A 70,057-nucleotide genomic window follows, 5' to 3' on the forward strand; every position below is an offset into this window, starting at 1 on the left:
GGCACCATTAAAGGAGAGTGAATCAGATTATAATAGGATTATATTTTTAACATCGAGTTTAGTTCTGGGACAAGACAAATATTTGTGTCTCCATCGGTACAGTTCCCAATTTACACACGTGACAGAAATTATGAAGATGAATGGAAGATTTCAGCAATTTGATGCCTATGCAGTGATTTACCCATGTAATGCAATTATCTAAATATCAAATGACCTTTTTTAGTAGTTAATCTGGATGTACTGATTTGAGTGTAAATGTAGTACAGTAGGACAAGTGCAAAAACATTTTCAGAATCTAAATATGGACTGTGATCATTATTATTATTAATTCCATGCTGTGCATGTTTTAATCTAATGTGTTTTAGTCACTCAAAACACTGAACTGCTGCAATGACTGAACTAAATGAGCAGAAAAAGGCACTGTAACATCTGATCCATGGCTGATCATTAGAGTGGGCTGAGTAGAGATTTCACATCACAGATCAACCTGAGAATTTAAACATCAGACACCATGTTTTTTTTTTATCTACAACCGTCATTTGAACTCAGATTACAAAGGCATCACAGCAGAGGATCCGCAGCTTCTGAAATATGATGAAAAAAATAGAGACCCACAGCTCTCTTTCTGCAAATGGGCTGATAACAATGTTTCAATAAGACCAGAAAAAAAACTTCAAAAACTGCCTCTCACACTCTCACATATCATTTGTTGCCAAGTAACTGTGGCCTTTCAGAGTCTCCGGTGCATAATTTCTCCTCTTATTTGTGGTCTGAGCTCAGTGATATAAAACCTCTGCAGGATGCAGCACATCCTCAAGGTGTGTGTAGGACAAATGCAGCTATATTTGTACATATATGTGGTGCACTGTACTCCGCTATATTCCACTCCATATGTGTTTTCCACTTGTCATCCTCTTTTTCTGTTGTAATGACTGGATTCATTCCCCTGGCAGGCGTTGCATTGTGGGCTTTTGATTCATTTCTGCCTGTAGAGTCAGAACAAAATGGTGGAATGGAAAGGAAGCTCTAGTTTATATATATATATATATATATATTCAGAGACTCGTGATTGATATTTTAGAAGCTGTATCAAATATCACTGATGCTGCGCTGTTGATCATGTTGCCTAATTTTAGCCAGCTATATATGAAAATAAGAAAACCACACGGCTGAAAAAAAGCTCAACTCTATAGCTCTAAAGTCATAAAATAACTTGTTAGTATGTTAGTAGTGAAAAAGCAGCTGAAATTACAGAAAGAAACGTCACATTAAAATCTGAATTAATGTGCAAATCCATCTATTGGTGGCAAAGCAAGAAGACATAAGAGAGCCTCAGTCAAAATTCAAATAAAGAAAACAATGTTTTTTTTTACATGGGCTGACTGATAAGTTTGTAGCCTGAGGTAGACGGAGTGAATCTTTGTAGCTTTGGACATGCAGAAAGAGTGACGACAACAGTGACTGCTGAGTGACCTTCTTCATTTTGGCGTTTTCACTCACACAGCACTGCAAACAGACATATTCTGCAAAATCACAAACAGGGCTTTATATAGCAATGACTGTGCAGCTCAACTCCCTCTACCTGAAGCCACAATCCTACCAATGAGCACGTGTGAGGGGCTTATTCTAAATAAAAAGCATGTACATAATAAAAACAATGGATGGGAGACTGTAAGTGGGCCAGAATACAGTGCAGTCAGCTGGACATCATGACAAGTGTGTAATATGCTGATATCAAACATTGTATTAAAATCACGAGCGGACATACGTGACATGATTACAAGGTAAATAGAGACATGGCTCACACACACATTAATGAGGACAACAATGCTTTGGATTAGTGAAAAAGTTAAAAAATCACAATCTTGAGTCTCAGAGTGATTATGGACAGACAGTAAACAAAATATTCACAAACATACTCTAAATCTACAGCGGAATCTTCTTCTGTTTTGGTTATGGTTTATTTTCTACCTCATCTGATTGGTGTTTTTTTATATAATTTACTTATATTTACAGATTTTATTCTATGAGAGGAGTGTATATTAACTTCTTTTGTTATTATTTCTAATCAAAACTAAGAGGATTATCTAATAAATATGCTAACTTTACAGCTCCTTTTTTAAAAGTGCAAGACTGTGATGGCGGGGAAAAGTGCATGAGTCCTGTCAGTCATCATGTTAATATAGCATCACACACATCTCTCCATGCTGACAGAGCATACCAAATCCTTTCAGCTAAACTGATTTTACATGTTGACTGCAGAACAGAGTGGGCTGTTCTTAAAGCTACAGGCAGCAGCAGTGTGGAGTGTTTCAGACGAATGTCCACCGCTTCTCTCACACCTCAGGAGGAGGCTGCTCTAAATCTAATAGATGGCAGGGAAAATGCTGCTGGATGAAAGCGAGCACTCACAAGATGAAGCCAGCATATCCTCAGTGTGCATTACTACCTTAGCTACACTGTCATAAAATGTTGTAAAGTAGGTGCCATGGTTTTTTTTTTAAAATCACCAGTCATTTGAATGTTTTCAGTGCCATTTGGCTTTATATAAGCAGGATGTGATTCAGTTTTTACTTCCTGGACTTGAATCTTGCCAAGTAAAATGATCCAAACACACTGCCTGTTGGCCAAGATTGTACTCGTTGCCTAGCAACATGGACTTTCTGACCATTTAATCAAGGAGAACATGTTCTGCCCTGCAAAGCTCAAGTACAGTTAACTCAAATGAGACAGATGAATAAGACTTTTTTCCCTGATGGTTGATGACTTGCAGATTTGGTGGCATTTATTTGGTTGTTAAAGACCCAAAACTTCTTCTTAATATGACTACTTGGATCCTGTATCGGCACAAGTTGCAAGAGAGATATTTGACCTATTTTTTTTCTGGGCTCTTTTTTAATGAGAGAGATGGTGGCGCTCTGCTGCGTGTAGCTTCATCTCACCCTCTAACACGCACAGTATGCAGCAACACGGCACATCTGGGTCACAAAAGCCAAACATTTTTACATCCTCATGTTCAATATCGCGCACACAAATGGCAGTTCCACTTACTAAATACACACGCACGCACACACACATTTTCAAAACTCCCCTGGAGCAGAAATCATTTTCACATTTAACAAGAGAACACCACAATCCAGACTCTTAGTGCATGCAGCGTGTGAACGTACCACAGTCCTGGTTTACTAAGCTTTTGTTACAGGGTCACAGGTGTTTCTGCAGACTGTAAATATTCTGATAAATAAAAGACATCGCACAGGAGATTCAGGCTCATAATTAACAAAGTGTTGAAACTTGTAGTCGACATCATGTAGGAGTGAAATCTTCTCATTTCATTGTTCTTTTTCTTCACCTCTCCCTGTGAATAAGCTCCTGCTGACAAATCCTTAGTAAATCTGAGTGGGTTAATAGTTGCAGTTGATTTATGTGAACTGTTCCATGGCTCATGATTCTCTATTGTGTAGTGTGCAGCTGTGTGTGTTAATGAATATTTACAGAGCCATATTAAAATGACCACAGAGACATAAGTTGGCACTGCTTCAGTATGATCACATAGACACAGACTCCAGAGTCTGTACAGCTGAGTGTGAATGTATGTGTGAGTATTGTGTGTGTGTGTGTGTGTTTTTTTTTATGTGTGTACGCCTTCTGTCTTCCTCCTCACTGTGTGGGGGAACAGTCGTCTAGATCCAGCAGCTCTCGGACCAGTCTCTCTCCAAACTGCGCTCGGCTGTAGCGTTTGACTGTGTAGGCGTCGGACATCTTGTAGAGGATGTACGCGTTGTTGATGGCGATGCTGATAGTCAGCCAGAACACCTGCTGCCAAGTCTTGTTGGGTTTGTGGAAGATAAAGTACCTGTATGAGGGCAAAAAATGGCTGCTGAGTCTCAGGTTGATATATGCAGATATGTTATTAATGAAATCAAATTCGATGCACATACTTGCTGTACTTGTCGTCATATTTGCAGATGTAGCTGAGGTGTGCTGCAAAGGCTTCGACAGCCAGGGGACATGGGATCTCTCCGCTTTTCCTCTTAATAATCATCCCTGTCAAAAACACACGTCACACACATGATGAGATCCAACTGAGGTGCCTCATCTTTTCTATCACCTGACACAGAACATTCAGATCTTTCATCTTTGTTAGAACTTTTTGTTCTTTGGTCCCTGGAGTGTGGCTTTGTTTAGTATCTTGCTACAGAGGTACAGTGCAAAATACTGCTCGTCTGGAAGGCCATTGTCCTCGAAACACATCCTGAACTGTCTCTGTGAGTATCTGTGTGATGTAGCCTTGAAAGTGCTTTTTGTTTCTTTAGTGGGCACCTTGCTTTGTCTTCCCTTTCCTCTTTTCTGGAAACTGCATTCACTTTCATCTAATCTATGAGAGAAATAATTATGAATGAGGTGCAGACGAATGTTTGCATAAGGATTTCTTCCAGCTGAATTCAAATGAAAAAAACTTTATCTGTCACCAGGGGGCAGATAAAGGGCACATAGGCACCACAACAATGACACAAAGCATTAGCAGGGGACTCAGTGTTTATCATACTGTCCTATTTAAAGTAATTACATAATATTACAACACTTAGTTGATGGCATTGGAAACTATTTGACTCCTAATGCTCAGAGGGAATACATTTTAACACACACACAAGCACACACACAAGAAAAAATCAATACTGGATCAAAGTGGTTTAACTGATCTGCTTCAGTGAGAGCCCACGCACACACACACTCCAGCGCTGAAACTAGGTTTAAAACCCACCAAAACTGTTTAATCATGAGTGGATTATGCTGCAAGAGGAGGGAAATATCATGATTATTTCATGGATTAGCATGGATTAGGTGCTCTCATTGATTCTCCTTGAAACAAACAACATCCAGAAATGACAAAACAAGTACTTTGGTGAGCACAAATCTTTCCATTTACCTTGTTTTGTTGGTGAGTAAGCATTGGTGAGGAACCTGAAGTGTCCCTTGTTGTACCAGCTGATCAGTGACATGCTGCCTTTCATCATAACACGTGATTGGCCACGCTGTGCCGGCGTGGCGCCGCAGACCAGCATGTTTTGTGGTAAGCCTGTACAGTCGCTCTTTCTGGTGCTCAGCAAACCACAGCAGTGGATATCTGAAGAGGGACAGAGAAGAGCTGCAACATTTCTCCTGAGCAGAGACGAAACAATGTTCTCAATTTGGAGAATGATTTCTATCTGTGTGTGTGTGTGCAGTAAGTGCTGCAGAATAATTAACTCTGCTAATTAATCCAGCAAGATAAAACTTGAAAGAAAAATGTCAGACAACGGCTTCACAGGCTCAGAGTCTTCCCGTGGTAGCGTCACCTAATTAGAATGACAAAATACTGATTGTATCTCTTCTTGTTCTTTACTTGACATGCTGCACTGTGTTGTGCGGTTGGTATTTATTATTAAGCGCTGCATTTTGCGTACCTTGTTTGCTGAATTCTGAGAAGAGGCTGAGGCTGGTGATGGACGGCCCCGTGAAGATGATGGTGTCCTTGCCTGAGATATTCTGGCAGAGCTGCTTTGCCACCAGGCTGTGGAGCTGCGGTTTGTTCTTCAAGGTGGCCAGACCGTCTGTTCCCTCCTTCAGATGGACTGAGATCTGCAGTGGAGATTTGTTTCAACAACAACGTAAGAAGGAACAAACAGCATGTACAAATCAAGCAACTGACTTTGACTTTGAAAGTACGCCGGTTCATTTTCCCGTTCTTAATAAATAGACTGAGAGCAATTTTCTTGTGTTACTTTTACATGATATACAATCTCTGAATGGGCACATTTATGGTTGATGTGGTGGGTTAAATACCCCAGAGTTTAACCTTAGCTGGAGTATTTTTGTTTTGCAGTGGTTTGCTTTCATAGGAAGCATTAACAGTGAACAAACAGACACTGACACCCACAAACAGTCCTGTGACCCTTTTGCACTTTCACAAGCTAAACAGCATTAGCCTGATTAGCCAGTGTCTACGTTAGACCCTATTAGACTAAGTGGTCAGTCCATGTGTGTGTGTGTGTGTTTGTACTGGCTAATGGAATCTCATTGATTCACTCCATTAACTCATTTTATTTCTTAGACTTTTTTCCCCCTTTCTCCCTCGACACAATTCATTTAGACAGAGATGATCTCAGTGGAGACACACGTCAGCGTACAGCCGCCTGGTAAGGACTGAGTGACTGCCAAATGGCTGCATAATATGAATCTAAATGACACATCACTCGGTTGAGGGATTATAAGAAAAAAAATGACTGTTTATTTGATTTATTTTAAACAAACAAAAAGTAAGCTTCTGGCTAAAGAAGGTAACAGGTTCCCCTGCAGTGTATGAACTCTTATGACTAGTACTCTGCTATTATTGACTTGCTGTGCATGCCTCAGGTCCTTCAGGTCATTTTAGCTATATTATATATAGTTGTTTTCTAATAAACAATTGCAAAATGATATCAATTAGTTTTAAAGTAGTAGTAGTAAAGTTTCCTTTTTGTCTTGTGTAATGACCTCTGTGATGGTCAGAGTGAGACAGGCTCTGTCAGTCGTCCTGCGGTGGTGTTACATAACCAGCGGGCGTAGGAGTGGAAGGTTCCAGTAAGGGCAAGGTTGTTAGTCAGCAGAGCAGCTCTGCATGTCTGAGATGTGACAACACATCCTGAACTCTAAAACAACATCAAGGGAAAATGTTTTTATATTTCTGATGTCGAAAAGATTGGTCCAGTCAAATTTAATACACACACACACACACACACACACACTCCTCCTGAGCACTGAGTGAGTCTACCTGACAGATGAATCCAGTGGAGGTGCACTGTCGAACCCAAAGGCTGAACTTCCTCTTCTTCCTCTTCCTCATCTCTCTTTCCGTACAGGTGGTGATGAAGATGGGGTCCTCGTCTATTAATGGCTCATGTAGAACCTGAAAAAAAAGGACAGGCGGTGTTTTCACACACATGAGTGTGTCCTTTTACATAACCATGCCACAAAAACAAAAGGTGATGACCTACACAAGGCTCTCTGTTTGTGATTGTGTGTGATGTAACTTTACAGTTAAGGGTGAGAAAGAATCGAAAATCCTCAGAAGTCTGTTGTACTGTGTGTACTCCACACTGTGGGAGAAAAAAATACACACTGTTCCCAGCACTGTGGAGCTCTGTCTGAGAAGTGTACTCCCTTGTCAGTCTCACAGTTTCTATCTGTCTGTCCTACTTTCCAATTCCTTGTCATAGTCATCATGTCAAAGCATCCAACTGATTCTAAACAATTTCAATATTTATTACTTATATTTTCCAACTTTGCATCTGCTCTCATTCATTTCCCTTGCTGATGAGCATAAACAGAAGACATGTTTAGTCACAAACAGCCGTGCGCCCCGCCGCTCTCTTGCATGTTTATTTCCCTGCTCACTGACTCTAAATTGGTAAGAAGAGGTCAGGTCAGAATCTGAGGATTTTCCCAGGCGGATTAAAGACCACATTTAAAAACTGGCACACATTCCCAAATCCAAACACTCACAACAAGCAGAGTTATAACACACAACAAATATTTGCATTTCAAATTTCTCTGGCCTCTCTCTTCCTTTGGTGTCCTCCTGATGATTTTACTGAAGTGAGTGTTAACCAGCAGCTCAGTCCTGCTCTTACACCACAATCGACCGGTCATTTTACTGTCAAATATGGAGTTATGGACTAGACAAGTAAAAAAATTGACAAGGCTATCTCTCCTTTGAATGGATGACATCACTCAAACCACAATGGCCTTTTAAGAGATATCACATCCTGCCAGCTGCTGCACAGCGACAGCTCCTGCACACCAGTGAAAATAAGGCCACATTTGTACATGAAGGCTTGAAGAAAATCATTTGCATGAGTTTGTTAATCTTGTATTGGACACAGACAGGAATAAAATCAATTTATCCAGTCACTGTGTTGCAGTGGATGTTCTGTGAGGGCTGCGACAAATGGCCTTAAAGATTTTACACGTGCTAATCAATACAGAGCAGTGGCATCAGTCCATCTTAATGACTCGAGCTGCTGCAGATATTCTGAAGTGTCACTGTGATGCTGAACAAAAAAAACTTATAAAAATACAAATAAATAAATTACAAGCATACAACTTGGCTAAATTGCTCATTGGCTTGCAAAGTAGCTAGCTTTGTTAAGAGGTCTGGCTAACAAACAAACCTGAGAATACAGAGCAGTCAATTTATAAAATGCATGAGGTATAATAAGGTTTTGTCCAGTTAATTCTGTCCAATAACATCATCACTAGTTCCAGCCCAGTACATGAAACTCTTTAAATTCAGTCTTTTAATGAGCAGATTACATTTCCATTGTCTGTGGAGCAACAGATTCACTCTGTACCACTCTCACTGGCACAGAAAAAGAAAAAGATAAAGCAAACTGGCCTACATACACACAAATCACCCCATCAACGCTAACAATGCACACACACACACAAAATTCTGTCTGAGTCAGTCTGCCCTAGATCTTTCTAATGAAATGAACCCAAGACTTGGGTTTGATATGAAGAGTTGATTGCTGGTAATCATCTCTCCCATTGAAGCAGATGAATCAAACACTTTCCAGGGCTTCATTCATTTTTAAAAGCCTGACAGCGGCTGCAGGGGTGATAACACATGCCACTGGAATATGATCAGCCACCCCCGGTGCACTCCTTCTAACCAGATTCTGAATATGAAAGCGTAATTTGTTTAACCTCAAAGGCAACCATCCTTGATTTCCATCACACCAGTAATCAAGGATGTGTAATTGCAGCCTCCTCTCATTCCTCAAACAGAGATCACTTTCTGTTTTGCCATCAGATACCTCAGAAACTGAGCTGGACTAAAGCTCACATTGTTATGAAAGAGCTGGTTTGAGCTGAAACAGGTCAATGATTCGTGGGTCTTCTCCAATCTGCAGTGCTGCTGCTCATCCAGAGAAGAAAGTAAAGTAGGAGTTTGAAAAAAAAAAGACACGATTCACCCAAAATAGAGAAGCAATGCTGGCGCTCCACTGCCCCAGTTGCATAAATGTGGATGTAATGCATACAAGTCCAACAGAAAACAAGCTGAAGTTAACTGTGGGAAAGCCTGTTAGAAATGAGTGCTCTACCAGAGACTCGCTGTGTAGACTGTTTTCAAGCTACTTAGGTGGTTTGTCCTACTTCAAACAGGATAATTGGACAATTGTATTAAAGTTGATATTTTTAAATATATATATATCCCCTTAGGTTAAACTGTATAGCAACAATATAGCTGAGAAAACAGTGATTCAACACATTTTGGGTCTTTTGTGTCTCATATTTTATGTATAACTTCTGTCTCAGCTCCATCTACTGCATAACTACCAAAAAATGTCTCCAAGAAGCTGAGAAGGAGGACTGTGGTTTGGCTCTGTGTCGGCCCTTCAGTTTGCTTTATTCAAACTCCCAGTGCTCATATATACTTCATTACATAAAGATATTCTCATTTACATATTTTTCTGTTTCTACTGTCAAAGACAGACTAAAGTGGTGGAACTGTAGTCCATCCTCAGGTTGTGAGAGACACATTACAGATATAACTGATACCACTGCAACAAGCATCCTGGCTCTCCAGCTTGGAGGTAGAGAAATATGAGGCTAAATGGTTAGCAGCAGCAGAACTTTCAAAACAAAAACATACACATAGAAGCTTTAAAGACTTTGCTGAGATTTCAGCTCTGGATACATGTAAGATGAACACTCAAAGAAAAAAAAACAGAAGGAAGTCTTTGCTATTGCTTAAATTATGATTAAAACATGATTATTGAGAGTTGTAGGCCTGCAGTACTGCACCCACCTGTGTCTGTGAAGGTCTGAAGGTGCAGCCGAACGACTGCTGCAGCGAGTCCAGGAATGGCTGGATCTTGTACAGGCCCTGGTTGCTCCCCTGCGATGGCCGAAAGGCCACAATATGGAAGTATTTGAGGATCTTCTCAAATCGTGCCTGGCTCATCTTCAGGGCAATGCTCCGGTTACTGAAGAATCCTGAGCTCCAGATGCTGAGCACAGACTCACAGTGGTGCACACTGGTGGAGATAACAAACCCCAGGAATGCCTTCATCTCTTGGGATGTGACAGGATGCCAGCCTTCATCTGAACCAAAGCGCTCCTGAAACTTCTTGGCATACATGTTGGTCTGAGTGACCATGTTTTGGATGCAGTTGTCTGGAACAAAGAGCTGGAAGAAGTCCAGGGCTGTGGCAGTGACTGACATCTTCTGAGCTGGGCCTGGATCAGAGAAAAATACAAATTATGACAAAGAAAACCAGACTGACACAAAAAGAGTCCCATGTGGCTTCACAAACACACACACGTACACACACTTGCTGAGTAAAATGTTTTTCCTTTGGACATAATTTTTTATTCTGTTGAACTGTCACTGTCACGGCTGTGTAGGATGCTGATACATCTGAAAAATACACCACATGTACAAAGAATAATCACTTGACTTTTTCATGAATGAGCCGCGGCAGCGTTTAGTATGAATGTCAGCATCCCAGGGCAGCTCTTAGATAGTTGACACGACATGACAGCCATCACACGGCCATGCTTGCCACAGTGTGGCGTTTCTACGCTCACAGGCAGCGACTGTTGATGCAGGCAATGAGTCAATATCGTGTTCTCATGTACTCCGATCAGGACAGGGTCATGAATGAGAGGCATCCATTCAACACCCTTTAAACTGCAAAAAACAGCATCTAAATAACATGCCAATTTATGTTTTAGGACCTTCTGCTGTTGGGAATCCTCCCTTTTTTTGTTTCCCTGCCGGACTCTCCATACTTTTACATCAGCTTGAATAAAACTAATCTGGTATTTATTAAGAGAGCCTCAAGTAATTTACTTAATTTATGTCAAAGTGATGTATTAGCCATTGCACTAAAACACATAAGACTAATGATTAAGAATTCTAATTGGCAACCATCTAACTAGAAAAGTTATGGAAACAACCAGCAGGGTCGGACCAAACTTTTCTGCCTTTAACAGATTTCCCCCTTGACTATTTGAGGGGAAAGTGACATTTAGCTCCTATTTAAGGACTTCCTGTCTGTTAGCTTTTAGCTGTTGCACTTGAATCCACCCAGTCGATACGAAATGCAGCGACAGGCTTGTGTTTGCTCTGGTAAATTAGAGATAGTCTCTGACGTTGTTGGATCTGTGAGAGGGAATTTGGACGCTGAACAGAGTGACTGCCGGCTCAATTGAACAGCACGATCTCATTATCCCTGAACAACGCAAAACAAGGTTTGGACTCTCTCTCTCTCTCTCTCTCTCTCCATCCTTTCTCTAGTCCTGAGTGGCTGCATCCAAAATAACAGAGGGCTTTTGCTTCATCAGTCTTTTAATGAATTGAAGATAATACATACAAGACAAGAAGTGGAAAAAAAGACTTGTGTACAAGCACTACCCACACGATGATGATGATTGGGAACTAGACAGCGGAGGTAGCCGAGGCAGCACTCAAAAATATTCTCATTTGCATCCCATTAGACTTGAAAGGCAAATGTAAAATGCAGCGTGACTTCCAGGCTGCTCTGTGATAAAAAAAATCATCAGACATTCAGACTGAAGGTCCACTGAGGCAAAATAATTTACCTCAGCTCATCTCAGAGGGAAGCCAGAAACACAACTCAGGGACAAGCTCGTCATTTCTATGGATAATGGAACCGTTTCATCTGCTGCAGAGAAAATATATCACATACTGCCAAGCCTGCGTCATTCTGATGTCACAGGTTTAAACGTTTTATGTAATACTCATTCTTCTGATATTAGCTGATGTTAGTCTGTATAGGAACATTGGAAATATTCATTTCCCATGTAGGCTGCACACACACACACAGACGTATAATCCCTCATGATTATCAGCTGTTGTAGTATTTCTATTGTCGAGGGACAAACATCTGCCTGGTAGAGCTTTTATGCTTGTGGATTAAAAGAGCGTAGAGAGATTACCGTGTATTTGGAGTGGATAAAGCCTCCATGCAGACTAAACACGTTCCGAGTTCAGTTTTTAGTGGAAACTAAAGAGAGGCATTTATAACAATCCTCACCTGAGACAAAAAAGTAGGATCAATCACAGAGAAAGTTGTCTGTGTTCTATTAACATGCACAGTTCTGTTAGAGTTGCTATTGTTCAGAGAGAGCGATATTGCTGGCTTCATCACCCTGTTAAGTGACTGTATTTGGTCATTCCAACATATTTTTCAGGCATCCTCACGACAAGAAATTTCTCTAAGCCTCCTGTATCTCTCTCTCCTCACCATTCTCTCTGCTCCTGCACACAGCCCCTCTGTTTTCAAAGTCTTTGTTGATCTCAGCCAAAAGCCCACACCGTTCCTCACAAGCCTGAAGAATTCAGAATTTTCTCTTGTTCTTTCTTGGTTGTGATCTTTTCAGAATGAAACATCGCTATGTTAGACCAAAGCAAGGACCTTGGACACTAAAAGACGCACCCTAAAACTGCAGTTCCTCAAATGGCTGCATCAGGTGAGCTCTGTTTACACCCTGAGAGTGGCTGCTTTGGATGACAGCTAACAGGTAGCCAGATGTCTACCTTTGTCACCTGCGTGTCTGGACTCCACTGATAAAACTTCCCCCATTTTGTGGTTTGCTAAACTAGCCGTGTTGCCAATATAGTGGTGGCCAAAGCCACCACACTGAGCTCCAAAAGTGTCCTGTGGTGGACCAAATTTAGTGACCTGTATCATAACACTTTCACTTTGGCAGACTGTTGAATCCAGCAATGTTGTATCCAATGTGTCTCACAGAGACAGAGAAGTTTTCATTAAATGGCTCAAAATCCTGAAATATTCTGATTCATAAAAATTACTGATTGGAAAAATATGTTAACATATATACTGTATTTTGATGTAGAAAATTACATTTCAGCTGGTGTGTGTTTCCTCAGATGTCTGCAGTGTAAGAGGACGTGCAGACACAGATAAGAGACAGATAAACTGACATATGGAGCAGCACTAATCTATCAGCCATGCTCAGTGATGTGAATGAATTAATATCTCTTTAATTCCCTTCATGATAAGATGGTTATATAATCTAGGATGTGGATGTATACTTCATAATCCTCAGGCTGGTCCTGTGCCACTCGCCTTGCCCTGCAAGAGATGTAGATAAAAAGCAGCACCTCTAAACCTGACCTTGTGCAAACCTAATTTTTAAACCCAAGCCAAAAACACAGCATGGTCTCCAAAGTTTTCAAAAACAAGGGTGGATCTCCTACTGTAAACAAATGCAGAACCAGCTGGACTCTGCATGAGGTTGACTGGATGATAACTGACAGTGCCTGATGATTTATGTACAAGGTGCACAGTGTCCACAGAGCATACCTGTCACTTCCAGCACTGTGTCAGCACATCGACAGATGCCAGACAGGTGGATAGAAGAATCACAGTCCAGCGTATGAGCCAACTCAGTGGAAACCTCATTTAGCGTAACAGCAGCTTCCTAAGCCATTAAAATCTGTAGATATGCTGAAGCTAAGAATGTACTCAGACATTAATGTGAGCGTGGCCTCTGATTACTCCAGGACTGAAGTGTGATTATGCCCTCTGGCAGTACTACAGTACATCCAGGCAGCTCCTAAAATCATTGTAGCCTGAAAAAGGAGGGTGGACTGTCAATGGCTGTGCAAACAGACAATAACTGCAGTCCAACAAAGCAGAGACACACCTGCTGCCACCATTGCTTAAGTCAACAGAGCTACACACAGAGCAGGGTGGTGCAGGGTATGGGGCTAGAGAACATCCTGTAACATTTGTCTCACCATTCATTCATGCACTTCAACACAGTTTGTTTGAGATTAGTTTGAGTGATTAAAACAGGCACTACTCCATGTCAGGGGCGGATTACTAAAGGACTACTAAAGTACTCAAGTTAGCTGAATAAATGGGTCTGTGGAGGGAAAAACAGAAAATCTAAAAATAAATAAAGCTATTATTTTTGTCCTACATAGCAACTGTATTCTGAGGTAGGCCAGTGTTATCATTTTCAATATAAAAATATAATATATAAAACCTTTGATCTTATTATTGGACCCTCACATACCTGGATTTTTGCCAATGCCATATATATTACAGTTACTTTTACGATCGATGATAGGGGTGATTTTGTTTTAACTTTCCAGCAATAGGATTTTCCACTGCAGGAGAGGCGCTAGGTCACATGACTAGGTGCTTTTTGACTGTAGGCACAAAAAGGAGCTTGAACATTAGTGTGTGTTTCACAAACACTGAGTGTGTGGATTAGCAAGGATGTTCCTGTAAATAAAAGGGAATGGCCCTATATCTGCAAGTTTCAATAAAATACACACAGTCTACAAGAGGCCCTGTAGAATTCATCCTAAGAGGAACTCACATGGTTCCTGCAGTGAAAAAACACATACAACCTGCTACAACCATATGCTTTATCCAAGTCTGGAATGGTGCAACATGTCACGGTGGGTACAGGCTGGCATCCCCAACCTATCCTCTTTCCCCACTGTATACACCCAAACTACACTAGCTGAAAAAGCAGTGTGAAGACACAGGCTTATTGACAGCATGGTGCAGGAGAAGCATGGAATACAGCAGTGTCACAATGCAGACACACAGATGTCACGCACATTCAAACAGACAGTTGGGAATCAACCTGGCAGAGAGGGACAGATTTGTTCATGACATGCATCCACATATGTAAAGTAAGACTTCGACCTGTTTCAATAAATTTCACCGCATGTCTCTCTCTCATACACACACACACACACAGGGCAGCATGTGTATCACAGCACCAAGGGGCGAGGTATCAAAGACTAAACCTTTACTCTCAACTTAACAGCAAATAACAATGCAGTGTCATGCTTCCCTACTACACACACACACACGCACTACTGAAACCAAAGCAGACAGCCTTTTGTGTGCTGTTGGGGGGGCCTGTCTGACCTGAAAACTGCACTGTTTGTGTCTGTGTCCATCCACTCACTCCACAGCCACGGGCAATTCTTCCCCACTGCACAAATGACCTTATTCATCTTGTCGTGTCTCACCATATGTCTCTTTGTACGGCGGCACCGTGACATCCTGCAGGGTCTCCGTCCAGCCCTCCTCCGCCGCCTGACTGTGGGACAGGGAACCCGGGGGACCGGCTGCGCTGCCTCCGCTGCTGCCGCCTCCTGCTCCCCCGCTGAGCCCACTTTCCTTATCGGCCCGTTTTTGGTGGTGGTGATGGTGGTGGTGGTGCTGATGATGGTGCTGCTCATCCTCGCCTATTTCTGCTATGTAGTTGTCGGAGTCAGAGTCACCGGTGGTGCTGTAGAAAGGATTGTCGCTGCTGTCATCCCCGGACTCGCCGAACACGTCGTCGGATATCTGCAGGCTCTCGTACCGGGAGCGGGCCGCTTCCAGGAGAGACAGCGCCTTCCGGCCGCACTCCGCCATCTCTCGCCCTCTCTCTGCGTGTAGTGATGCTGTTCTCCCACCTTCCTCCCTCTCTCTCTCTCACCCTTTTCACTACGGCTTCAGTGGCGTGCGAGTGGTCACGATCCCAGTGTGGCGGCTACACCCTCCCCCTGTCTAGAGTGTATGAATTATGATCCACCTGCCTCCACGGCCACCCGGCTCTGATGCGGAGCCCGGCGGTCAAAAAACGTGCGGACACCGGAGGAACTGTGAATCCTCTTCAAGGGTATATTTCCGCCCCCTATGCTCTGCAGACAGCGCTGCGCACTGGGCACATTTACCAATAGTTATGGCACAGCATCCGGGTTTGGGAGAGCAGCGATTTTTCCACACACACGGGAACACAGGGAGTGTAGTGGCTGCCGCCGCATCACCTGACAGCGGAGCCCTGCGCTGTCATCCAATAAGAGTCCAGAGAGGAGAAGCGATGGAGCAGAAAGGAAGAAATGTTAAAGATTATTATGATGGACACATTATGAGGAGGGTATTTAAAACGAAATCATCCATTTTCAATGAATTTGTGGGAAAACACACACATATTTCATATACAAGCACACATTTCTTCTCTTTTATCCTTTCACACATTAGGGTTTTCTGATAACTAAGCTTCTGAAAAGCTAATCATTTCAATCAAATTGTAGCATTAGGAAAACAAAAAGGATTTCTCCCCTTTTTAATCATTGTAATAAGAGGTAGGCCTACAGTTTGTCTTCTAGGCATATTAGAGAGAGCACAGACAAAATAAAACCATCGTCACTCAGAAAATGAGATAATAAAACTCCAACCTGTTTAGAGCAGAAACAGCCAAGACAAACAAATGGAAACCAAACGCTGATTTTCAAAGTTAATTAAATAAAAACTACTACTTTTGAGAAGTAACAATGAAATGTGAAAAAATATATTTGATAATGAGATCATAAGTCTTACACCATTAAACAGCACGTGAAGTAGTAAATAAAAGTAACATGCAACCTTTTAAATACTGACTGGAAATTTACACAGAACTGGAGACCCACAGAGCAGCGCCTCTCCCGGTCTCAGCGCGCTGTCATCACCAAGTATTGTGTGACATCTGCCGTTAGGGGGCAGCACTCGTATCGCAATCGGTCCTGATTCTTCTTCGTTGGTGCGCTTGCCATGTTTGCGGAAGCTTGGCTCTGGCTTCAGCAGCTAACTGAAGACTTGTCATTTTTTTATGTAGGTAGTTTGTATGTAGCTGTGTCTTTTATTCCAAAATGAATCTACCAAAAGGACCAGATTCTTTGTGCTTCGACAAGGATGTTTTCATGAAGGTGAGAACCTGTTAACGTTACGTTTTTCAGGAGCTAACGGTAGCGTGTGCTGTCAAACTAATTAGCATAATGCTATCTAGACGTCGATAGTTTATTTTGATGCTTCATTTCTCTGTCGTGAGTCGATTGTTTGTCAGTAACTATACACATTTTATCCAATGAGTAGGACAAAATGTTTACGCCTTAATGACAAACATATTGTCCAACAGTAAAGGTTGCCGTGCAGGAACCACAATACTGATCATATTTATGCGTAAAGCTTTATTTCTCCCTCTGTGTGTGTCTTGTTAAGTTTGTCTGTACCTCTATGCCACTGATGTCTGTAAGTTACAGTATATACATAGCTTACCACCCAATGCTCCATACATGTGTGACTCACTGTCCACAGGATGACTTTGACGTCGACCAGTTCGTGGCTGAGTGTCGGAAACATGTCCAGCTGGAGGAGATGAGAGAGGACCTGGAGCTCTACTACAAGCTGCTGAAAACGGCAATGGTGGAACTCATCAACAAGGACTATGCAGATTTTGTTAACCTATCCACAAACCTGGTCAGTCATTTTTCACAGTCACGGTCATTGGTAATGTAGTTTTCGAGTCGTAAGACTATTATCAGTGGCTGTCATTATTGAGATGTTTTTGAAGTCTTGTGGACATTAAAAATGTACCGATGCAATGAAATAATTGTTTTTAATCTGACCTCTATTTCTCTGCCTCAGGTGGGGATGGACAAAGCCCTTAATCAGCTCTCTGTGCCATTAGGACAGTTACGAGAGGAGGTTATGGTAAGTTGTGTATAAGCTTTAATACACCACTGCCACAGAGTGTTCGTGCATGTTTTTACCTGTGATTCTGTGCAGAGTCTGCGGTCATGTGTGAGCGAAGTAATACAGGCTATAGACAACCAGCTGTCCAGACAAGAAGACTTGCAGAAAAAAAAGGTTTAGTATTTCTTTTCGATTTGTTCGTGGTAGACAGTCTAGAATGACCTGCCAAATTGTGAGTACAATAAGTTATATATAATAAAGTATCATCTCCATCCATCAGGTGTGTGTATTGCGGCTGATTCAGGTGGTTCGCTCAGTGGAGAAGATTGAGAAAATCCTTCACTCGCAGAACTCCAAGGAATCCAGCTCACTGGAGATCAGCAGGTGAGGGTTTAACATGTTAATTCACCCACTACTATCTCCTGATACATTGTGATTGCATTGGTGAAACAAGACATGTACAATCATCTTGTACAAGGTCAAGTGTCAGCAATGGAGTAAAACTCACAGATTTGCATAGCGTAAGTGCTTGAATCGGAGGTTCAAATTGTTGAGCTTGGTCATTGTATGGAGATAATTCTCAGTCTCTGCATATGTCAGACTGTTTGACTATCTCTCTGTGTGTGCACAGTCCCTTGTTAGCAGGACAGATCCTGGAGAGGATCGCTACAGAATTCAATCAGCTGCAGTTCCATGCTGTACAGAGCAAAGGCATGCCCCTACTGGACAAAGTCAGACCTGTAAGTGTTAATGGGTCAATCAGTCAGACAGCTAAAAGGCAAAAGGCACTCAGTTAATCAATCAGTTGTCTTGACTGGCTGCTTGTCTGTGATCAATTGTAATTATCTAAAAAAAAAATCAGTTTCTGTGAATTCTTATAAGTGCTAATGGTTAAAGGACTTCTTAGAAAGCCCATACATACAGCCCATATCTACATTGAATACACATAGAGTATATTAAAATAAATAATGTATTCTTTGATGTCCTGCACCAGCGAATTGCAGGGATTACATCAATGCTGCAGCAGTCTTTGGAAGGCCTGCTTATTGAGGGCCTGCAGACATCCAACATAGACATGGTGCGTCACTGTCTCAGGACCTATGCCACAATAGATAAGACTCGGGATGCTGAAGCTCTGGTAGGACAGGTGCTGGTCAAACCATATATGGATCAGGTAAGCACATATTATACGTTCATTAGTAACATGGCTAGAAATTGTTTTGTTTGCAGGGAATCCTGCTGTAGTAAATGCTTTCTATAACACCTAAAAATTGAATCTGTTCTTCTGTTAGGTGATAGTTGAAGAGGTGGTGAAGTCCAGCCCATCTGGTCTCCAGCTGATGTATTCTAGGCTGTTAGAGTTTGTTCCCCACCACTGCAGAATACTTAAAGAGGTGACTGGAGGAGCCATATCCAGGTTAATATTCATTGAAGCACATTCATTGAAACCATTCAAAGACCACATAGTTCTTTGTTGTGCATTGAATACTGTTGTCTGGATTAGAAAAGCAAATTGTTTGCTTTCATCTGTTGCATTTGGCATGCAGACCAGGCTGTGTGATCTATGTTTTACACACCATTGATATATTTGAATATATTATATTAATATTATTGCAATACATCATTTACTAATCAGATTCTGCGTTTATCACCATATGTTTAACGTTCCCTCTCCTCAGTGACAAAGCTGACACAGTGCCTGGTTATGATTTCCTCGTTAACTCTGTGTGGCCGGAGATAATTAAAGGCATAGAGGAAAGGCTGTCTTACCTCTTCAACCCTGGAAATCCTGACATATTCTATGAGGTACATTGACACATCTGATGTGTTTGTGTATGTGTTTATGCATGACATGGTCACATGATTCAGAGTGTGATTGATTTTTTTTTTTTTTTTAAATCACGTTCCTTAGCGTTACAGTGTGAGTATGGAGTTTGTGCGGAGGTTTGAACGACAGTGCAGCTCACAAGCCAGCGTGAAGAGACTGAGAGTACATCCCTCATACACCAGTTTTCACAACAAATGGAACCTGCCGGTTTACTTTCAGCTACGGTGGGTATCATACTAGTACACTTGAAACTTCTACAGTGCTTATTCACACCACCACCAACACAAAACCAGCATTTTGCTGGTAGATTAGCAGACACTAATGAAAGGGGTCGCCTTAGATGTTGATTTAGTCTTATGAGCACCTTTTGTTTGATTGAACATCCAACAATAGTGATGTTCAGTCTGTATTTAATATAGTCAGAAGTGAATTTTTGCATAGCCTGTATTTTGAAGAATTGATCTGTCTTGCTTTAAGGACTCGAGAGATTAGCTTGTATTAAAATAACAGCCGGTCAGCATTTTTTTTGAGAATAAAGACAAGCTGGCAGATTCTCACAATCTGAAAAGCTAGTGTTCATAGGAATATGGGAATGTGCTTATGGTTGTGAATTGAGGATGTGTGTCAGCATATTACTAAACATGACAGTGGACCTTGACTTAAAGGCCATTGATCTGTGTGAAAAAACTAGACAAGCTGTTTGTGATCCTTCTCCCATCCCCCACACACGTACACACTGTAAAACACACAACACAGGGGTTCATCACTGCATGTTAATGATTGTGTCCCCATTTTGCAATATAAACCTCAACAGCTTGGCTTTTCTGGAAAGTTGGGCATTTCCTGGCCAACAATGTTGTTTCACACTATGAGCCTGTCAATGTCGAGCTAATAACACTGTATGTCGTACCTTGTTTTCCAGGTACAAGGAAATAGCAGGCCACCTTGAAAACGCCATAAGTGATGGTTTAGACGCAGCACCGGGTAGGAATTTATTCACCATCATGCAACACCAAATTTGTCTGTCTAATCTTTATTAACATTGACTGTGAGTCTGCTTGTGTCCAGCTGGCAGTGCATACCACCTACAGGTGTCTGAGGTGTTGTGGTCCTGCCTAGTGAGGTGTTGGTCAGACAAGGTCTATCTCTCACCTCTGGCCCATCGCTTCTGGAAGCTCACACTGCAGCTGTACTCACGATATGCCAAGTTTCTGGATGAGGTAAGCTAGACAAAGATGGATTTAAGATGTTAAGAGCTGCATACATTTTTCTTGTTTTTCATCTTGACTTGTTGTCCTCATAGGTATTGACTAAGACCTCTTCCCCTGAAGTGACTAAAGAGCCAACCAGGCCTCTGCCAAGCTCAGCCTCGTCCACATCCAGCCGAACATCACTGGACGAGGGAGGCAGTGAGAGTGGGAGCCCAACTTCCCTGTCTACTAAGCAGCTTGTTCACATTGCAGCAGACATCCAAAAACTGCAGGAGCAGGTGTGCACACACACACAAACCAATACTTCTTCATCTAACCTTTTTTAGTTTATTCAGTTTAACATTAACAATCTTCTCATATTTCTCGTAGATCCCGGATTTGTCAGAGACGATCAGACAGCGATTAGAAGCTGTCGGATTCCAAAACTTGGCTGTTGTGGAAGGTAAGCTGTTCAAAAGTTTCAGATCACTTTTGCTTTCCCTGTCTGATGTTAACATCAGGGGAATCTGTGACTGTGTATACCTTTCTCTTCTACATCAGATGCTCTAGCAGACTCCAAGGCTTGCCTCACAAGTAGCATTCCTGCTCTGAACACCAGGATGACTCAGCATCTTACTGAACGTTGCTGTCGCTTCCTGAAAAGCGCCTCCGAGGTCCCACGACTCTACCGTCGAACCAACAAAGTAGGTGAAGCTGCACACATGCACACTAATGCATGTCCCGTAAGTCCATTTGATTATTTTCTTAGATTTTACATTTCTCTAACCAGGATTCTCTGGATACACCTACCAAAATGTATCATACTACACTGCTACCTGATGTTTATTTAAATTGGCAAATGCAGTTTTGACACGGACTAATGACTGGAGAGCTAAAAAGGAATCTAAGACAGGAGCCGTGTGGGCTGGGACAATAAGGAACTTCTTAGCATAAGCAAACGGGTTTGTTTATTGATGCTTTTGACATTATGTTTTCTGTGTGTAGGACACACCTGTGCGTGCATCAGCATACATGGACAACGCCTTGCGTCCGTTACACCAGTTGTTAACTGACTCAACAGGGTTGGTCACTCCTAACACAGCACAAGAGTGGCTGCGAGTTGCACTGTCTGAGTGCACACAGAAGTAAGCCTGTAACACACTTCCACAAACAATAGTTTAACAGGCCCAGATGTAGTGCTAGAGAGCTGCAGTCATTTCATTGTTAAAGACGGATTCCTCTCTTTGTGTTTAGATACTATGAGACCATCTCTGAGGTGCTGAGCTCAGTGCGAAAGATGGAAGAAAGTCTGAAGAGATTAAAGCAAGCCAGAAAGGGTGCGAGCACGATTACTACAGCTGGAGCGAATGGTGGACCCACAGATGACAGCAAGATACGTCTTCAGCTGGCACTGGATGTCGAATATTTGGGGGAACAGGTATGCAATGTTTGCACCCTAGCATGCATCAGAATACTGTAGAAAAATCTGAAGTTACAGCATATATTATTTTGTATTGTGCGTCTCAGATTCAGAAGATGGGTCTTCAGCCAAATGACATCTCCATGTTTTCTGCTCTGATGGATCTCGTGAAAGAAGCCAGAGAACTCGCTGAACAGAACCAGTAAAGCATGTGACTCCTCAGTGACTGAAACCCTTTAACAGACTCTCCACAGTGGAGCTCAGGCTACAAAGAATGTAAGAAAACAGACACTACTAATCTTTAGGTACAAAAACATCTCGAATGTGGACTTCAGAACCACAATGCATTTCAAACAGAAGGAGCCTCCATATTCATGGAATGAACATGTTTCTGTTTCTTGGTGGATTAATCTGAGATAAACAACTGATAACATGTGTTCAAATCAAAGTTGTATAATATTATAATGTATGAATTTATTTGGGAATAAAACGAAGGACTTTGGATACATTTTTGAATGAGTATGTTTTAACTAACTACAAATGGTTTGACCCTCGGTACTACCAAAAAAAGCTGCAGTAATCCACGCAGAATCATTGTTGAACATTTTTAATTTAATATTTTGAGAAAGCAGAAAACCACTCACATCTCCTACTGTTCATAAATGTTGATGTACACATTTACAAATTGTTTTACATATTAACCCATGTTGAAACAATGAAACAGTCTGAACACTGTTGCTATACTTGGAAACAAATGTTTTATACTCACAAATCACACAATAAAAACAAAAATAGACTCTTAGTATAATACATGTATACAACATGTTGGTAATACTTCATGTTACTGTACTTACTACTGAACAATACTGTACAGAACTCTGCTACAATAAACGAATCAATGACTTCATAAATACTGATCAAGGCAGAAACTTCAGAGTTTCTGTGATGGCACTAAATGTTGCTTCACTTTCATCTAAACATTATTTTTGATGAAAAATGATATCATGCCCCTGCAGAGACATATGCTGCTCATGTCAGGTTTGTTTACATCTTTAGAGTGTAGGGTTGGTTATCTTACCCAGCATGAGGATGGCATTTGATTCTCCTTCTATAACAGAAAAGAAGAAAGGTCTGTTGATGGATAGCTTCAGAGGGACGCCCTCCTCTTGTCTCGTGTCCTGAGCTTCTGCTCCCTCTTCAGACATCTCAAACAGCACCTTGTTGACAGCCTGGGGAGAGACAAACAACGCAAATTATTGTGTACATCCATTTAGAATAAATTATGATAAGCTGACCACTCATCTTGCTCACCTTATCTATAGTGAAGGGTTTGATGTTGCTGAGCTGGCTAAACTCAGCCTGGGAACCAAGCAGTTTAGCCTCAATCTCTGGATCCATGTCAGTCAGCAGATCATGCAGATCAGTCACAGACGACAGGGAGAACTTCGGGAGAGACAACTCCAACAGACTGAAAGAGGGAAGTGGATTTTAAAACACCTTATAGCTGTTAATAACGTTGTTTAGTAATGGAGTTGTAACGGATTTGACTTGTTTAGTGTTTATAAAAAGTTAAATATTCACCCCTCTTGGAGCTTCTGATGCCAGCCAGACATGACGCCAGTGCGCAGCTTTGATTCTATGTCAGAGAGGCTGGCCCCTTCATGAGGCAGGACGAGCAACATGTAAGACCGTTTGCTGAGGGACAACTTTACAACAGTACACTGCCGCACCTTTAAGATAAAAAAAAAATAGTTAAGATTATAATGAGCTTGAATTTCCCACAAATCGGCATACAAATGAGACCTTATACCTTGTCGTTCAGGTAGTGGTACTGACCCGTGTGGGTCATCAGTGGGGCCATTACTGTGGTCGTTTCATCCACATGAAACTCTTGCAAAGAGGTTTTTTCAGGCTTGAAGGCAGTCCTCCAGTTGCCTGAGCAAGCACAACCAAAGAACACAGTTAGACAATACACACCTGTAACATGAAATCAACCCCAGATACATCGGGCTTCATCCCTGCTTTTTAATATGTGTTGTCTTGTTCACGCTGCTTTCCTGAAACAGACCTTGGAAGATGAAGGAGGTGATGAACAAAAGGTCGCTGCTGGAATTCACATCTTTGACGATTTGCTTCACCATTCCATGGGATGTCTTCTCCACAAAGCTGTTCACCAGCTGCTCTGCCTCTGGAGATTTGGAGAAGTCTATGCCTCTGATGAATGATGTATCAGAGAAGTCCTGCGTGCCCTGAATAAAGTCCTCAGACAGCCGAGCATCCTGGCGAGTAAAGGCCCAGACCTGGGTGGTAATTTCGTCTTTGGGACCATCATCCACCAGAGAGTTGATGCCCTGCAAGGTTTTAAGGACCTTGTGTCCATCCACTAAGGACACACAGTCCTCTCGGTCTGTGTCACTGCTCAGACCTAGTAGAAGCTGGAAGAAAAGTAAATGTATGGTTAGGAAAACAGCAAAGGACTTGCCTGGAATCCAGTCTTATTAGTGATAGAAAATGTAAAGCAAAGACCTGGAAAGAGCTTGCTGTTCTCTTGGAGGCCCCCAGGTAGAAAGTGACAAGGGATCCGTAGGTGTTGACTGGAGAGAGAAGGGTGTTGGTGCCCTGCTGTTTGCTGCTGAGAGCCTGGTACATCCTCAGACCCAAAGAGTTCATCAACTCTGCCAGGACCGCTGTCCTCTCTGTGATGTTCTGCCTTTGTGGATCCATCTTTGATGGGTCCCTGATGTCTGGTGTCAGAATTTCTATATCAAGGGGGGCCACTGGAAGTGTTTCCAGGGGCTTTATGATCTGGGGCTGCAGGGTCTCACAGCTGACATTCTCGGCAGCAAAAAGATGGAAAGGATGAACGTAGACTCGGTTGGCTTGGCCTCCTGACAGGCAGCAGCAGCAGCACAGTAGGAGGGCCAGAAGAGGGGACCGTAGTCTCTGCATTTCACCGATGCTTGGTAGTTTTCTTCTGGTGTTGGAAGAAAGACAGATGGTTTCAGTTCGACCTTACTTTGCGTGCATCAGCCTATCAAATGCTTGTTGTGCCCTTGGTGAGGCTATTGTTGTAAGTGTGTAAGCTTTCACACAGATCTGGCTGAATTGGATTTTCAGTCTGACAGGAACACTGGGCATAGAGCAGCATGTCAGTGATCGATTGATCGCTCTTTGTGCATTTTCTCTCCTGCTGGTCAGTGAATGAGAGCAGGCATTACTCTCTGCAACAGAGGTTGCATAGATAATGAAGACACATCTACGTATGTCCCACCGTGTTTGTGTGTTCACAGACAAAATAAGATAGATTATTCCATTCGGACATTGTTTACTCAGACCCTGTTGAAGCAGCACTCACAGAAATGTGTTTGAATTATCAGCATAGTATAAAATGATCAGAAATGCGCAGACGTGACAAATGCCGCTGTATTAATGTTATAGTAAGTCATAAAAACAACATTAAGATAAACAACATATACGGTATAATGTGCAAGTAAGAATGTTGATATTTAAATGTTGACTGAGATTTGAATGAACCATTGTTAAGAACCACAGTAAAAATAGGACAGTTACGCAGAAATGTGGACTGATGGACTCTCGGAGGAGCTGAGCAAACACTGGATTATCCTCTGTTTGGACATGTAGCACAGGACATGGCCTTGATCCCTGATCAATTAAACTCCAATGTACCAATACATAGCTAAATTACCAGTGTACCTGATGACTGATACAATAATGATTATTTATATTTAGAGACTTTGCAGAAATTAACCATTTAATTGAATGATTAAAAACATTTTTTTGGTATTAAAGAATATAATTGGTAAGTCTATTGATTTTTTTTAAACTTTAAAGTGTCTTCCCTCATCTGACAATTCACTCTGCTGAACACTCAAAATGCACGAATTTAGATAAAGTTAAAAAAAAAAAAAAAGAGAAGAAAAAGGTGCTCTTACCGATGGGTTCTGCGGTGGCTGAGTGAAGTCTGGCTCCTCTGCTCCCTCACTTTAATCCAGCCAGCCTGGACGTGGGGCTCCCACTCTGGTTACTGAATAACCAAACCAAAGTCAGGGGCTCCTGCTGCAGTGACTCACAGCCCGCTTTGTACTGACAAGCTGCTGTTATAGATAAATAGTCTGACGGAGAGAAGACCACCCAATGTCCCTCAACATGTTGACTTTAGCAGGATGATGCAAGCACATCCAGGAGGGGGTGAACGGGAGAACTCAGCTTCCACAAAACAGGAGTGAGAAGTAGAGGGACAGCCAGGCATGCCTGTGTTTGCCAGAGTGATTCACTGAAATGTCACCATGTTGTGGAAATGTTTGTGAAAGAGCACCGGATTATTCAAGCAACAGTTCAAGTAAACACATTCATGACAAGTCTACGCAGGAAACACACTCAGTGATTATTGTCCTAGTGTCAGTATTGACTCAACAATGCAAGCAAATACAGAAATGCTGCAAGTATGAAAGTGTTTCCAAGGTACTCTATTAAAGTGTTATGAGTTAAATTCTGGTGGACCCAAATGCAGACACAAACAGCAAAACAAAATTCAAACAAAAAGTGAGCTTAATAATTAAAGCCGACTAATATCCTGGGCGGCAAAATCCAATGATCCAAAAAGTGGGGACAAATACAGTCAAAACTAAAAACCAGAACTGGAGGCCTGGACAAAACACTGAAAACAAGGAGGCACGCAGTAAGATCACAGCACAAAAAGACAAAGACAAAGGGGGTGCACAAGACTGGAATACATGGGAGATAACAAGACACAGGTGAAGACAAATCAGGACGAGCAGGTAATCACAAAGGAGGGAAAACATGCGGAAGTAAAACACACGGAGATACACAAGAAAACAGCACTTTCAAAATAAAACAGGAACCAGCCAAAATAAAATAAAACACATCAGAAAAACATATGTACTAAAACAACCAACACGACCAGCAGAACATGGGGTCATGACCTGATGGGACCAGTGTTGGTGACTTTTCTTTGAGTTACTGCTGTTTACCCATCAGGCTTCTGCTTATACATATCTGATTATAACCTGGCTATTAAAATAATATGACAAGCGCCCACTGGGAACATTGTGATTGTCATTGTTTCTAATTTTACACGATTTACACCTGATACATGCAAATTTAGAAACCGCTTAAAAATAATTAGGTTCATCCTGACCACCTTAGACCCTCCAGATATTAATGAAGGTAGAAGAGACAGTTTTACTGCTATAACCTATCTAAATGCAGAGTAAACAATGGTGTTATAAGAGTCTGAGAGTGAGACTGTTATAAAAACTCTGACTTGTGGTACCAGCTGCTGTTTGTTATCTTGGAACACCTATAAGAGTCTTAGGATTTTATAACTGAAGTATAAAATATTCCCAACAATTGCTGGGAAAACTACATACACCTTTCAAAAGTTCAAACACTTCTTTGTGTAGCAATCAAGATGGTATTGCAATAAAGGGTGACTGTAATACAGAAAATCCTTTCACACAAAAGCTTGATTCGACGTGGCAGGATACACGGCAGGTTCTCAGGACTTTACAGTCCTGATATTATCTTTTACAAACACTGTTACCTGATAGGAAGCGAAGAGTCAATAAGTAACAAAGCTGAACTTAAGATAATTTTACATACCGTAAGTCATACAGTGAGATGGATTATTGTTGTTTCTGGTCTGATAAGCCTTTCTATCCCAGGACTCTGCTTGTTTTGGTAAAGATATGTGCAAAAGGAGCAAATAATTTTGCTTTTCTTGTGATTGAAAAGAGATCATGGTTTGGGTCTAGGTTACCACGGTAACAGCCTTCACCATCTTCTACAATACGATTTACTGACTGCTAAAGGGCCGACGCAGGTGACATGGTGCAGTTTGTGTGAATGACACCAGTTCTGACAAAAACTGCAAATATATTTTGTCACTATAATAGTTTTGAACATGATCAGACTATTTGGCTAAAAGTATGCACCAGCTGTAGCAGGATTCTTACAGTCAAAGCTCAAACTCTGTTTCTCTACCTGATCATCAATGTGTGGAAGATATTTTACTGCTACCTCATGTGCAGGTTCCCAAAAATGTCTTTAAAAGCAAATACCTTAACTACATCCTGAAAGTGGAGGTGAACAATCTTTGCTTACTGGTTATGATGAATAGCCAAGTGTGCGTTTCTCATGCATTATGGGTGCTATAACAGAGTCTGTAAACAGGCTGCTGAGTATAAAAGCTGCAGCATCCAGCTCTTGGAGCAGATTGGAAGGTGATTGTGTTCACCATGTGGGTTCTCTTGTTTCTTTACAGTGCGCTGGTCACAAGTGGATTAGAAGGTACTGTCTGATTTTCTTTTTGTCATATTTAGTCTGTTTAGGTTTTGGCTTATAGTTTATTATTCCTTAAAATGTACATTACACTGACCTTTTATTCATGTTTGTTTTATAATCCATCAGGTGCTGCTGCTGAATATTATACAACTCCAGGTACAACTCCAGGTTCGGTTTCTGGGGCCCATATTACCCTGTTTCAGAAAAAAATGTACTATGAAAATAAGATGCATGTTAGCTTAAAGGTCTGTGCTGATGTAAAATCTAAAAGGATGCATGTCTTTGAGCTGAGTCACAGAAGGTGTTGTGATTTCTGACAACAAATGTCTCTGCTTTTGTGTATATTCTGTGTTTTTTCAAAACAGATGATTACTTCCAAGAATCAACGTGGATAGAAGGTAAATAATAGATAATAATAAATATTACAAAAAATTGGGAGCATAATGTTAGTTCAAAGGTCTTTGTTTATTTATAATATATAGATTATATCTGTAATCTGACTCACAGAATGTTTGAATGCTTTGTAGGCATTAACAATAACCCCCCCCCTTCTCAAGTCTAAACATATTTCTTCCACTTTTACAAGAATGCCTTACAAGTGTTAAAGTGTTGAAGATGTCGCGAGACGTCTTCAGAAAAAGCTAAGAGTCCAGCTGCCTCAAATGAAACTCTTTGACACAGCTGCCTGTGTTTGACTCGAGCCACATCAACAAAGTCCACAAAGGAGCCCTTGTTTTGTTTCAAGAAATATGTGTTTTTTGGTCTGTGCCTATCGTAGCATTGAGCTTCAGTTGTCACGTTCCTATGATGCCATATACATCTACGATGGCCCTAGCACTAGTAGCAGCCTTCTGGGGATGTTGTGTGGCAGAAAAAACAGCACATTCTACTCCACCGGTCCTTCTTTAACTGTGCGCTTCAAGAGCGATAGTAGTGTTAGTTACTCAGGATTCCGTGCTTACTACAGAGCAGTAGGTAAGTCGCTCTGATTATGATCATTGTCATATTTACACACAATATCTAGTGTATTCATGTCTAAAGAAAGCTATAGTCTTTTAACACTGAGGCCAGCCAAGAACAGAAAGATTTTAAGTGATGGGAATTATTTCTATCTATGCTTTTAAGTATATTCTGTGTTTTTTCAAAACATATTATTCCACCCCAGGACCCAGGCCAACACCTACAGGTAAATAATAGATAATAATAAATATTTGTTTTATGATCCATCAGCTGCTGCTCAATTTGATACAAACAAAACCACAAAATTAAATAGCGTCACACGTTCGGTCTCGGAAAAACATGTACTATGAAAATCTGTAAAATCTATAAGGATGCATGTCTTTGAGCTGAGTCACAGAAAGTGTTGATGTGATTTCTGAAAACAAATGTCTCTGCTTTTGTGTATATTCTGTTTTTTTTTTTTTTTCAAAATTTCAGCTTTAGATTATTCCACCTCAACGGAGACATCACCCACAGGTAAATAATAGATAATAATAAATATTACAAAAAATATGGAGCATAATGTTAGTTCAAAGGTCTGTGTTTCTTTATAATCTATAGATTATAATCTGTAATCTGAGTCACAGAATGTGTTTGAATGCTTTGTAGACATTAACAATACCCCCTCCCACTCAAGTCTAAACATATTTCTTCCACTTTTACAAGAATGCCTTACAAGTGTTAAAGAGTGTTTGTGTGCAATTTGAGTGTGATGTCAACATCGTCCTGTGTCTCACAGCTCAGCCATCATGTCAATACAACTGCGGCAACTACATGGGAAGCTGCTCCTGCTCCAGCTCCTGCCAGTACTATGGCAACTGTTGTCCTGACTACAACGGTAAGTCTAACAGCTCAACAGTATGAACAGGTTTTCTGCAGACTTCTCTTGTGAGCAGCAGTCAGTCTGTCAGATTCCAGCGTAATATAATGCTGAGAGTGCATCATTGTTAATCTTGCAATGAACAAAGGAATCATATTTCTCTCTTTCTGTCACATAGATCACTGCCTTTCAACAACAAACCCCTCTGGATATGAAAGCACAGGTATAACACAGTCCCAGCTGCAGCTGATTGACTGATGTACATATGATGTTTGATATAAGGCTGAGAGTGTGATGAGAGAGACTTCTACACTTAGTAATAAAAGTTACAAACATTACAAAGCATGATGTTAGTTCAAAGTCTGTGTTTATTATTAATCTATAGATGATCAGGAAGTGTCTTAATGAGTTACAGGATGTGTTTGATTTCTGATTCATTAGTGCATTTCTCTTTGTTCTGTTTTTTCTTTAATCAGAGCCTGGCACACAAGATTCAAATCTGACAGGTAATGCAGGCTGGTTTTCAAAAGATATTTTTTATTATGATTCCTTCCATCCTAACAAGATTCCCAGTCCCAGGCCCACTGAAGCATTCCCACAGCAACAAACACCCGCAGGGCACCTGGACTCATAGCTCTGCAGCCCCAGAACTAAAGAAGCCACTTGAAGATGTGGCGAGACGTCTTTAGAAAAAGCTACGAGTCCAGTTGCCTCAAATTAAACTCTTTGACACGGCTGCCTGTGTTTGACTCAAGCCACATCAACAAAGTCCACAAAAGAGCCCTTGTTTTGTTCCAAGAAAACACAAACAAATTTGCACCGCCTGTTACTCGTCTTTTTACTTGTATGACAGCACTCATTGTGCCTTGTCTGATGATTTTTCTTCTTCACATGTAGACTGTGGTGGTTACCTGACTAGCAGCAGCGGCACCTTTTACAGCCCCAACTATCCAAACCCGTACCCAAACAATGCAGTATGTGTGTGGTACATCAGACTAAGTGGGCAACGTGTGGAACTGGAGTTATCTGATGTAAAGTAAGCAAGTGGTCTGCATATGTAGCTTTTGTGTGTGTTCATGCTGTATTGTGTGGCTTTACATTCAAACATGTGTTTTTTGGTCTGTGCCTATCGTAGCATTGAGCTTGAGTCGTCATGTTTCTATGATGCCATATACATCTACGATGGCCCTAGCACTAGTAGCAGCCTTCTGGGGATGTTGTGTGGCAGAAAAAACAGCACATTCTACTCCACCGGTCCTTCTTTAACTGTGAGCTTCAAGAGCGATAGTATTGTTAGTTACTCAGGATTCCGTGCTTACTACAGAGCAGTAGGTAAGTCGCTCTGATTATGATCATTGTCATATTTACACACAATATCTAGTGTATTCATGTCTAAAGAAAGCTATAGTCTTTTAACACTGAGGCCAGCCAAGAACAGAAAGATTTTAAGTGATGGGAATTATTTCTATCTATGCTTTTAAGTATATTCTGTGTTTTTTCAAAACATATTATTCCACCCCAGGACCAATGGAGCCAACACCTACAGGTAAATAATAGATAATAATAAATATTTGTTTTATGATCCATCAGCTGCTGCTCAATTTGATACAACTCCAGGTACAAACAAAACCACAAAATTAAATAGCGAAAAATATGGAGCATAATGTTAGTTCAAAGGTCTGTGTTTCTTTATAATCTATAGATTATAATCTGTAATCTGAGTCACAGAATGTGTTTGAATGCTTTGTAGACATTAACAATACCCCCTCCCACTCAAGTCTAAACATATTTCTTCCACTTTTACAAGAATGCCTTACAAGTGTTAAAGAGTGTTTGTGTGCAATTTGAGTGTGATGTCAACATCGTCCTGTGTCTCACAGCTCAGCCATCGTGTCAATACAACTGCGGCAACTACATGGGAAGCTGCTCCTGCTCCAGCTCCTGCCAGTACTATGGCAACTGTTGCCCAGACTACAACAGTAAGTCTAACAGCTCAACAGTATGAACAGGTTTTCTGCAGACTTCTCTTGTGAGCAGCACTCGGTCTGTCAGATTCCAGCGTAATATAATGCTGAGAGTGCATCGTTGTTAATCTTGCAATGAATGAATGAATCATATTCCTCTCTTTCTGTCACATAGATCACTGCCTTTCAACAACCACCCCCTCTGGATATGAAAGCACAGGTATCAAACAGTCCCAGCTGCAGCATTAAAGAGCATTTCACATTTCATACAAAGCTGAGAGTGTGATGTCAACATCGTCCTGTGTCTCACAGCTCAGCCATCATGTCAGTACAACTGCGGCAACTACATGGGAAGCTGCTCCTGCTCCAGCTCTTGTCAGTACTATGGCAACTGTTGTCCTGACTACAACTGTAAGTGCAGAGTCTTCTGTTGTTAAAGGGATCACTCCGTCAGATTCCTCAGTGCTCTCATGGACATGTTGTGATAATATTGTGTTTCAAAGTAAAAAGAAATGTGAAAAAACATCTTGTTTTCTGCAGCCTACTGTTACCAGCCCACTGTCAGCACTAACAGAACTACCACAGGTATAAAAACCTCTCAACAATCTCAATGTGAAACAATTCAATTACTTTTAACACATTTCTGTGTCACAGCTCGGCCATCATGTCGTTACAACTGCGGCTACAACATGGGAAGCTGCTCCTGCTCCAGCTCTTGTCAATACAATGGAAACTGTTGTCATGACTACAACTGTAGGTGTCAAGTCCAACAAATTGACATATACATATGACCACTGTGATAATGATGTGTTTCACAGTAAAAACAGATGCAAAAAGTCACTTTTAAAGTCACTATTATTTGTTTTTCTGCAGCATACTGCTACTCAACCACAGTCAGACCTACCTCAGGTATGAAAACCTCTCAACAACCTGAATGTGAAAGAAAACACACAGCAGCATTTATCATAACACTATGTCTTTGTCACAGCTCAGCCATCATGTCGCTATAACTGCGGCAACTACATGGGAAGCTGCTCCTGCTCCAGCTCCTGCCAGTACTATGGCAACTGTTGTCCTGACTACAACTGTAAGTGCAGAGTCTTCTGTTGTTAAAGGGATCACTCCGTCAGATTCCTCAGTGCTCTCATGGACACGTTGTGATAATATTTGGTTTCAAAGTAAAAAGAAATGTGAAAAAACATCTTGTTTTCTGCAGCCTACTGTTACCAGTCCACTGTCAGACCTACCAGATCTACCACAGGTATGAAAACCTCTCAACAATCTGAATGTGAAACAGTGAACAGGGCAATTACTTTTAACACATTCCTTTGTCACAGCTCAGCCATCATGTCGCTACAACTGTGGCTACAACATGGGAAGCTGCTCCTGCTCCAGCTCCTGCCAGTACTATGGCAACTGTTGTCCTGACTACAACTGTAAGTGCAGAATCTAATAAATCAACAGTTGTTAAAAGGATCACTCTGTCAGATTCCTCAGTGCTTCTTGTGATAATGTTGTGTTTCAAAGTAAAAAGAAATGTGAAAAAACATCTTGTTTTCTGCAGCCTACTGTTACCGGTCCACTGTCAGTACAGTCAGACCTACCACAGGTATGAAAACCTCTCAACAACCTGAATGTGAAAGAAAACACACAGCAGCATTTATCATAACACTATGTCTTTGTCACAGCTCGGCCATCATGTCGCTATAACTGTGGCTACCACATGGGAAGCTGCTCCTGCTCCAGCTCCTGCCAGTACTATGGCAACTGTTGTCCAGACTACAACTGTAAGTGCAGAGTCTAATAAATCAACTGAATTTTGTTAAAGGGATCACTCCGTCAGATTCCTCAGTGCTCTCATGGACGCATTGTGATAATATTTGGTTTCAAAGTAAAAAGAAATGTGACAAAACATCTTGTTTTCTGCAGCCTACTGTTACCAGTCCACTGTCAGACCTACCAGACCTTCCACAGGTATGAAAACCTCTCAACAATCTCAATGTGAAACAGTGAACAGGGCAATTACCTTTAACACATTCCTTTGTCACAGCATTGCCATCATGTCGCTACAACTGTGGCTACAACATGGGAAGCTGCTCCTGCTACAGCTCCTGCCAGTACTATGGCAACTGTTGTCCTGACTACAACTGTAAGTGCAGAGTCTTCTGTTGTTAAAGGGATCACTCCATCAGTTTCCTCAGTGCTCTCATGGACACGTTGTGATAATATTTGGTTTCAAAGTAAAAAGAAATGTGACAAAACATCTTGTTTTCTGCAGCCTACTGTTACCAGTCCACTGTCAGACCTACCAGATCTACCACAGGTATAAAAACCCCTCAACAATCTCAATGTGAAACAGTGAACAGGGCAATTACTTTTAACACATTTCTGTGTCACAGCTCGGCCATCATGTCGTTACAACTGTGGCTACCACATGGGAAGCTGCTCCTGCTCCAGCTCCTGCCAGTACTATGGCAACTGTTGTCCAGACTACAACTGTAAGTGCAGAGTCTAATAAATCAACTGAATTTTGTTAAAGGGATCACTCCGTCAGATTCCTCAGTGCTCTCATGGACGCATTGTGATAATATTTGGTTTCAAAGTAAAAAGAAATGTGACAAAACATCTTGTTTTCTGCAGCCTACTGTTACCAGTCCACTGTCAGACCTACCAGACCTTCCACAGGTATGAAAACCTCTCAACAATCTCAATGTGAAACAGTGAACAGGGCAATTACCTTTAACACATTCCTTTGTCACAGCATTGCCATCATGTCGCTACAACTGTGGCTACAACATGGGAAGCTGCTCCTGCTACAGCTCCTGCCAGTACTATGGCAACTGTTGTCCTGACTACAACTGTAAGTGCAGAGTCTTCTGTTGTTAAAGGGATCACTCCATCAGTTTCCTCAGTGCTCTCATGGACACGTTGTGATAATATTTGGTTTCAAAGTAAAAAGAAATGTGACAAAACATCTTGTTTTCTGCAGCCTACTGTTACCAGTCCACTGTCAGACCTACCAGATCTACCACAGGTATAAAAACCCCTCAACAATCTCAATGTGAAACAGTGAACAGGGCAATTACTTTTAACACATTTCTGTGTCACAGCTCGGCCATCATGTCGTTACAACTGTGGCTACCACATGGGAAGCTGCTCCTGCTCCAGCTCCTGCCAGTACTATGGCAACTGTTGTCCTGATTACAACTGTAAGTTAATGTAACACAAAAGTCATCACACCTCAACCACAGTTTTGGTTTGTTGATTTTCTTTTTCTTTTTAACAGCATACTGCAGTGTCACATCTCCGCCTCGTCCCATCCCAACCACAGGTTGGCCTCTCGGCATTTCATGATATCTTGTCTATTTATAATACAGAGAATTGATCGATAACTGTGTAACAGTGTATTTTAAATCTTTGAATAATCTCTGGGACTTTGTGTGTGTTGGGTTATCTGTGGTGAAATATATATAATAAATAATAACTAAGGTTAAATCTGTCAACCTTGTCTTACCTTCAGCTGGGTCATGTGGAGGATTTCTCTTCGGCTCTGGCACCTTCTCCAGTCCCAACCACCCCTACTACTACCAAGACAACGCCTATTGTGTCTGGCAGATTAAAGCAGAGCATGACCAACGTATCGTCCTGTCCTTCACATACCTGCAGTGAGTAAAGCATACTACACAACTACGCAGCATTACTGTATGAAATACAAACAGGGAAATTGTGTGATATTGTGTTTTTTTTTTTAAACAACAGACTGGAAAACTGCTGCTCCTGTGACTACATTTCCATCTACGACGGGCCATCTGTTGGTTCCAGATATTTAGGGAAACTTTGCAACAACACTGTGAGCACTTTCTACTCCTCCTCCAACTACATGACGGTGCTCTTCCGCACTGATGGTAGCGTGGTCGCCCAAGGTTTCCGTGCTGAGTTCTTCAGCTCTCTGCTACCAAGCTCAGGTACATTCAGAGTAGAACATGTAACATTTGGTAAATGTGTGTCAGTCTAAATGCTGAAGACAACTATACGAGATGATGATCATGGAGATCATCTTAAAGGGTAATTATTGGTTAATGGTTACCCATTCTATAGTTTTTCTTGTACCTTCACATGTGAACTAGAGGATGGATCCGTATGGGTTTGAATGAATGCTCATCCAGTGTGAACACACTCCTCTGTCAGGTCGAGTGGACTGCTCTTCAGACAAGATGACCATCGTTATTTCAAGGTCTTACCTAAACTCCGTGGGCTATGATGGCTACAATCTGTACTTGAATGACCCGTACTGCAGACCCCAGGTCTCCAGTAACCAGGTGGTCTTCAGTTTCCACAGTAACACTTGTGGCAACATCAGAGAGGTACACCTCACACATACACCTCATCAATCCACAGTGTTTCCCACAGATTGCTGTGATGTTGACATCATACTTTTATTTTCCTATGTCTTCCACTTCGAACAGTTCAACAATGGCAGAGTTGTGTACAGCAACACTGTCCGCAGTGAAGCCTCCTCCTCCGGAGTGATCACACGCCACTCCCACTTCAGACTGAATGTCACCTGTCAAATGGACCAGGACTCCGTGTCTCATACCATGTTCATTGTCAGAAATTCTGGTAACAGCACCATTACAGGCACAGGCAGATTCAACACCACCATGTCTTTCTACACATCCAGCAACTTCTACTATAAGGTTTGTTCGGGTATTTAAAGTCACAGTGCACACTTTTGCCTGCCTGTTCTGGTAATTATAGTTGCTCCTCTTTACTGCTTTGCTACCACAATGCCAAAGTGGAAATGTCTCCTCAGACACCAAATTTGAAACTCTGATGTACTGTGAAATACCAGTCCTGTTAGCTCAGCTCTGTCTGAATTTATCTAGCCAGAGCTTTCAAGTTCAGCTATATGGAACTATATGCACGTGGCATCAGTTCATTGTACTAATATTTTGCCTTTGAACTGTTAGGTGACTGAAGTACCTTATGAGGTGTCGCTCAACGAGAAAGTATTTGTCCAAGTGGACCTACCTAGGCGTGACAGCTCCCTGGTTCTCTTTATTGACACCTGTGTGGCATCACCATCACAGTATGATTTCCAGACCAGGTCTTACTACTTGATCCGTACCGGGTAAGATGAGCTGGCTTCTTCCCTGTTTTTAAAATGCAAAGTAGGGCATTTATAATAACTCAACATTACTTAAATTCTACCTTCTATTACACAGTACAGCACACAAATTGCTGCAGATATTTTCCCATGTTACACAGAAGTCTCAATGCATTAAAAACATTCTGCTGATAAACCTTCATACTTTTATTCAAACAAGATAGATTGCGTACTTGTGCATTTCATTAATTCATCCACTTTAAAACAATAATTCCAACACAGGAAGCCTCAGATGTCAGTATGATTTTCTGTAGTCTATGCATAAATCATATCTGTTTTCCCTTTAGATGTCCTGTGGATAGCACCTACCAGTCCTATGTTAGTGGCACTGCAGACTATGCCCGTTTTGCATTCAGGACCTTCAAGTTCCTGCAAGCTAAAGAGTCGGTGTACATCCAGTGCAGAGTCCTGATATGTCAGGCCTCTGACTACAGCTCCCGCTGCCGACGTGGCTGCATGAGGCGAGTAGCCAGAGACCTGGAGTCACAGCATGAAAGCCAAACTCTGCTTGTGGGTCCCATTAAACTCAAAGGTTTGTATGTATTTACACTGGATTTGGATATGAACAGTGTTTCAGATTCTTAGGATACAAGAAAGAAATCATTTTTACTATTCTCTTTACCAGACCCTGAAAAAAAGGAAGAAGAGCCCGAGAAGCAGAACAAGGTCTAACCTGACTCTGTAGTGACATGCTCCAATCAACTGTTCTTCATCTTGTCTTTCCTGTGACACTGAATTATACTCATCCTTTCTTTACTCTTTGTTGCATTACCTGATTAAAACATCATCAAAAGGCAATCTGTGTTTGCGATCTTCATGATGTCAAACTCCTGCATGAATAATGACTGCTGTCAATTTGTGAAGGAAAAAGCAACAAAGGACAAAGCACTATGCTGTTAGAAAACACTTTACTTATAAATTAGTTTGATTAATCCATCTCACAATAAAATGATTTGTCATCCCAGAGGGAGAGAGTGATCGCCGACAGGCTGTAACATTCACCATTAACTACAAACCTACAACACACTGAGAGAACATAAGGCAGTCATTACAAGATGTCCCTTATTACTGATAAGTATGGTAACAAGGAGGTGGTCCTAAAAACACTATGTTCTCCACACATGTTGCTAAGCAACAGACAACAGTACCCATGACGCGGGACAACCTTGCTAAAGTAGCAGTAGTACTGCAACACGATTTTTTTTTTGACACTGAACATTTATCCAACCATTCAGAATACAATACTCAGTAAATATTCATAAAAGCACTGGGATCCATATGATGAGTAAGGAACCTCAGTGTGTTATCACAAATGCTAAAACATGGCAACCCAGGTGCTACGTGGCAATTCTGAATAAGTGTTCACATGAGACACAAGACTTGGTGATTCTGTCCTAAACACAGAGATACTGAATATTAAAGTGACTTCGTACATTATCAAAAGGTCAGAATGTGACATGATTTAATTAAAAGGCTATTCGAAACCCTTTTACAGAGTGGGCGAAGTAACCATGATGGTACTTAAGGAAGGGCACTGAATGGAGTAACTTCAAAACAATACAACTTCAATAAAATCTATTTCAACAACTTAGCTAGCTGACCAAAAACCACAGATACAAAATTTGGCCAGATCCTACTATATAAACCAGCTGGAATTGATTCTAAAGTTTCTTAGCAGCATTCATGGAACACAATTTGGCAAAAAAAAAGCTACAATAGAAAAGTACAATGGCCAAACTTGTTTTCTAAGGTTCTGGGTTGGTTCTTTTTAAGTGAGAAGACAATATTGTAATAATATCTATTAGTATTTAAAGTAACAGTCCGCTCTCTATTGTGGACACATGAGAATGTGACTATATCAGGCACTGCAAAGAAATAGTAATAATGCACCTAGCACTGAAATAATTTCAACACGGCTTAAGAAAGATCACTCAAGGCCAACAGCTTCACTTCTGAGTTATGAGCGTTGAGAATATATTTGTGTGACTTAGCACACATAGGTGAAGGGCAGGTGATTTCCTTCTTATGGGAAAGTTCAGTCAATAAAAAAGTATGTCGAGACTCCATGAGTGTGATTTACTCAAAATATGTAGTTTAGAGTTTTATCAGTTTAAAGCTTGCCCATTTTTAAACCATGATCGGGTTGTAATGGGTCAAGTAATGCTGTTCATTTTTACTTAGATACTTTAATTTATAACTGTATGCAAAAGTCTGATATAAGATTTTTGTTTTAGGCAGGGAAGTTAATTTTCTGATAGTTTATGACAACATGCTAGTGTGATTTCACCACAAATAAATTCTCAACCTGTGGAAAACACTGATCATCCGTTCATAATACACTTCAATGGGCACCATACAAAATAAAACCGTCTGAATGTTAATGTTGTCCTATATAAGGCCAACATTAGATTAGGCTACATAAATGCCAGGTGAAAGACCGATAAATAAGGTTACTATGGAATTGATAAAACAAAGCTGTCCGTTTGAAGATCTTTCAAAGTTTTCTTTTTTCGACTTCTACTTGTGTTGCCCCCGCGCAAAATGACAGGCAAAGTCGTACTTGCTCTTGCACTTGTGGCCACAAATGTTGCACTGGAATGGGTTCTCGTAGCCGTGGCAGCCCATGTGAATGGTATAAAGGATGTTGTCAGGGAAATAGATGTCACAGTGCTGGCAGTGGTGCAGCATGTGAGGGTCCTGAAGGGCAGCGGACAGGCCCGGGGCTGGTGTACTGGGTTGGCTGTTTGAGATACTCGGGGTGCTGGTGCGTCCACTGTGCTCACTGCAAGGTCCCCCTCCAGGACTGCAACTACTGTGGGGCGGAGCCCGAGTCTCTGGGGTGACTGGGGAAGAAGAAGAAGCATGAGCCATATTGGCTGTGACAGCCACTGGAGCTGTGGCTGGGTGTGGCTGCTGGATGAGGAAGGGCTTCTCATCGACAATAGACTCTGCACCTGGAGACATGGGAGGCTGAGTCTGGGCTTGGGACTCTGAAGGGAGGCTGGCCAACTGGCCGGCCAAGGTTGAAAGTTGATTTAGAGGATTATCCATGACAACGTCATGGTGATGGTGATTTTGATCTGTGGGGAGCCCGTCCTCGACTGCTCGACTCTGATTATCATATGTTTCCTGACGCAAGTGGGGCAGCTCATGGGAAAAATCGTTCACATTATCAGCTTTGTGCACTACCATAGATGGAGGAGTGAAGTTGATGAGGAGACGACGGCCGTAGCCCAGAGAGCTGGCTTTTTTCTGCAAAACACTTAACATTTTCTTATGGGAAAGTGAGCGAGCGCCTTTCATTGGCAGGAGTTTGTGACGTCTGCGGCGATGGTGTGACAAGTTGCTACGGTCACTGCAGCGGAAGGAGCACAGCTCACACTTATAAGGCTTCTCCCCTGTGTGGGATCGCATGTGGGCCTCCAGATGGCGCTCATAGGCTGAGGCAAATGGGCAAAGTAGGCAGCGGTGAGGTTTCTCTCCTGTTTAATAGGGAAAAAACAAAGTAAGCAACAAACTCTGTCCATGTTTCCTCTGAAGATTAACTATGAAAACTTACCTGTATGAATTCGAATGTGCTCAATGAGTCGCGCTGTTCCTCTGGTGGCATAGTTGCAATAACGGCACTTGAGTTTGCCATCATAGGTCCTCTCAAAACCATCCACCAGGATCCCTGAGCTGTCCTCCAACGACATGTCCACTGAGGGGTGATCCAGTCCGTTTTGACTACAGTCTGTATATAGGAATGTTTAATGATCATTAAAACTGAAGCCTGTCTATACAATATTTCTATAACTGTCTTTTCATCTGATTACAAAAAAGCACTTTAAAGCGGAACAACAGAAGATAATCAGGATAATAGTTACAAAACAAATGCATATATACAAACATATTGAAAGGTATATAAAGGAATGACAATATCTGATTACTCTTGCAACAGCTGTTCATTAGAACATCTATAAAAGTGGACAGTGGTTCCCTAAATTGCAACAAAGCACTCCACAACTCATCTGAAAATCTCTACAGTAGAGTTTTACACAGAAAAGCACAAACAGCTTGTTACCTGCTGGCAGCTCGTCTGCCTCTTTGACGCCGCTGACAGAGCCTGATATCATGTTAACATGTTGAGTCTGCTGGCTCAGATACTCCTGGAAATCCTTCACAAAGTCCAGCGTGTCCGGCTTTTCCTCCCCCATTGAAATGAAGTGACGTGCAACACTAACAGAAAAACAGTTTGATGCGTATTACACAGGCGACCATAAGGATGCATTCGACACAAGTTGAAGACGTTACCTTACAATATAACTAAAAACAAACGGATCACACAGGAATCCAACCTGAATTTAGAAAAAGTATCACTATCAGGAAGCTAGCTAGATGTCCTTTAAAGATTCACACCTACCTCCCTTAAAGACAAGCTGTCAGTTAAATGTAACCGGTGTTTCTTGGTTTGGTTTAAAATGCCGTTTTATGGCTGTCGAGACACAAAGACAGAAAAAGCCTGGAAAATAATAACTGACAAGCAGGAAGTCTGCGCGGTCAGATGTCTGCTCGGTCGCTCCTACAAACCGCTCCTTATCATCGTCATGTTGTTACCAAAGCCACGTACGCTACGTTAGCCAAACAAACAACAACGTTAGCTTAGCTTTGTAAAAATAGATTTGTCAAAAGCAACGCTGGATTTTACTCGACGCTGACATTATTAAGGTTTCAGCATTTCACCACAAGTATTGCGACCGTTTCATATGTGGTTCGAGTCGATAAAGTTGTTACAATCCACGGAAAAATACAACCTCCTGTATCAAAACAATAAACCTGTTAAAGGGGTTAAAGTTCACTCTTTGTGCACCGATAAAAGCCGTCCGACCTCACAATGTGCACGCAACGAAAGGTTCCTAGCGGTCAGACGGTCAAAATATAAAGTCATACAGTTGCCTACATTATAAAAACATTAACATTAAAAATAGTATCGACAAATATATTATGATGTATGTATTTACTCACAGTTTTCTCTGGATTTAAAGACCAAAATGTTAAGATTTTACTGTCGGTAAGTCCTAAGAACGAAAAGGTAAGTTGATTTATCACAAATAATTTGTTTACAAATACGCCCTTATGAAAGTGATATATGGTGCTTTATTAATACAATTCACATAAAAGCTTATGTCTTTAAGTCTCATTCTATAACTGTATATCCTACCTCTGACTTCCTAAACATAAGCATACATTTCTCAATAATAGGTGGATGAATTTACAGTGTAAATGATATTTTGATACCACATAGATTGTGCACGGAAAAACATAGCCTATAAATATTACACTGAAATCCTAAAACAATGTTGTTGTTGTTGTTTTGTTTTGTTTTTACAGACTAGAATTTTAAATAACTACCAATTGCCACGAGCTAATGAAGTTAACTGATAGCCTGTCTGTTCACGTCTGCGACATGACACACTTTCAGATGTACATCTTTCAATTATGCTCAAGTGGCAAATGAGGCACAACAATTGTAATACTTTCAAAAGCTATTGACTCATTCATGTTTTATCACAATCAATAATTTAACAGTAAGGGCTTGGTGAAGATCGCATTGCCCCATTTGTGTCAAAGTTGTAGGAAAACCCACTGAGGAGAAGATGATAAATGACCAAGTAGAGTGAGACCACTGTATCCTTTTACCCAATTACAACTGCTTCTGTCAGAGCAACAGTATTACAACAGTAATGTAAACCTCCTGGCAGTGAACTTTGTAACATGAGGCACTCATTTAGTGTTTACAATAGCTACCTTCTATGTGCTATATCCTAACTGGGCTTGTGTGTAATGTCTTTCAGTGCCACTCCAGATAATTAAATATCCTTAAACGTACAAATCATTTTTTGACAGCTGACCCTGCATCTGCTAACACCCTGACCTCATGTGAGTACAGTTTCACAATTTGAACACAAGATGGCGTACATGCCTCAGTGGTGAAAATGGATGCTTTCCATTCTAACCTCATGCTGCTTTTAGACACAGGTGCTCAACATGACACAAAGCTAACACATGTAGGCTACTATTCTGCATAAATGCATGTGTTTCACTTGTCAGATTACACAGAACATGGTCGTTCCCCCTCGGTCTACGGTGCACAGTCAGGCTCGTCTCATCTTCCAGTTCCCTGGGAACAGTGGAAGACACGACAGTCGACCTCATCAGTTGAACCATGACCACCAGAGCAGCCAATTACATCACCTTCTAACAGCCTGTCCACACTAATGTTATTTTATTGCAATTTAATTATGCTCAGGTTTCCACTGGGGCCTGATCCTGTTGAATAATTAACACACCGCCACAATGATTTGTCGGCACCAAAAGACAAAGTACACACTTCTCTGTGCTCTCATTTGTTTCAGTGTCTTTGTTTTTAATTCCTACCCTATAAATAATTGAAACAATAATCTTATGTTGTATTTCCCACTAAGTATTTCCTGGAGTTAGAACCAATGTGGCCTTTCGATATCAGGGATGATTTATAAAGGCCAAAAAATTACTTAAGGGGAATAGTGGGTCAAACTTAATTTTGCATTAATGACATGTTCACTTCACGATACATTAAGCTGCAGGCAGCGTGTATGACAGCTAGTAATGCTTTAATGGGGCATATTAAGGCTGCCATCTTTGAATCACTGTGTGTTTTTCTTCTGCATACATTATAGAAATACATACCAATCCAAACATGATGTTTATTTACACAGTTACTCATGTATTTACATTTTTTGCAGAGGTCTGTCTTGAGTTTAACACCTTTATGAGACTTATATCAATTATATGAATACACAGACTTCTACATGTAGCATTGAGTTTCAGGACAACACCTGTCTTTGAGAACCTTGCAGTGTTATCCACTTGCTCTGATTCACATTTAAAAGCCCTGAATGAAAAGGTTCCCTTCTCCTCTTAACCGCTTGATTTACAGGCTGTTTGTGGTTTAACGCCACACCAGACAATTAATTCGCTCTTCCACTCCTGAAAGAAATTGGAATTTAATTTAGAGAAGCAAGTCCTAAGCAGTTTTTTAAGACCTGGTGTCATTTGTTGGGCTTGTGTAAAAGCTGCATTAAAGATCACCCTTGTGGAAAAGCTTTTTAATCCCAGACAAGTGCAGCCATAGTAACGGGAGCCTCTTGAAAGCAGAAAGGTGAAGGGGGACTTTGACAAGATTTATTCTTCTTGGACTGAGACTGTTTCTTTCTTGAGGTCTCCCGCTCCACGTGGAGCATTTGAAAAAGAACTGAGAGGTGGGGGATAGGATAAAGGAGGTATATATTAAGCTTTTCTTTCCTCTCACCACTTAATTTCCTTGCAGGCGCGCCTTGCGCCGTTGTAATGAATGTAATTGCTGCCTTTGATGAGAATGCTATTATCTGGATCACACTTTACATGGGCAAACAAGACTGCCCCCTCCCTCCACCCCCACCTCCCATTTAACTCAGCAGTGAGACCCCCCAATTATGCAGGGAACAAGTGGCTTTTCATAAAACCAGCGTGTCGCTCTTGATTGGTGAGGCTTGGAGCCGGCTACATGTGGACAAAGGATAGATTAGATGTGATATAGGCACACCAAAAACCCCATTTCCTTGATTAATTTCCTGCATGCTTCCCAGAAAGGTTCCACTCTCTCTCCATACTGAAGACTATCATCTCTCCCCCCTTTAAAGACAAACTTTCATCCTTTGATAGATGTGGCAACTCACTGGACAGACAGACATTTTATTGACCTAAGTTTGACCACAGCTGCTTGGGCTGTAGGAGAGAAGGGGAACAGAAAGAGAAACGTGTCACTTCAGCGTGGGAGGATGAGCTTATTTTTCTTATAGAAAGCTTCAAACCTTTGTGGTTGTACAGTATTGCTGCTTGCAGCCACCATCAACACTTTTTCATGTTGATCTTTTTTGCACTCTAATGTCATCACCATCAGCACACACAGGAGGAGGCACTCTCTCTCTCACACACACACAGAAGCACAATAAACACCCATTTGATAATAGTGGGCAACAGATATGATGGGACTTTATGAGGCGATGCGCGATAAAACTGCTGTCACCTTAGGAAGTCTTAGTGTGTTCTTCTGACTGCCTTATTAATGTATTCTCTCTCTTGCTTTCACACACACCTCAGCTTAACAACCTGGCATGATTCTGTCCAATATTCCACCAGCCTGAAATATCGGGAACAATCAAATAGACTGTCACATGTGACAAATTATACTATTACTGCTCAAAGATTGTCATCCTTGAAATGTATTCACAGCCATTCTTCTTTATCGGTGAGTGATTATTCCTCTAAGCAAGCAATTCCCCTGTGATAAATTGGTAATCAATTCATTTGACTATTATGCATTGGCTGCAAGGGATCTGCAGTGTTGGTCGGTCGTCCACTTGCAATGCGTACCAAACACTAACTCATGGTGTTGTTTGGGCCTGACGGATGCCGGCTGCCCCACCACCTGACTCTAAAAGGTTTATACCATCAGAAACAGGTTGCCATCCGGACTCAGTCACCACAGAAGAAAGAATTGGACAATATTTTGGACTGAAGTGGCATTTTAGCAGTATTTATTTGATGGTCCCACTACCAAAACCATGGGCCACAAATAAAGAAGATGGTATAATAGCTTTTGACTGGCCAGCTAGCTCCCGCCTTGAAATGAAGTGTCCAGTTGTGAGTTATCGTGACCAAACGTCATTTGTACAGCCTGAAAAGTGGGGACATTTTTCCAGCTTGTCACGCTCTGGCTATAGCTCATCGTCCTGAATGATGCCTCTGAACGCACAGTTGCCCTAATACGAGCATTTCACCGGCACCGCAAGAAGGTTCATAATGGATTAGCCTGTCCATAGGAAGATAATATAGTGCATCTAGTGGCACGTCCTTAAACACCAGTGGGAAACACGCAGAGAATCAACACTCAGCGTGACTGCCTGCAGTGGCCACATTTAACAGGAACATAGATTTAAGTTGTCTTTGACGTTTAGTCTGCAATTATCTGTCTGTTAATTAGGTTCATCAGCAGTAGAGACAGTAATATACTGTGAAGTAGAGCAAATGCCAAGTGTTGAGATATGTTGTGATGTTTTCTTAAAAATGATAAAAATATATATTGATTATCAGGTTGTGTTTTTTAAAAAAAAAAATCAAATGAGAAGTTAATTAATGAGACATTTCAGCTCTTCTCTAATAATTTAGCATTTTCTATTTTTTACAATATAAGTGTAAAATGTAATAGAAAGTAAATTCAGTTGTTTTTCTATTTTGTTTTATTAATTTAAAATGTTATTTATCTTATATTATTCACGTTTCTATATAGCTAACTTTTTCCTATTTCCTGACAGAACTACAGTTTAATAAAGGAAAAATCTAAAAGCTTCTTGTGTTTTCTTTTATATATTTAAACCTTTAAATGCCAGATCTACCATGTAAACAAATGTTCATGATCAAGGCATTTATCATGCCTTTCAAAATAAAGTCCATAAAGACCACCTAAGAAAAAAACACACACAAGATCCTTAAAACAGTAAAGAGCGGTCTGTGAAGGAAGTTTTAGATTAATGAGGCCTCTGCCCTTTGTGGATATTGATCAGCTGCAATCTGGCCAGGAACGATTTCCCATGCTGCCCTGTTATCATATTAATAATGTATCAACACCATGAACCAAAATGGTCACTGTATTCCTAAGAGACACACTAAAGAAAAAAGGCTCTGAGAAATGTGAGGGACACTTTTCAGTCCTCTGCTCTGAGTCCTGAACAGAGGGAAGGTTTACATTAATCACACTTTGAGAAAGAAACTTCTCTAAATTAATTAGTAAATTCCTGTAATTAGGAAAATAAATAAAATACAGAATTCCTATATATAAAGAAAACATGGCTCACATAATTATTATATAAACCTTTAGACTTTCTGGTTGGCTTAGAAATGTCACAAATTCCATTCTTAAACACACTTTTAATATTAAAATAAAATTAAAGAAAAAATTACCTATACCAGAATAACAATAACTTCTACCTTAATAATAAAAAAATCTACCTAGACAATTACAGAAAACTGCAGCAGACAACAGAAATAAAACCTCCATTTTATTTCTGCCTCAAATTGCTCATATTTCAGCCTGCATGTTTGTTTTTCTCACAGATTATATCCTTTTAGTAATACTTGCTTTATGTCAGCCGGCTGAGAGGAATACAAACAAAAATTGAAACGCAAACTGACAAAACAATTTCTCCCAAATAGTTTTGGTCTGTTTATCCAGATTATTCTTTAGGCCTTTATATAGAAGATCCTCCTTTAGATCCTTGCTTCGGATAAAAACACTTGAAGTACACCGTTTTTTATGTTATTTTACAGAACTTGTAGTTTAGAGTTGGACAAACGTCCCAATCGTGGGAAGGAAAATTCTACCTTATGGCTCCTAGTTCTGACAGCATTCATGGTTATGGAGTAACATAATGAGCTCTATCAATAGTCTTACATATATTGATCAAACCAGAAATTGCATTTGTCTCTTGTGTATTTTTGTGTGTAAAAATACAAACTTGTGTTTAAACTGTGGACTCTTGTGCCATTATGTGATTCAACACCCTTTAAGGACACTTTGAAAAATATCATACAGATATATATAAAAAAGTTATTCTTCAGCTTCAAAAGCCTCATTTGAGGCTGCTCCCTCTCTGCTGTGACTTCACGGCTCACCCTCCTGCAGGCATCGTTAGCAAGACGATGATGGGAGCTACCGCAGCCATAATGGGAGGGTTGACTGACCCCTGACCCCGTATTGATCCGCCGGCTCTGTCCAGCTGGGCCCCCCCAAACCCAGTCAGCTGGAGAGGTGTTTAAAAGCTAACACCCCGGCTCCCATCCACTCCACCACCCCCTCATTAATTACATCATTTACCTGTGACAGTGACAAACCTGCCTGGCCACGCCGCAGTTTATTAAGGTCACTGTATAAAACCCAGGCCAAAAAGTGCGCTCTCTCTCTTTCTGTGTGTGTGTGAGTGCTCAATGGTGAGTGAAAGACCCCATCTCATACAGTATGGGATTATGAGTATAGATGCATGCTCCAAAGGGGAGTGTGACTGCTCTGTCCAGCTCCTTAGTGCAGAAGTTTATTTTGATTTATTTGATATGTTGAACGACAAAGATTACCAATTTTCTCGTACAGACAAGAATATGAGTATAGATTCTAGAAACACAGGAGGAAGATAAAAACACAAACCAAACACCCAGGCAAAGTTTATCATTGTAGTCCTTGTAAAACACTGTGTGGGGAATGGTGTTTGACATGTTTTTGGATGAAATATAAAATCTTGTAGATTTAAGGCCACTTCCCTTTTTATGTCTTTGCTGTTTATACTTTCTTTGCTGGTTTGCTGACTCAGTCATTCTCCAGTCTGTGTTGTCTTAGCGGCTCATGAGCAGCTGGACGTCTGTGTGCCATTCATTCCTCAACCTGCTGGCTTTGCATCGCCTCTTATTTCTGCAGGTGTCTCTCTAGTTCTGCATCCACCTAAAAATCACCTCCTTCTCCCCTGCTCTCACCCCGCTGTCGCTACACCCCCCCCCCCCACCTCCTTCCTTTCCTCTTTACTATAGCTCCCAACACAATAAAAGACTATTGGTTTCCTCTTGCCATACTTTTCCCACTACACACTGGTGTTTCAATCTCGACTCAATCGAGAAGGCTGACCCGGAGACATAAAGAATTGGCTTTAAGGCTTTCAGAATGGAACTAAATCTGCTGCAGGTCACACTGGGGGAAAATAAGCGGCAAATGTAAGTAAGCATGAAATAGTTTTTCATAAATAATCCAAATGACAGCAGGCTTTCTAATGGTGCCAGGGGGCTGTAAAAGAATATGTTGCCAATTTCTCCCCTATTAAAGTGAAATAGAAAGCCAAATACATAACGGTGCTGACGGAAAAGTTGCATACTTGGGGCCCATTGCGGTGGAGATTGAGGACACAGTTGGGCATTAGAGGTAGTTGTAGTCGGAGGTAAGGTGTTGGAGTGATTGCTTGCTGTAGAGTCAAGGTCTTAGCACTGTGGGGAAAACGAATGCCCCTCCTTCACATCAAATCAATTGGTCAATAACTGCCCCCCCTCTTTTCCTGCATGTGCACAGGTAGCAGCTCTCATCTGTCACAGCGCAAATGTTCATTTGATTTGCACTTATGTTTTTACAAATAATCAATGTTCCATTTTGACTAATACAAGGCCCAGTAACTGTATACATTTTCAAGCAGGAGAAAAGGGAGAAAACAAGGCAAAGAGGTGTTAATGGAAATGTCATTGACAGAAAAGATAAATGTCACAATGCCTGACCAAAAGCCTAAAATAGCACAGAATCAGCTCAGCTGGTGACACAAAAACCTTCCATGTAAAAAGTAAATCTCAAATATAACACCATCATGTAAAGGTAAAGGCAGAAATACTGCACAGTACTTTACATACTTTACAGTGTGTGTTGTGACCACGCATAGTAAAAGTCTCCAATGAGTACATGAATGGAGTCATATTGCATAAAGTAATTCATTGGGCTGCTGTGTGTTAAGCAGCTATGTGAGGATACTCTTTGTTTGTGTGTGTGTGTCAGATAGAAAGTGATTTAAACTCCCCTTGAGTCAGACTGTTATTTATTGCTATTAAATGGTTAATTTTCCTAGGTGCCCTGAGGACTTAAGATGTGAAGAAGATAGAGTTGTCAAGGGTTGGTGTGAATGCTTGATATATTATAAGAGCAATTTTAAGAGATCCAGTAGGGATCTGTGGAGGTCCCTCATGTATGCAACTCTTACTTAACGACAGCAAAAATGATAAAACAACTCAGACGACTGTTGGTTTGAAATAGTTAATATAAAAATGTCTACAGTTACATAGCCTATTTACATTATGTAAACAATATAGCCAAGTAAAATGCAAAAAAATGAAGACTTTCAGAGAGCTGAGAGAGTAAAAACAAGATGAGAGGATTTTCTCTCAAAAAGGCCAGAGATCACTTTTTTTCCCTCTACAGTACAAAAGGGGGTGAAAATAATTTAAATAACAATAATGTACAGCTGCAATGCTACATGGAGCGCCGGAGCAGGGATACTAGCTAGTTAGCATATAGCATTATAAAGAAGGCAACTACCCAAGGTCAACCTTCTCACTACAAAGTTGGATTTTGTGAATAAATGTTATTGTCCCAATAATATCAATATAGCGTTGGAGTGGGACAGTCAACATAACTTATTTTTTTATTTATTTAAATATTACCATAATTCAGTATGAAATAAACACATTACACTAACTGTCTTTCTCACTCTAGTAAATGAGTGAATGTGTGTATCTGTGTGGGCCTCTCTTCTCTCTGCTCAAATTTCCTCTTATTAGGCAGTCCTGACAGCTGCTGGAAGAGGCTGAGGAGCCATACTAATCAGCTGACAGTAATAGCACTCTTTACCACACCACGACACAAGAGAGGGAGAAGAGACAGCAAACAAACGCCAATTACTGTCCGTCATGTGGAGAGAGAAGGGGAGGAGGGGGAGTCAGTTCGGGTACTCTTTATGATCATGTACTTCTTGCTATACTCACAGACCTAACAAGAGGGTCAGCAGAGTTGTATCCACAGGGAGGGTATGAGTATTAGTGTCAAGTAGGAAAACAAGTGTTTTGTTCTTTGACCTGGAGAGGGAGACTGTCTGTTTACTTCCTGTTGTCCACTTCAGTTTTGGGGGAAAATCATTTGCTAACACATCAGATGGCTGCAGGGTGTCCACAAGCTGATGGAAGAGCAGGAACAAAGAGCCAGTTAAAGTGCTATTAGTTTTGATTGGGTAGTAATGGGCCCTGATTCATTACTCAATGTATTGATCCATCAGTAATCAATTTTGGCTCATTCCCAACCCATAAGCTGAATCTCAATTTATTTCCTGATGTGTCTGAGACCAGCTGAAATTGACCCCGGCCCTGCACATACGTAATTCTGACGGAAAGATCTGGTGACTGTGGACTTCTGTCACATTACACTGGAGTGCACACATCAGTTACATGTGTCTTCTATGGGCTGCTGGCCTCAGAGGCTGGCAGACAAAATTGGAGCTCTGGAGAGACTGTTGGACATCTCTGGCCTGTGGATGCACCCTGCCTGTGATTCTGGGCTCACTCTGTTCTGCGGGTGGGTGGGGGTCTAAGGTAACACTTTCCCATCTCTCTCAGGATCACATCCCTGATACCAACAGCTCCTCAATAATGCAGTGACACAGAGAGATCAGCTGTCCCCGTGGATGTGGACAAGATAATATAGTGACACTGAGTGTGTGTTACACAAGTTCTCTGGGTCACGGCTCTGGGTTGGTAGCCAAGCTCTTTAGAACACAGTACAAGCAGTTAACCTTATTTGAATGAGTCTTTGAAGCTGGTGTGTAGTGCTCAGTGTAGAGGGAGACATTTTGAATTAAGTTAAGGGATCCATATGGTACATTTGGACACAATACGTCTGGGGAACTACATCTCCCAACCATCAACAAAAACAAGTCACTCATGGTTCCTCTTGTTAGGGTAGGGTTAGTAGCCTCATAAAATTGTGTTTTAAAAACACTCGCAGCAGCACACACACACACATATGTATACATATATATATATATATATATATATATATATATATGTTGGGAGAGAGAGGGAACTTACCAATTACCCCCTGTCTCTAATCCTAGTGCTGAGCTACATGTATAAATACACTCAAGTAGTATAAATCCTGGCTCTCAGCAAGCAGACTACTCCTTGATAACTTTGCTGATGTGTTTGCATCAGTCAATTATGTGATTAATAAGATATGAAACAAACAACTTCCCATTTTTTAAAACTACATTCTTGGTTGAATGGGTCGCCCGGGTCACATTTAGATATTGTTAAGTGGCTTTGAATAGCTCCCTTGATTTCACAGTTCCAAATGACCCGCGATAATCAGGTCATTAAAATGAGCCCATTCTCCACATCTGACACACTTCCACTCCCGCCTCATCTGAATAACAAATCAGCCGCTGTGTGCTTTTCTCACACAGAAAGGGGAGAGAGAGAAGAAAAAAAAAAGGGAACGGAGGGGAAACCGACTCTGTCTTTTATTTCTTGGTTAACCTTATCTCTATACTCAGAAGTAAAGATGGGAAGTAAGCTAGAGGGGAGAAAAGGTCCTGTCAAAAGTGCCAGAGCCTGTGTGAAAGTACCCGGTTTTCTTAATTCATCCCTTAGGACCGGATAAGTCTATCAATCTGTTAAATTGGAAAGCCATTAGGTGCCCTGGTTTATGTGTTTCAAGCTGTTAACTAGAGGCTGATTGATTGTTGTTCCTTTGATGGGATATGCTGATCTAATCTCACTGTGTGCACGTTTGCAATAAATTACACAATTCATTTCCCCCCATTTAGAAGGGGGGGGATCACACCTCCAGGCATGCCTACGCTCTGCAGGCAAAAGAGCAGGGAACCTATTTTATGGTGCCATTTAGCCCGCAAGCTTTCAGCAATCCCAGCTTTCTTTCTAACCCTCCTCCCTCACCCTCTACCCTTCCAAAAAATCGAAGCATAATCAAGGTGTATGTTTAGAAAATTTATTGTTATAATTTTCCCCCATAATCTCTTCCATTTTCCTGCAGCTGCACCGACATAGATCATCATCTAAAAAGAGAAAATGGATAGCAGTTTAAAATTTATCGGTCTTTGATTCTCAATTATACGTGTTTATGACTTCATCTGTCTTCAGTGACTTCAACCTTTTCCATTATGGTGGAATATTATTTGTACGGAATCCATTAAATTCACAAGGCAGGACCCTAATGGTAGGGCTGCAGCGATTTGCAGAGGGAAAAGTTTTGAAAGGTTGGCTTTAGGAAAAGCGTGGCTGTTATGACACAAGAAATTGCTTTATTGATGGTCTGCTCTGCTGCCTGTGCATTTGGCCATTTGTTACACGGCCCATATCTATATCTCAGGCTGACACTGATGAGAACTTTTCTGCTACCGTCTCCAGATTACCGAGTTGTAATGACACATACAGGCAGACGGGCTGAGTAAAAGCTGACAATCCAGGGCAGACTTTTTTTTTTTGGAGGTACAGAGGATGGACATTGAGACCAAGATGCCTGGAGGGGCTCAGGTGAAGCTGCTCATAATGGAGAAAAAGGGCTACATCACTCCCATGACTGCTTCCATCCAAACCTTACAGAGGTCATCATCTCTGGTGAGAAACAATAAAGAAAGAGAAAGGGTGATAAAATATGAGCAGGGGAGATAAAAAGGGGAATATATCTTCTATGTGCCCATAAGCTACATGTTTCTGATTATACCTTAAACAGACTGGACATAGAGTTATTGAACATTACAGCCTAATGTTACAAATACATTTGCTAGAAGAGCTGTCACCTTCATCTTCAATACACACTGTTTCCTGTTTGCACAGGAAGTAACTAGATTCTTCCAATCCAAGTGACAGCTGAATGACATCGAGCTGCTTTGATTGGCCCGGTGCAAGAGGCCGAGTAAAAGCTAATCAGGCTGTAATTCAAGATTCTTCTGGCCACTTACAATCAATACCTGCACAATCCCAATTAAAGCTTGCCGGGTCAGTGGACGGCCACCAATTCCTTTACAAGTTAAATGCAATACTTAAATCTAAAGCAATCTCGGTGTGGCCTTGGTTGGTTTAATGGCTCGTTCCAAGTGGAGTGTGCAGTTAAAGGTGCAGGAAGCACACAAGGCTGGACAGCTTTCAGTTTCGAGTGCTGCTGTCTGTGTGGATGCAGTTAGTACATGTTGTCCAACAGGATTCTGTGGAAAGTTCAATTTCCTTTTAATACCATGGATCGTGTTTCATCAACTGACATCCGTGTTTACCTGACAGAGTCATTTTTACGCTATCGGACTGTGTTTAGTTTGTTAAAACGGGCTGGTAACGCAGCACCATATGACTGTTGGTAGAATAGGCTAATATTGTTTCTTTCTTCAGTTTCAGTCAACCCTTAACAAACATGAGCACATATTGCTCATACACCACTCATCCTTTTTCAAGTACTGTGTGGAAAAGAAGTGCTGAGTTGGTACCGATTGCTGCCTGATCTGTGGGATCACATATAAACCATACCATAGCATATGATGCTAACGCTAAATAAAATACAGAAAATGAACACCAACAACAGTAAAAGGTTTATTTCCACAGCCTTTAATTGATTATTTATTATAGTGCGGTATAAGTACTTCCTGTACTTCCCTTTCCACTGATTCTATTTATCTTACAAATTTAGCTGTTATTTACTCTACAGATTAGGATTTTATAGTCATTTATTTGTTTATTAAAACAACATGTAATCATTACCACCTCCATCTTTTTTTTTTTTTTTACTTTTAAATGCTTTTACAAAAAAATGTTGAAAAGGCTTTCAAACTGCAGGATTTCTACAGAGCATTTTTACATTGCAGCATTACTATTTTTACTCACATGGAGGATTTAAATACCTCCACCAACACTGCCCACAGCCAAAAAATAAACTCACAGTTCCACTGTCAACATCTCTTATAGCCACCTAACCCCCTCCCCATTCCCTTTCCAGTTTTCTCTCTCTCTGAGCTTTTGCCATTGCATCCCTGTCTTTTATCACAATTTTGACCCACAGAAAGGAATTCTCACAAGATATCAAAACAAAAATCTATATTTAATATGGGAGCAATTACAAAGCAAAGTTGGCTGCACAGGGCTGTTGTCACCAGAGCGCGTGTTTTTCATCAAATAGGTCATTAGACGATGATGGATGTAAACCTATAAAGTATCTAAACTGGACCTTTTAACAAACCACGAGCAACACTATCATTTCTCTAATAGAACCTGCTGACCGTGTCATTCCCTCCTGCCATTTGTCATTTTTCCTTGTGAAATAATCAATATCTGGGCGCTTTGAAATAAATAATATAAAAGTCATAGTAACCTACCCGAGGAGCAACAAAAAAATAGACTTATGGAGCATTCAGAGAGCCTATGTGGCCTGTGGGCAAAGTGTGCTGCATGTTTCTAATCAATGCATAATATGAACTGTATTTTTTTTATATGCTTGTGTTCTTTCTATCCACACTTAAGTGTGTAGAATTTGTGGTGATCATACCACTCTTGATAAAAGCATATACAACTGAATGTGTTTAAACAGACACATTAGACTGAATAGTAAAGGTATAATGCAGCACACAACCACTGTGTGAATGCTTTTGACATAATGATAGACGTACAGCTGGGTTTGAAGTGCTCGTAGAGACGCTTTACAGCTTTTGTTACATGAATGGACAGTTCAACTCTTTTGTAGAGTTTTTTTTTTATTATTCAAATTGTCTGACTCCTGTGTTATTTTTGCTCCTGGACATAGAAAATTGCAGCTCGGCACTGTCTGAGAAAACAGACAGGATCAGCCATTTGTTGCCACTGTAGGCAAACTTCTTATAGTTTGTCCCTCGGCACAAATAACATTTGACATAGCTGTAGTATATTTAGCTCCATCAGCTCAATCACAGAGGGACGGTACACTGTTGGGATGTTGGAGGACTGCATGCAAGTGCAAGTGGGTCTCTGTAGCGTCACCAGGTTTTAAGAGTTAAAAAAAAAACATCAACAGAGCTTTGATGGAATGGACGACTACATCCAGATCCTCTACCTTCCTGATTCAGTATCATGAAGAGTCTAGTCTGGTAATAAGTGCCGTCAAATACCTGCAATGATGGCTTCCGTGAGGAAATGCTGTAATTACATCAGAGTAACAGGATATCTCCACTTGAGCAGCTCACTAAATGAATAACACATGTTAATTACACAGACAAGCCAGCACCATGTAAGGACTCAGATGCTGATGGAAAAATAGCAGCATGGCACCCAGTTTAACTTCATCACACACACACACACACACACACACACACACACACACACACACACACACACACACACCTTAAGGCTTTATGTCATGTGCCTGATGAATATTCTGATGACTGGAACAGGTGATGATTCATATCTGAAATGAGAAAATCATTTAAGTCACATCTGACACTCTGTCTGGGACTCTTACAAACATGTTTGTTACTTTAAATATATCAGCTGTTTTTTTTTTGGTGTAAGCACAGCACCTGTAGTCTGAACCGGAAGCTCCAGGTTTAACCTTAAATGTTTTATTTGGCTATTAGGGACCAGCCTTTGTGTCCAAATTGATGCTGACTCCCCCTAATGTGACGGTGTGATGACATCGTTGGCCCCACAACTCAGTTAAATTCAAGCCCAAACATATACGTCCACCTCCTCATGTGCATCCCCACCCAGCGGCCCACAGAGGGCGCCGTCTCCCCGTCCTTCATCCACACTGCCAGTTCCCAACCAATGGACTGCTTTTTAACAAGTCAATTAATATCAATGAGTGAATATACATAGCACATTTACAAAGAGTGCGATCTGAGGGATGAATTAACAACATCGATTAGGGAATAAGAAAAAGGGAAAGAAATGACCGTGTGACCCGCAGACATTGTGAAAGTGGCCTTCTTTGAAAATCAATGAAATATGAATCTAATCGCCCATTGTTGAATAGCTGCAGCCTGATCTCAGGCCTTTTTCATGTTGTCTTTCAGTCTTAGAAGCAGAAATTAGGGACTAGTTTTGATGAGAGAGCTGTCATGGAGACCACACTCCTGTTTCATTTAACTGCCAAGTAAAGGGAATATGAGAACGCCTGTGCACCAATAATAATAATAATACATTTTATGTATATCAGAAAACAAAAACATGATTAGCATGAGTAGCATTAGTGTATGAGTGTGTATGGCATTGTTGTACTGTTTGGTTGCTCTTAGTTGGTTGGTGACCTCACACTCACATATAAAGAGTTTATACAAAACTATGTTTTTAATTAATGCAATAAACTGATTAAAAAATAAAAAGGCCATGACAGAGGCCTGCAGCCAACTCAATATATAGGCCATGTTTTTCACTTTTTTAAATACAGTGATCGTTCCCCAATAACATATTGGTCTGTTATCAATTATTAGCCAAACAAAACAAAAGTTGTTTTTATTATTATAATTATTGTAATCCAACATGTGGTAAATATGAAACAAAGCACCTCCTGGAGTCTGCATGTCTCTGTCTGTGTGATGAGACACTTGTCCTGATGGTCCAAGCCTTTCTTTTTAGAGGCAACAGCCCTGTGTTCATTTGCAGCTAATTGGACTATGAGACCAATAACAGGGGAGCGCACACAGCCTGCAGCCAGAGCGCACAGAGGGGAGGACGCTCTCTCTCTCTCTCTCTTCCTCACTCTCTCTCTCTCTCTCTCTCTCTCTCTTCACCGTCTCTCCCTTAATCCCATTTGCCATTGTACATGCCCAATCGCCTATACTTTCCGCATTTAACTTGGATGACATTTTTATTTCATCATTAGCATCAGACGCCAGGCTGACAGACACGGTGGACACAGTTTGCGTTTTGACGAAAGAGCCCGGGATGAGACATCTCCATGTTTGTGCATTTTTTTTGTACCTCTGAAACTCTTTATTTTATTATTTTTCTAGCCTAGAAGGACGTGCGTTTAGACGCGCTCTGCAAGTGCGAAATCGAGTTTCCGAGAAGAATATAACAGGAACTCATCCCGTAGCAGAGAGGATATCGACAGTCTGTAAGTCAGCGTTGCCTTTTTTTTTTCTTTTTGTGAAAAAAAAAAATCTCGTTCCCGTGGTCCTCTGCGTTCAGACCACAACCACAGCGATGCCAGAGACAACGCAAGAGACGTGCGCTCCGGCCAAGGACTCTCCTTTCTTCATTAAGAACCTGCTGAACTGTGATAGCAAACCGTCCAAGCCCAAGCCCGTGCTGGCTGCCACCAAGGCGGCGTTAGAGGGAGGATTTTCCCTTTCCCAGGTGGGGGACTTCAACTTTCCACGCTTTGAACTGCCCGCACAGAGGTTCAGTCTACCGGCTCACTACTTGGAGCGCACCTCGGCGTGGTGGTACCCCTACACCCTGAGCTCAGCCGCCCATCTACACAGAACCGAAGGTAAGAGGAACAAATCACATACTGTCTCTAACATTATGGATAAGCTACAACTAATATTTTCTAAAAATAGAACATCTTGGCAGCAGCCAATCATCGAGCTTCCTCCTAAGAGATCAGAAGTGGATGTTGTGTTTTTGTTTCGTGACAAGATTGTGTCACCACAGTGACTGTATAGTAATGATTTAACACCTTGTCCTCGGTGAAGGCCTATTTTGTTATGCCACGGCGCGGGATAATAGATCAATAAAGTAACCCGCAGTGCATAAAATGAAGTAGACATGATCAAATCATCGGATGAGGTTGACGATGCGCAGCGTGCTTATGATTTGTCTATTGGAGCTCACCGTGCACATCTTACCCCAGAGGCTTGGCCACTGACAGCAGCTTCACCTGTTTCTGTGATTTATCCACACGCTGATGGGATAGTTACTAACAAAGTGCATTTTTAGGATAGGAACTCTTATTGAAACACGATTTAACATTAATAAAACAGGCCTGTAGTTTTTATACAGAGGTTTAATTTAAATATATTTGAACAGGGTGTTGTCAGCCTCTAAAATGGTTTATGTTTATGACGCAGGCCATTCTTTCTGGCACAGTTTACAACCATTTTAGTTTCCACTCACTCTCTCGTATCAACAGGCTGTAATAAATGCCCAAACCGTGTTTACGACCCAGTCTCTCTATGTGTGTCCCCATTTTAGTCACCGAGAAACCGGCAGCCAGAGACTCCTCTCCCACTTCGGGCACGGACAGAGATTCGCCGGACCTGGTACTCAAATCCGAGCCAGACACCAAAGACGACGACGATGAGGATGAACACAACAACAACAAAAGCAGCGATGAGATAATCCTAGAGGAAAGCGACACGGAAGAAGCCAAAAAAGACGAGCTGGAGGAGTGGAAGAAAAGAGACGATGACAAGAAGCCGTGCCGTAAGAAGAAGACGCGCACGGTGTTCTCCCGGAGCCAGGTGTTCCAGCTGGAGTCCACCTTCGACATGAAGCGGTACCTGAGCAGCTCAGAGCGAGCCGGCCTGGCCGCGTCCCTCCACCTTACGGAGACTCAAGTGAAGATCTGGTTTCAGAACAGGAGGAACAAGTGGAAAAGGCAGCTGGCCGCGGAGCTGGAGGCCGCCAACCTGAGCCACGCCGCGGCGCAGAGGATAGTCCGGGTGCCCATCCTCTACCACGAGAACTCGGCCTCGGAGAGCGGAGGCTCCACCACCAACGTACCCGTGAGCCAGCCGCTGCTCACCTTCCCGCATCCCGGCGTCTACTACTCCCATCCCATCGTCACATCTGTGCCGCTGCTCAGACCGGTTTGAGAGAAGTTTCAGTGGCACAAGGTGGTCTCATTTCCTGAATCAACTCATCAAAAAAGTAAAAAAAGACAGAATATTTTTATACAACTGAGTGAATGAAGAAAAAAAAGAAAGAAGAGACTGTCACTGTCAGGCCTACATGGACCATTTAGGCAAATATATCAAATATATTGTGTCATTTTCCATAAGGACGCTGTTTACACCTGCAATTAATTAATCACATTATTATTATTATTATTATTATTATTATTATTATTATTATTATCATCACCACCTCAGGAGTCCACCTGCTTACACTGCCTGATGAGCGTCTTATTATTTTCAGGCCAAATGAGTGTGGAAAAAAATGGCCTTGTTTACAAAAAAAAATGGCGGCCTACTTATCATCCAGCACACTCATTTGATTTTATTTACATTTTCAGAGTCGATAACACTATGATGTGCAATACACTGACAGTGTGGTGTGATTGGATCCGGAAAACACACATGTTTTTGTCATCTCTTCATGTTGGACTAGTGATGAGACTTTGTTGTAATTATTATTTTTCTTTATAAATCGCTTGACGGGGGACAATCAAGACACTCTGAGCTGTAAAATACCCATGTAGCTTTATGTTTAGTTTTAGTAGTTCTTACTCTTGTTCCCTCTACATGGACACGTCCTTCAAGCACAAGTCTCCTTAAGCTACTTTGTGTTTTTGAACAGGAGCGGCAATCGACTAAACTGGTGTACAAAATATGTAAATGTATATATTTAAATGAGGCGCGGAGGAGAAGGGGTTCCTCAGAGTTCTCCTTTGTACAGTAAAAAAAAACAAACAACGTTTTGATATTGTATTGAACCATGTTGTGAAATAAATGGAAAATATTCCTTACATTTTAGCACATTTTGTATGACTTATTTATTAGAAAACACACTTTAAATTTATATGTCTGTGTTTTATGGATTTGAAAATATATTTCAAATGTTTAATCCCCAACCCTCCGTCCGCGCGCACACACATGCACACACACACACACTTGGAGTACGGGCAGGTGGGTTTGGGTAATCATCTTATGGCGTTATGCACTTTAAAATGTTTTACATAAAAAGCGCCTCGGTCAATTAGATGGGTAATTGCTACCATCTTGGCAAAATTATGGGTAATGTATTCAGAAGAGGAAATTACTGCCCAAGTATGAGCTGCTGTCTTTTAATGTTGCATCATTTGCATCACCTGAATTTTTTACTGTCATCTTTACTTTTAATTCTCTGTTTATATTTCATGTTTGTATATTTACGCACAGTAATTTGTTTTAATTTATTTTGGACTTATTGTGGGAACATCAAGGAATTACCCATGATGTCTCTCATTTTAAATTTAGAGCTCGACAATTTAGGATAACTTCATAATCAATAGATTGTTTTTTAACTGTACATTTCACACTGTTAGATTTACGAAGTCTACACAGCTGTAGTCTAAATTATTAGCTCGTCTTAAAGAAAGAAAAAAGGTGTAAAATTTCAAATTAGAGATGAATTATTAAAACGGTACTTTGTAACACACACGATCCTACAGGTGTTAGTGGACACTAGAGCTCACACAGCATAAGCAACACATTTTTAAAGCTATAAAAACTATTGGTAAGATGAGAAGGCATGAGATGGCCCTGCTTGTTTATGGTACAAGGAAACACAGCCAATCTAAGTATTTTAATGGCTCTTCAGTTAGATTTATTATTTCGTGACTTAATAGAAAGTAATACAAAAAAAAATCGAAAATCACGATCATATTTTTACAGGATGCAGGTTAGACATCCTGCAGAGGCCGTCAAGACTGAACCATTTGACGCCTTTTAAATGAACAATTTTATTGTATTTTATTTTTTGAAATTCTGAAGGTGTCTTTCTAAAGTTACAAGTGCAAGAGTCAAGGGGAGGAGGCTTTGAGGGGAGGGAGGGAAGACTCCTCACGTCCTCAGTTGAGTTGTGCCGTAAAGCAGCAACTTATAGAACAGAAATAGAAAACAAAAACTTCTGATAACCAGTGATGCACAATAAATAGGATGCAGCATTTAATCATTTAAAGACTAGTTTAAAGATTTCCTTACGTTTTTGAATCTGAGCTTTATAAAATGAGGATGTGTACAGTCTACAGGCAAGGCAGGATTAATTAAAACGCAAGGACTGTGTTGTGTTTTTAAATAATGTGAAGACAGCTTCTGTCTGAGCCTGAAATATATCGCACAAAAATTTAAAAAATATTGTTTTGTCCAAACTAAATCAAACTTGAAAGGATTGTACGTAAAACCCAGAAGTGAAGCTCGTGTGTTTCTGTGTCTGAACAACCTTTTGTCACAGAGGCCATTTTCCGTTTCCATCTGCAGGCGCGTACAGTTATTGGAAATGAATCAGTCAGCTATAAACTCTATATGATGACCTCATCAGGAGACAAAGGGTTCATTCGAATATTGTCAGATCGCCCAAGTATATTGACGTCTACCTACCATGCACATTCAGCGCGGCCCCATTACCGCAAATTAATAGATTGGTATGGCATTATTCCTCTGGCATATATCGATCTGTAAACGTCTGCAGCACATTGCGTCAAGTAAGAGCAACGTCCACACGTCGCTTCGGCTCAGCATATGACCTTGATTTGCGCGCATAAATTGAAAAAATTACCACTCGATAATTTCCATTTGTGCGACATCTTTATGTAAAGGAGAGAAAAAAAATGAGGGGGGGGGGCAAAATCAGATAAAGTACATTTGCGGGAACGGGGACAAACGTACGTGACCGGGGACCGTGTTCAGTGTATTACATTAAAATGGAGAGCTGAATGGGTAATTTTGAGCCCTATCATGGGTTTTAGTGCCAGTTTGGAAACACAAGTGGGCCGACCACCTTGCATAATGCTAACCTCTCTCCCTGCCGCTGCTGGCATCTGATGCCATGTGTGCTTGATGACTGAAGTTGGGGACTTGTAGAGATTAAAACATTTGTTTGGCCTGAAATCAAGTTATCTGGATTTCCTTGAGTTTTGTGCATTACTGTGCACCAATATTTTACATATATGCAAATATATCACACCATAAACATCTTTTTGTATGGGAACATGTGCCAAACGTGGCTGTCTTCATGGAGGTGTCATACCTGTACCATCGTATCCCTTTCAGAAAACAAACTACAGTGTATTTCCCTGTGATTGTGCGATCCAACAACTCTTTTGACACTTCTTGAGGAGGAAATCTTGTTTTAAAGCCGTCCCATTTGCTTCCCTGATTGAATGCGAACATCAGATTTTCATCAAAGTTCTATTAAGTGAAACATAGGTTGCGGGGCACCGTCTGATTGGAACAGTTTAAATTTTAATTGTGTTTTTAATTTGACATATAGTTGCTGTGAAGAATGACACTGAAACGCCGAGGGGCGGTCGATTTTCTTAATTTCTCCCCGAGGAATTGATGAGTCTATCAGGGCAGTAGATTGGAAAGCCATTAAAACTCAATGGTTAGGTTGTTAATTGGAACTTGATGGATAGGAGCCCTTGGATAGGCTGTACTGATCCAATCTTCCTGACTTTGTGTTTTCCAATAAATTACCCAGTTCATTTCCACACTCAGATTACATAAATTGTACACCTCCAGGGCTCGGGTGCTCTGCTTGCGTTTACAACTCTCTCTCTCTGTCTCTCTCTCCCTCCCTTCCACACACACACGCACACAAATGCCTGAAAAAAGAGCAGGCCCCGCTTTCTTGAATGAAAATCGAAACATAATCAACGTTTATACTTAGAAAATTTATTGATATCATTTTCTCTGGTAATTTCCTTATTCTAGACTTGGACATGCCATATATCATAATACACACGTGTAAAGGGTCTTTGTTTAATATTTATCGAAGCTTGATTCCCAGATCAAAGCGCCTCATAACTTCATCTGTCTTTCTCAGACCTTTCTCTCCTGCTAAAGATCTTGTTCTCTTATTGCGGTAGGGCGGCCCGTGCACCACCTATCATTGTGATAGAGCACGAACTTATAGGCCACGCTGCTTTCATGCATCGGGCCTCGCCAGCCAGACCTGAACGCAGAAACACGAGAGTAAAGGACCAACATTTCCATACTGATAGCAGACGCTGCTCGGGATGGCCTATAAACGCCAACTCTGACATAAAAACAGCACGCGTAATTCACTCCCGCTGCACAATAGCAGCCTGTTATGTCCACTATCTCCCTGATGAGCCAATCTCACTTTGCAAAAGTCGTCTGAAAGTGATGAAGGCGGCTGCACCGACAAAGGTCTTTGTTTGAAAAGAGCGGCATATAAAATAAACCCATTTAACTGTCATTGCAGATTTCACGCCTTATGTGTAACCACCATAAATCCTGCATCCGCCCTGACTGCCCTCATATATTTGCCCCCCTTCAGTAAAGCCTCCCCTGCGTAAGCGTTTTAGTAAAATCGTTTAGCAGCTGCTGGCCCCGCTGCCAGTTGAGGATATTTACACGTGGATCCAGATGCATCTGTCTGACTGCTATGATGATGATGATGATGACGACAGAACCTGCTGTCAGCAACACGCCTGAACATCGAATTCTAGTTGTGTGTTGCTGCACGGGAAGGGCGCTGACATGATGATTAAAGCTGACCATTTGTAATGTGTCTGGGGCTTCCTTACAAAGCAGTGAAAGAGGGATAATGTGCCCGAACCTCCTGCTCGAGCCCCGCAGCTGTCACACACACACGCACGCACACACATACAACATGGGTGGTGGGACGCGCGCCCCCTCTACTCCCTCTCTCTCACACACGCACATACACAGAAGCGGGCGCCCTCTCAGCCCCCACCACCTCCAATCAATTAGTCAATCAATTAACCGGCCTCCACTCCACGCGCGGTCATCACGAGGCAGATTAGCTCAGTAATGATCAAATTAATTCTTAATCGTAGATAATGGACGCGGAATGAGTTTATTATTTTCAGGAAAAATGAGTTGGGCCTTTGTCTTTAGTTCTAAGGTAGTGCGCGCAATGCTGTCGTCACGCACTGGCCAATTAAGTATGCATGGGGTAATAGAAAAAAACCGGTCCTTACATAAGATGAGCTGACTGAGTGTAATACTGGTTAGATGTTTAAAGCATTATTAAAAAAAATCTGGAGCTTAAATCACATACTGTGTTCTAAAGAGAAAAGGGCACTTTTCAACAAAATGATAGGACTGAATAAAATCAACACATGCTCTTCTTTTGATTGGAAATATTTTACAGAAATTGTATAAGGAAAAATTAAAATATTCTAGGTGACCATGTGTTTTAGTGCTGTAACCTACTGTAAGTGCAGCTGAGTGCAGATACTCTTCTTCGTCTCTCTCGCTCTCCTCATCTCATCTCAAAAACCTTGACAGCAGTTTGAAATGTCCGGGCTTCTGTCGCAAGCTGCCATTGGCCCAGGAGGAGCTTACCTACATGCAAATGAAGCTACGCAACCTTGCTGCCTCTGATCCAGAGCGTGAGGAGGAGGACCAGGAATACACTCATGTTCCCCGAGCTCTAGAAAAAACACCTCCAACTCCTTCAATGTGAAAACTCCACAATTAAACAGGCAAGGGGGTAAAAAAAAGCGCTTTCGTAATTTTTACGCACCAATCGTGTAGAAAGCAATAACGGAATACAAGGGACAGACCGATTCAGTCAATACTTCAATACTGTTATGAAGCGAGAATGAGTAGCGCAGAAGACAGCGGGAGCAAGTGCTCGTCGGGCCCGATTTCCAGCTTTACCATCCAGTCTATTTTAGGCACGCCGTCCGATGAGCCGCGCTCCGGGACTAAGGAGCTCTCCAAGGGGCTGCCGCAGCAGCCGCAGCCGCCGCGGAGGCGCTCACTGTCGGTGTCCTCCGAGGAGGAGTGCAGCGGCGGGGAGGACTCAGCTGACTGCTTTTGCTCTGACACGGGTCACAGCGAGCCATGCACCCAGCACCAAGCCCACAACTTCTGTTTAGGTGAGGAGGAAATTATTATTATTATGATTATACTGCACTTCCTACCTACATTGTTTTTTTTAAGTCTGTTCTGTTTTTGTTTACACCTGACTGTCATACACAGACATTTCCACTTGTTTGTTATGTTCACACTATCATCACAGCAACAGAAGAGTGGAAGGTCGAATAATTAGCCCTCTGTCTTTTCCTCTCATTTCAAATTTAATTGAGCCTGCTAATTGATGAAACATGTTTCCAAAATGGCTGCACTACACGTCGTCAATTGAGCGTTAAATAGAGCGAGGATTTAATTAATAGCTTACAGTACACAGAGGATACTTATGCTGAATTGTTTATTTTAAAAGTCACAGGCTTTCAGCAGTCGATTATAGTAAGTCAGAGTTCACTCATGATGAACTCTCAAACCGAGTAAATGTTTTTTTTTGTTGGTTGCTTGTTTTAAAAGCATGCGTAAATCATGATACTCATCACCTCTTCCTCCTCTAACTGCTGCTGCTGCGTTCAGGTCCCGCTAAAGGACTTCTGCCTGGAAGCGACGGGCTCGCACGGCGGCCGCACCTGTCACAGCCTCTGCTGCAGGATTACAAGGAGGAACAGGAGAGACCGTGCCATCAAATGTCACCACTGTCCGAGGACAGACAGACAGACGGTGCGGACAAGCAGGGCAACACGGCCAAGAAAAAGACGCGCACGGTTTTCTCCCGGAGCCAGGTGTACCAGCTGGAGTCCACCTTCGACATGAAGCGGTACCTGAGCAGCTCGGAGCGGGCCTGCTTAGCCTCCAGCCTGCAGCTGACGGAGACTCAGGTCAAGACGTGGTTTCAGAACAGGAGGAACAAATGGAAACGGCAGCTCTCTGCTGAACTGGAGGCGGCCAACATGGCCCACGCCTCCGCACAGACACTCGTGGGGATGCCGCTGGTTTTCAGAGATAACTCCTTACTGCGTGTTCCGGTTCCCCGGTCTATCGCCTTTCCGACGCCCCTGTATTACCCCGGGAGCAACCTGCCAGCGTTACCTTTATACAACCTGTATAACAAAATCGAGTACTGATTGACTCTACTGTATGTTCACCACAAACTACAAAACAATACAGCATTCTTCTAAGTGTCTCCACATAACCCCTGTATATTAATTGTATCACTTTATTTGTTGAGAAAATTCTTATTATGCAGCAACTGTATGTCTCACGAGAAAACAGTCAGGCTTCCCTATATGTATAAAATACACCATGTGTATAATTAATTATAACAATTTTGTACTTTTATTTTTGTTTTCCTTCTCCTCTTCACAACTGATCCTGGAGTTCATATCACACTGAGAAAATAATTTCAATAATTGGTTTGTCATACATATTATAAAGAATCAGTGATTTTATTTCACCTGACAGGAAAAACAGAATTCTTCATTTTAAGGAAAAAAAATATCATTGTTTCTATTGTAAATTAGACCTTCAATAATAACCTTCTCATTCAATAAATTTTCTATTTCGGTGAAAATTATTCTTGCTTGGTTTGTTTTACACAGGGGCAATTATTTCTAGAAATTCTTAAGGTGCATAAAAAATATTACTCACTATAAATTTAATTATATTACAGGTTGCATAGCTGCAGTAATTCACTACTAAAGTGACTTATTTGAGGTGTTTAAAACAGTGTAAATACATAAGCACACGCTGCTTGAAGTACATCCTGCCTGGCTTGCCTATTTATCCTGTTATTAAATCAAATATTAGGTTGTGATCTTATAATGTGCATTTTAATATCAACTTAGAAGGGAAATAATCTTATGCAGTTATTTTAAGACTCATTCAGAGATGTATAAAATACAAATCTTTGTCTAAAACTTCTAAAGTCTGTCATATTAATTATGTATTTTTTTTTGGCTGCAATACTCACTAACTGGTATACCTGGCTGAACAAGCTGCCTTTATAAGATTAAGCACACTTCAGGCTGGAAAAGAGATGCACACTATCACTAGCCAATCGTGCCTCTGGGCGGGATCTTGTCTTATTTGAAGTCATGCCTCCTATGGCTCTCAAGCATCAGGCCTTGTAAGGGGAAACCTAATAAAGAGGCATATTGTAAAAAGTTCAAGACTCCGGCTGTCATTAAGCTGGGGGGGGGGGGGGGGGGCGATAAAATTGTGTCATTTGCCAGCTTTTCTTGGGTGTCACATCATGTACTAGGGACCCCCTCCTCCTCCTCTTCCTCCTCCTCCACCCCATCTACGCATCCCACCAATCTCTCACTGTGTGTGCTAATGGCTACATTACCTAGCAGAATCATGACTAGCCAGGCTCTGCTGCCCTGCAGATTATGCCTGACCCAATTTCTGCAACAGCCGCCCTGTGTTTCTGGGAAAATGGATAGCGTTAGACAACAGCAGTGATTTATGGGTAACTCCGGCACCAGCGGAGAGGTGAGGTGCAGGAGGATGAATTTGTGACAGAGAGAAAAGAGAGATAGAGAGAGGGATGGGGGACTGTAACGTTTATGAAAAGGAGCAATAGCTTTGGTTGAATGAAGCTGTTTATTAGTTTCCAAGTGGTCATTATGTCATCAGGTGTGACGGCAACGTGCCGCTCTTTTGGATGAATGTTTGCACCCCACTGACTGGCAGGAAATCTGCATGACCTGTCACCTGAGGTTGTTTGATTTACAAGACAGGGAGAGAAAGAAAGAGAGATGTGAGGAGTTGCTGTGAGGAGCACAGGAGGAGAATAGGTAGGAAGAAGAAGAAGAAGAGGAGGAGGAGGAGGAGGAGGGGTTCTATGTAACTATGTATCACTGCAATGGCAGGTGTGAATTACAAATTTTAATAGCAAGGCAATGAAAATGATTTGAAGTGGTTTAAACTGCAAAGAGACAGCGACTGGCATGGTGATGAAGATTTGTTGAGATGATATGTTGTGCCTTAGGATTCATCAAACCTGCCTGGTAAGGTGAAAAGCAAGTGTAATTCACTCTGTGGTATAATTTATGATGGGAGTAATGGAAACTGTGGACTACACACAGTGTGCAGAGACAGTGTGCACATGGGCAAATGGATTCTCCAGTTCATTTTAGAGCTTATTTACAAGATCATAATGAATTATCCTGAAACCTCCAGGTATCACCTCTTTTTACATCTTTAGATAAAATGATGAAGACCAAAACTAACTTAATCAGGACCCCATTAAATGTAAACAGGCAGCGAAAACATCATCTATCACATCACTTTTTTGTAAATCAGAAGATCTGTTTTTTTATTTTTATTTTATTTTTTTTAAATATTCCACCTTTTATCATTTATTTTAGACAAGGATTTTTTCCAGCTACCTCACAGCCATTTGATTTAAAGAGGGTATGTGCGGCTTCACATTAGAACCGGGGGTTATGAAGTATAACACCGCGAGCAGATGCAGAGCCTCGGGTCTGCCTCAAGACAAGAGTTTTAAAAGCGATCGCAATGCATTAAGCCAGACAACTCTCAAGACCTGTTTGCTCCCTAAATGAATTTGAGGGAAACGTAACAAGGTTTTTGAGGCAGGCCCTGTCATCCACTGGCTTTAACCAGCTTCTATATTTATGGGTTAATGGTTAAAAAGGAGAGCTTGGAGCAGAAGTGATTTTTCATGATTCTGTTTTATATCAACTGGAAATGAAGGAGCTGAAGGGAAATTGTGTTTGTGTCCCCACCTCACCACCCGCCCCCACCCTCTCCCCACAGCCTCAAACCCTTCTCCCACAACAGGAGAGGAATATGCTACCAGGCAAAAGCAACATATGTAGCATATGTAGGGCTATCATGAGTTTTACTTCTCCATTAATGTGTCTAAAAATCATATAATGACATCATCTTTAGAATTTGGAAAGAAAAAAAAAAGATGCTTACAATGAAAAATGATAACAAGCACTCACGACCATGCATCCATCCATCCAGGCCTCCAAATATGTGTTTGGGGCTAAACCACTGCAGTTCTGACAAATCTGCATGCTACTGGCAGCTAGCTGCATATGTTAGGTGCAACACCATTCTAGGATGATCGTCATGAGAAGCAATCTGATTGGTGACAGCCGAATAGTTCATTTAGCATTTACCATTTTTTTTTTTAGAACTATGCATGATGCATATTACTGAATTATTTTTATACTTTATTGTAGATGGTAAAAAGTGTTAAAGTGTTTGCACGACTTATTGAGATAAATTGAAAACATATAATGAATTATTCACATTACGCTGTTGTGTGTACTACTAACTTATCAACTTAAAGAATTATTTATTAATTTTAGCATCAACATTAATACCAGTTTATCCTGACACCACCAGAGGACTTAAATGCATCAAGCTTTTAAACAATATTATTGGGCATTGTTACTGTCATTAAGCAGTTATGCAAGCTGCTCTGTTATTTGAGCCA

At 41.3% G+C, this 70,057-nt stretch overlaps 7 protein-coding genes across 19 annotated transcripts; 4 read left to right on the forward strand and 3 right to left on the reverse strand.

The window, feature by feature from the left end:
• Positions 1–205: 205 nt before the first annotated feature.
• pgbd5 (piggyBac transposable element derived 5) lies at positions 206–15,791 on the reverse strand. The gene is made up of 7 exons (XM_028423927.1): positions 15,074–15,791; positions 9,833–10,263; positions 6,794–6,928; positions 5,448–5,622; positions 4,931–5,128; positions 3,942–4,047; positions 206–3,856 (listed from the first exon to the last, which is right to left on the reverse strand). The coding sequence occupies exons 1-7, from the start codon at positions 15,462–15,464 to the stop codon at positions 3,661–3,663; spliced, it is 1,632 nt and encodes a 543-aa protein (XP_028279728.1). The 5' UTR covers positions 15,465–15,791; the 3' UTR covers positions 206–3,660.
• An 817-nt stretch (positions 15,792–16,608) lies between these two features.
• cog2 (component of oligomeric golgi complex 2) lies at positions 16,609–22,487 on the forward strand. Its single transcript, XM_028423593.1, has 18 exons — positions 16,609–16,777; positions 17,166–17,327; positions 17,496–17,561; positions 17,637–17,717; positions 17,824–17,927; positions 18,175–18,283; positions 18,538–18,717; positions 18,836–18,960; positions 19,223–19,349; positions 19,456–19,595; positions 20,294–20,355; positions 20,440–20,591; positions 20,675–20,860; positions 20,952–21,024; positions 21,123–21,265; positions 21,567–21,706; positions 21,816–21,999; positions 22,089–22,487. Exons 1-18 carry the CDS (start codon positions 16,721–16,723, stop codon positions 22,185–22,187), a joined length of 2,190 nt encoding a protein of 729 aa, XP_028279394.1. The 5' UTR covers positions 16,609–16,720; the 3' UTR covers positions 22,188–22,487.
• Positions 22,488–22,716: 229 nt separating this feature from the next.
• agt (angiotensinogen) lies at positions 22,717–26,092 on the reverse strand. The gene is made up of 7 exons (XM_028423594.1): positions 25,935–26,092; positions 24,508–24,955; positions 24,050–24,416; positions 23,792–23,916; positions 23,563–23,711; positions 23,293–23,449; positions 22,717–23,210 (listed from the first exon to the last, which is right to left on the reverse strand). The coding sequence occupies exons 2-7, from the start codon at positions 24,928–24,930 to the stop codon at positions 23,034–23,036; spliced, it is 1,398 nt and encodes a 465-aa protein (XP_028279395.1). The 5' UTR covers positions 24,931–24,955; positions 25,935–26,092; the 3' UTR covers positions 22,717–23,033.
• Positions 26,093–28,221: 2,129 nt separating this feature from the next.
• Positions 28,222–38,053, forward strand: LOC114447094 (deleted in malignant brain tumors 1 protein-like). Of its 13 annotated transcripts, none has more exons than XM_028423133.1 (38): positions 28,222–28,311; positions 28,432–28,475; positions 28,664–28,703; positions 29,471–29,491; positions 29,743–29,781; positions 30,044–30,142; positions 30,303–30,347; positions 30,601–30,630; positions 31,022–31,160; positions 31,260–31,456; positions 31,647–31,670; positions 32,005–32,103; positions 32,264–32,308; positions 32,401–32,499; positions 32,629–32,673; positions 32,743–32,841; positions 32,962–32,997; positions 33,077–33,175; positions 33,305–33,349; positions 33,426–33,524; positions 33,653–33,697; positions 33,777–33,875; positions 34,018–34,062; positions 34,139–34,237; positions 34,367–34,411; positions 34,488–34,586; positions 34,729–34,773; positions 34,850–34,948; positions 35,078–35,122; positions 35,199–35,297; positions 35,375–35,419; positions 35,609–35,753; positions 35,848–36,053; positions 36,277–36,452; positions 36,555–36,785; positions 37,059–37,219; positions 37,543–37,787; positions 37,881–38,053. In XM_028423133.1, the coding sequence occupies exons 1-38, from the start codon at positions 28,260–28,262 to the stop codon at positions 37,925–37,927; spliced, it is 3,372 nt and encodes a 1,123-aa protein (XP_028278934.1). In that variant the 5' UTR covers positions 28,222–28,259; the 3' UTR covers positions 37,928–38,053. The 13 variants fall into 13 exon arrangements, with proteins under 13 accessions (XP_028278934.1, XP_028278940.1, XP_028278939.1 ...); XM_028423135.1 differs by having other exon boundaries at positions 28,225–28,311; positions 28,432–28,461; positions 28,671–28,703; XM_028423134.1 differs by having other exon boundaries at positions 28,245–28,311; positions 28,432–28,473; positions 28,671–28,703.
• Positions 38,054–38,144: 91 nt separating this feature from the next.
• ikzf5 (IKAROS family zinc finger 5) lies at positions 38,145–42,107 on the reverse strand. Its single transcript, XM_028423148.1, has 4 exons — positions 41,658–42,107; positions 41,319–41,473; positions 40,815–40,988; positions 38,145–40,737 (listed from the first exon to the last, which is right to left on the reverse strand). Exons 2-4 carry the CDS (start codon positions 41,449–41,451, stop codon positions 39,773–39,775), a joined length of 1,272 nt encoding a protein of 423 aa, XP_028278949.1. The 5' UTR covers positions 41,452–41,473; positions 41,658–42,107; the 3' UTR covers positions 38,145–39,772.
• Positions 42,108–57,797: 15,690 nt separating this feature from the next.
• Positions 57,798–60,429, forward strand: hmx3a (H6 family homeobox 3a). The gene is made up of 2 exons (XM_028423540.1): positions 57,798–58,346; positions 59,051–60,429. Exons 1-2 carry the CDS (start codon positions 58,058–58,060, stop codon positions 59,671–59,673), a joined length of 912 nt encoding a protein of 303 aa, XP_028279341.1. The 5' UTR covers positions 57,798–58,057; the 3' UTR covers positions 59,674–60,429.
• Positions 60,430–65,119: 4,690 nt separating this feature from the next.
• hmx2 (H6 family homeobox 2) lies at positions 65,120–66,707 on the forward strand. Its single transcript, XM_028423751.1, is given in 4 exon segments — positions 65,120–65,205; positions 65,207–65,325; positions 65,328–65,654; positions 66,160–66,707. Coding segments are annotated over 4 exon segments (1,080 nt in total).
• The last annotated feature ends 3,350 nt before the right edge of the window (positions 66,708–70,057 follow it).

The sequence above is a fragment of the Parambassis ranga genome, chromosome 15, assembly GCF_900634625.1.
Source record: "Parambassis ranga chromosome 15, fParRan2.1, whole genome shotgun sequence".
NCBI lineage: Eukaryota > Metazoa > Chordata > Actinopteri > Ambassidae > Parambassis > Parambassis ranga.

Excerpts from the sequence above, each read along its gene's own strand:
- LOC114447094 (XM_028423133.1), top strand. The coding sequence starts at position 28,260 with ATGTGGGTTCTCTTGTTTCTTTACAGTGCGCTGGTCACAAGTGGATTA. Across the intron at positions 34,238-34,366 it reads CTGTTGTCCTGACTACAACT|CCTACTGTTACCAGTCCACT; the intron begins GTAAGTGCAGAG and ends TGTTTTCTGCAG. Across the intron at positions 34,949-35,077 it reads CTGTTGTCCTGACTACAACT|CCTACTGTTACCAGTCCACT; the intron begins GTAAGTGCAGAG and ends TGTTTTCTGCAG.
- pgbd5 (XM_028423927.1), bottom strand. The coding sequence starts at position 15,464 with ATGGCGGAGTGCGGCCGGAAGGCGCTGTCTCTCCTGGAAGCGGCCCGC. Across the intron at positions 6,929-9,832 it reads TCAGACCTTCACAGACACAG|GTTCTACATGAGCCATTAAT; the intron begins GTGGGTGCAGTA and ends CTTTTTTTTCAG. Across the intron at positions 5,623-6,793 it reads CCACTGGATTCATCTGTCAG|ATCTCAGTCCATCTGAAGGA; the intron begins GTAGACTCACTC and ends TCTCCACTGCAG.
- ikzf5 (XM_028423148.1), bottom strand. The coding sequence starts at position 41,451 with ATGGGGGAGGAAAAGCCGGACACGCTGGACTTTGTGAAGGATTTCCAG. Across the intron at positions 40,989-41,318 it reads GGCAGACGAGCTGCCAGCAG|ACTGTAGTCAAAACGGACTG; the intron begins GTAACAAGCTGT and ends TCCTATATACAG. Across the intron at positions 40,738-40,814 it reads GCACATTCGAATTCATACAG|GAGAGAAACCTCACCGCTGC; the intron begins GTAAGTTTTCAT and ends CCTATTAAACAG.
- agt (XM_028423594.1), bottom strand. The coding sequence starts at position 24,930 with ATGCAGAGACTACGGTCCCCTCTTCTGGCCCTCCTACTGTGCTGCTGC. Across the intron at positions 23,450-23,562 it reads CATCAGAAGCTCCAAGAGGG|TCTGTTGGAGTTGTCTCTCC; the intron begins GTGAATATTTAA and ends TCCCTCTTTCAG. Across the intron at positions 23,211-23,292 it reads AACCCTTCACTATAGATAAG|GCTGTCAACAAGGTGCTGTT; the intron begins GTGAGCAAGATG and ends GTCTCTCCCCAG.
- cog2 (XM_028423593.1), top strand. The coding sequence starts at position 16,721 with ATGAATCTACCAAAAGGACCAGATTCTTTGTGCTTCGACAAGGATGTT. Across the intron at positions 19,350-19,455 it reads ATCCTGACATATTCTATGAG|CGTTACAGTGTGAGTATGGA; the intron begins GTACATTGACAC and ends CACGTTCCTTAG. Across the intron at positions 21,707-21,815 it reads CTGTCTGAGTGCACACAGAA|ATACTATGAGACCATCTCTG; the intron begins GTAAGCCTGTAA and ends CTTTGTGTTTAG.
- hmx3a (XM_028423540.1), top strand. The coding sequence starts at position 58,058 with ATGCCAGAGACAACGCAAGAGACGTGCGCTCCGGCCAAGGACTCTCCT. Across the intron at positions 58,347-59,050 it reads CCATCTACACAGAACCGAAG|TCACCGAGAAACCGGCAGCC; the intron begins GTAAGAGGAACA and ends TCCCCATTTTAG.